Raw genomic sequence first — 72,089 nt, forward strand, 5'->3', positions numbered from 1 at the left:
CAACACAGGGTGTTTTTGACCTTGTGTGCGAGAGGCACCAGATTAATTAGGGTAACAAAAATGATGATGAACCTTCAGCCAAAACCGTCTTTGTTTAAATTTCTCATAATTATAAAACTGTCACGCAGTTGCATTCCAAGACGGTTATGTAAAACTGTCTTAGAATATGTGACATAAAAACAAAATACATTGTCCTTAATTACAAAAATGTCAAAATTTCACATTCTAAGAAGGTTATTAATAACCATCTTAGAATGTGCGTCGTAGAAACACCGTTTTCCAGTAGTGTTGGTTCATTTTTTATTATGAACATATCAAAGTTTGTGTTCCTTTTGAATTTTTATGAATTATATAAGGAAGAAGTTCCTTCAAAATGTTGGTTTATAGATGAAATTGGAATTGAAATAGTTATCATTATGCAAATGATTGATAGCAATACATCTTTCGTTTACAGAATAAACAACATTATGAAACATTATAATTTGGAATTTGGAACATGATTTCTTGACATATCAAGGAAATGGAATCTTCAAAATGAGATTCACCTATCTATACTTTGAATAAATAAGTGAATGTTTGATTTCTAATTGAAATGAATGTTGCATGTGTTCCAAAGTAGATCCACTGCATATAATCAAAATGAAAACAAAAGCAAAGATCCTGACGATCCATTGACCAAATTACTTTTGCCTCAAAATTAATTTTTTATTGGATTTCCAAACATATTCTAAGTTACCCTCCGAAGGCTACAAGATATGGTTTCATGCTTTATCATCCCGACCAAGATTTCAAACACTATCTCCATGATAATCGAAGAAAGAAATAGAAGGAGATTGCAGGTATATTGAAGAATTAATATGAAAAAAGTCTCTACTATATTTAGAATTTGATAATATGTCCCTTTTTATTATATATTTCTAGCAAAATGATGTAATATTCTTGAAGTTTTTAATGTTTTAATTTTCAATAATTTTAGTAATTATAATATCCTTGCTGAAAATTAATATTTGATGATGTTGTTTTTATTATATTTTGAATTAATTATTTACGGTTTGTATTTTATCTTTTTATGCTGCTTCTTTTTTGGTAGATTTTTCATGTACATACATCAGTTGTTTATTTGGTCATATAATTTTTTATCAACCAATTTTTTTAATTTTTTCATTACTACATGCTTTTTTTTACAAACCAGGGTACTTGATCTAATTATTATCTAATCATAATTAAGGAAGAAAAAAAAAATCTATTCACAAATCATATAAACTTAATAGGATCAATTTCTTTTTTCTCAAAATTTAAGGGGTGTTTGTTTTGCAAATTTGATTATATTCATGGGAGTAACACTACTAGAAAAATCACATTCGACGACAATTCTTGAAGACATTTTAAGAAAATTTTGAACTGTCTTTGAAGCTAAAGTCATATAAAATCAAGACTTTTTAGGACGATTCCCAAAAACCGTCTTAAAAAGGTATAATTTTTAAGACGGTTTTGTCTAGAAATCATCTTAAAATATATTTTTTTAAAAAAATTAAAAAAATAACAATTCTAAGATGGTTCTTTTAAAAATTGCCTTAGAAAGTACACTTTCTAAATCAGTTTTTGAAAGAACCGTCTTAGAATTATTTTAAAAAGAAAATAAAAATTGACGCGGATTCTAAGACGAAAGAACCATCTTAGAATCTCTCTTGTTAAAACAAAAAAAAAAAGTTAAACAATTTGAAGATGATTTTTTAAAAAAACCGTCTTAGAGTGTATTTTTTTAAATAAATTAAACGATTTAAAATAATGAAAATATTATTATTAAAAAGTTGTATAGATAAGGTTGTTGAAGCGACTAAGTAAGCTTCTTGCTCTGGGATTTTCAAACTAATTATTATTCTGTTAATATGACATGAATAACTTAGCTACAATCATTTATGGTGATTTGGATAGTGCTTAATCTTTGTTTCTACTACTTTTCAACTCCTTGATTGTCACAAAAGGGATTTAACTAAATGCAATTCATATATTTACTAAATGTTCTTTACTACCTAAAAGTTCTCCAAAATTCAACACAGAGAATTTAATGGATAAACAACATCAACTATAGAAACCAAGCATGCATGATGAGTTCCTACATTAACCATAACTTTGTCATTGTTCCTATAGTCTAGATGTTGCATCACTTCCTTATGATCACGAAGAATTTAATTTAAGTCCCTGAATCAATTAGCACCCCAACAATTCAAGTATGTAGCACAAAATTTACAATGTATGCTTCATACTACTAGTTTCAAACAACACTTAATAATACATCGAAAAAAAATTACTCATAATTTTTAAAGGAAAATGAAATTGAAATTCAGGTTTTCAAAGATAGTATGCAATTATACATAACCTACCATCACAAACCCAGGGGGTTGGTACCAAAAAGTCGGATATGTTGGACCACCACCACAACCAATATTGCCTCCACGACCATGAAATAGTGTAACCTTTATACCATAATCATTGCAAGAAGTTCCTCTCAAGTCTTTCCCAGTTTCAACCAAAGGGACCACCCACAACCTATTGTAAACAAACATGTTAGTAAAATTTAAACATTCAAACTACCAAGGATATTTTAAACAAATTATCCAACTCATCATAAAGCATTGCAAAGTTTCTTTTTACCCACCACCCTTAAATTTTTATAACATTCTAGGGAATGTTATCATTGAAAATGTTATTCCTATTATAGATGTTTGGTAAGTACTTCTAATTTTCAAGAATATTTCTAAATTCATTTTAATTTAAAAAATAGTAAATAAACAGATAAATAATTTATAATAGAGGGAATTGAGAAATTATTTTAAACATTCCTATGGGAATATAAGCTTCCCACTCCTTTGCATGAGAACATAAAGATAAAAAAATATGTGTAATATGAATGACTAGGAATGCATTATGCCTAGGAATACTTTTGGGTTACTTTCTAACAAACATAAAAAATATATATTTTGATATTCACATTCATTCTCATATTCTCAGGAATCCAATAAGATTTCGTGAAACAAATCCTTCCTTAGAGTTCATTTTGATGATAGAAGGATTGTGTAATATAAATGAGGTCATAAATTCTAACTTCAGTATCAAATCATGTAATTATTAAAAATCACAAATAATATTAAATTTTCTTAACTTTTAAGGTAATTAACAATACTATTATTATTTTGATTATATCATTATTTTGTGCATATAATAATAATAATAATAATAAAAATAGGTGTTAATGCAATATAGTTAGACACGTTATTTGCCTTACTATACTATGCATGATTTTAAAATGATTAAATATTATAATATCATAATGTAATTATTTTATATTTATATAGCATTTTGATAGAAAATTAAATTTATACTATTAAAAAATTCTACTAATTTTATTTTTAACAATACCATTTATTGGTATTTCTTTCTTCTTGCAATATTATTTCAATTATGTTTTTTATTTTTTGAATTATTATTTTTTGCTAAATTTTTTAATTATATAATATCAGCTTATCATTATTCATGATTATATAATATTTTTATATATTTTATTTTCCTATTATTTTGTACTATATTTTTGTTTTTGTGGTCAAATTTTATGATTTTAATAATTTATGTATGTGTTTTTATATTTTATATGTTATTTTATTAGTTATTATATATATATATATATATATATATATATATATATATTCTAATACTCTCTAATTTAGTTTCACACACACACAAGGTTTGACATGATAATCTCATATTCATTTTCTCCAAATAATTCAATTAATTAAAACATATTTTCTATTAAATTGATTTAATCATTCTATTAAATCTTAAATTAATTGAATATATTAATTGATTGATTGAAAAATATATATTCAATATATTTTTTATTAAATAATATTTATATTTATATATTATATATATGTGTGAGTAGATGAAAATTTTGTATTATCATATTTTTTTACTTTTTTTTAACATACTTTATTTCCTCCTGTTTTTATTTATTATTTGATCACAATTTGTTCATTTCATTGTCTCTTGACTTTCTTTCCTTTCTATAGGTTTTTTTTTTCTCTCCTAGAATTAATTATATATAATCATTATGATCATGCTCTTGACATCATTTTTTATTTCTATTTTCATTTCTTTTTTATGTCATTTGTTATAGAGGTAAAAAAAGAACTAAATCAATTTTTTTCTTGAAAAAAAAAAGTCAAAAGTAAACATGCAAGACATCACCAAAGTAGAGGAGATCTTACCTAAGATAACACCATCACTAATAACAATTTATGGAGCACGTGTGTATATAAAAATATATTTAAATATATATTGACATATATACTAACATACATTTATTAAAATTTAAACTAAAATAATTAATAATCAATATTATATTAAAAATTCAAAATAATATAAAAAATTAATCATATAAATTATAAAAAGTGAATATAATATACATGTAAGGCACAAGGTACTAAGCTAGTGTATATTAATAATGAGGAATGAAAATAAAATAATGTTGTAAAAATTAAAATCATATGATATTAGTAGTATAAATTTAAATTAAGAAAACATGACCTTATATATCAATCACAATATGATCAAATGGTAATCAAATAATTGAACATAAGTGATTAATGTATTGGAGTTAGCTTTCACTTTAAATTAAAATATGTGAAATAAAAATTTTGTCCCTCACATGATTATTATTAACTTAAAAATTGTTCATGTTGGAGAACGGGAGAGAGAGAGAACATAGGACTTTACCTCAAGCCACCATCAATGTCTTCTCCTAACTCTATTTAACCATGAACCTAAGGTGAATTATGTAGTTTTTCTCTATTTATACATGGTGTTCCGACAATGGTGTTCATGTGTAATGGTGTCATTGGTACATTTTTTCCACACCATTATGTAGGCTCAATCTTATCCCCCTGGTACATGGTACAAGGTGTGTGATTGTGTGCATCTAACATGTCAGATGGTCGTGTTTCTATGGCCTTGTCACTGCATTTCCATAGTGTGATCTTGTATATATTGTACCTCTTATTGATTCACTTTCTTGCTAGTCGGGTGTCGTTGTAGCTTCCGCTGGGTGAAAGCATATCTCCCCAAGGAAGATAGATGTTATCGAGAGGCTCATCTGGAGTGCTCTACAACCCTCTAAATATCAAGCCTTGAGATGCAAATACTTAAAGGTAAGTTGTCCTCAAACAGTAACATTTATGGGAGGGAACATCTCTAATGATGTATAACTTTTTAAGTCTTAAAGTTTTGTGACCTAAATGTTTAAGGGTAAGTTGTTCTCTCCTTAATCGTCATCATGAGAGGGATCATTCCTACAAAAATATATCTCATTCATCTAAGTTAAATTTGAAAACTAGAAAAGGAAAGGTTACATAAAAAAACAAAATATAAACTCATGAATTAGCCACACAAAGACAAAAATAACTGTTAAAAGAAGACAAATCTAAATAAAGAATCACTAAATGCCATCCATAAGCTAAACCAAACACGCTGTTATGAATAGTATTTGGTACAAGTTGGTACGATCCTGGTGGACCATAGATCGAGCTGCCATGCACGTGGAAAATTAGTCTAGTACCTTAGTACCGACTACCGAGTTAGTATTTTCTTAGAAAAAAAATATTATTCGTAAATAATTTTGTTTGAAAAACTGTGAATGTAAATATTTATTTTATTAAGAATTTGAATCTGTGTTTACTATCATCTTCTAATAGATCCAACTCTCATTGATAGGATAAAGTTAATGTTATCAGAATTGGAAATTTTGAGTTTTTAAAAAAAAAAGGAAAACTCGCCTTTAAATATCATAGAAAACAAAATGCTTGCTAAATAGTAAATACAGGTAAAGATTAATTTGATGGCTTCACTTAAAATTCAATTTTAATTAAAATCAATTTATTCAAAATCAATTTTTTAAATATTCATCCAAATATAATAGGATTAAATTAATATTTTTTTTTCTTTTTAAGCTTTTCTTTTTTAAATGTAAGTACTGATATCAGTTGCAGTTAGCTAAGAGGGATTTTTTTTCTTCCATTTTTGTTTTATGGTAAACTTTTATGTGAATATTTGAATTCGGTTTAAATTAATAGGAAAAAACATTTATGGTTCTACGATTTGTACTGTTTTAAATTGTAGTATATTATATGCATAAGTGTTGACCTTTTTTTTTTTCAAAATTAAATTAGAGAAAGAAAATTGAATTAGTCACTTACAAAATTTTCTTAAACTCAAGGATCATTTATTTCACGGAATACTTTTTCATTTCCAGAAATATTATTCCCAAAAATATAACATGGAAATATCATTCAAGTACATATTTTAAACAAAATATATTTGGTTACATTTTTTTAATATTATTTGAAATATCTTTTAAAATTCAAAATAATTTAAATAAAAAATACATAAAAATAACTTAAGGGTATTTTAGGAAATAACTCCCCTGATTTCCATGAGAATATCTCATTTCCGTCCCTCTTTTAAGAAAAAACAACGTGGGAAAGTAGAATAAATGTGAAAGGTATTACATTCATGAGAATCAACAATATATAATTTTCTTCCTCAATCCTTAATTATAAGATCAAATTTATTTGTCCTTTTTTATAATAATCTTTTTTAATTTTTAGATACATTAGTTATTTTTTTCTTACATATTCTTACTTAATTATTTCTTTCAAAATATTAATAAAAAATAATTAAGTGGATAAAAAGATAAAAAAAAATATAATTTTAAAATGACAGTATAATTAATTGATAAATTTAATATGATTAACTAAATAAATTATTTTTTTTAATGGACATGAATTAGTTAACAAAAATTATAATTAGGAACCGAAAAATTATAAATAAGGATGGAAAAAGTATAAGTAAGGGTGTATTCTTCCATAAAAAGGATGATAGTGGTTGTTTTCTTTTCAACATGTTTCCATTCTTCATTTCTTTGGTAGGCTAATTTACTTAGGAGTGATGCTAAATGGTACCAAAAAATTTGGTAAGAATCCAAACGAGGTGGTGAGATACAAGAGGTCAACTGGTCAAGTATGAAATAATGGAATAAGTTGTAGAATCAGTCAAAAATCAAGGAACACGCATTTCACATTGTGTTCGTGTAAACGTTTTTGTACTATTGTTGAAAAACTTTTTTTTAGATAATATTATATTATATTATATATATTTTTGAAAGAAAAACATAAGTTTAACAAAGGGGAATGAAGTCACCCTTCAAAGTAAAGATTTATTTCAAGCTTCAGTAAAGACTTGTAATAAATATATGTGCATCAAGAATAATATTTGGACTTCCAAATGTTAGTAGTATTTGATGCCTAATGAGAAAGAAAGGAAAGATAAAAAAAATATAAGTATAATAGGTGATGTGATAAGAAGAAAAAAATAAATAAAAATGATGAATATAAATTAATTTTGAAAAAATTTTAATGTCTAAAAATTGATTGCTTATATATTAAAGATCTACTCATATAATAGCATACCATTGTTTATAGAGCTCAATTTATAAGTTGAGCCAATTTTTATTTTTCTTAAAAGGAAGTTGAACGCTTATTCTTATTAACACATGTATGAAACAATTATGCATGAGTTTGAAAGTTGCAGACAATGTTTGTTTTATCATTTTATTATATGGGCACGTGTTTCAAAACAACGCATTACGAAAAATAATAAATTGTTAATTTTTCTTAAACGTTTATTTGGAGCATATTTGACCGAAAAATAAACACAATTAATATCATTATCGGAATGAGCGAATGTTAGAAATTCTTATAAAAAAATGTAATTGTTACTCTACTCGTGTATTTCATTTATATTTTAAAACATTGGAATAGACAGTGCGTGTACGTCTATCAATGAACAGTACAAAATTGATAAATTTATATTTGTTTTATTCAAATTATAATTCCTCCAGTGTTATTGTAAGAGGTCACTCATCAATGTTATTGGTACTTATGTGGGTGTTTACCAGGGCTGGACCTATGTGTTAGTCAAGGTCCCCCTCATTTTTGTGGAAGTTTCATAATTAATATAAATGTTTTGATTAGAAGGTTTTTTATTTTGTTAATTTTTAAATATTACATCAGATTTTACTCTATTTTAAAGGCTTTGGTAAACAATGTACATGTCATGTGGGCTTTTTAGTGTGACTTCAGTCTATGATTGTTAAATAAATACCCTTAAAAAAGATAGAATAAATTTTTGAAAATTCATTCAATTTTAATTCTTTTAAAAATTTCAAACTCTTTTATTTGTAGGGATTCGTGGTTAAGTCTTGGGATTTAAATGTATATGATGTGTATCAGTTATATTTTTCCACTCCTCTCACCACAAATGTACATCATGCATGTTCCTATTCTATTTCAATTTTCAAGATATCTATATTCTATCCTAAAGTTCCGTAATCTCTTTGAAAAATCTGCAAAGTTTCCTCTATTTTTCTATGCTTTTACATATACCCTTATCAACAGTATATCAGACAGACATAAAAAAACAGCCTCATCAATAGTTTATTTCCACAATCATTAACGATTTCATTTTCTATCAATTTTGGCTCACTTGGTGATCCACAAGCTCCTCATTATCATCCAAGTCTCAAATGCTTTTCAAATACATAATCATCATAATCATGGATTGATGATTTTGTGGAGTAAACAACTAAGAACATGCATCATATACATTTGTAGAAAAGCAAAAGTTGGCCTCTCACAACGTGGAGTAAACAACTAAGAACATTCAAGTCTCATTCACCCCTCACAACGCTCAAACTTACTCTATCCAAGCCAACTTTAACGTCCTTAGTTAATTTTAATTATTTAGCTTACTTAACTTGATTTTTAACTACTTTTTACTTTTATTGTCTAGAGCGCTTGGAATACACGCGAATATTTTGTGTTCCAAAGATCCTAATGCCATTCAAATGCCGTCTTAATTGTTTACATGGATTTGATCATATTTTCAGATCTTATTGTCCTTTTGTCTTCTTTTTGGTATCCAAGCTAGTTGGGTCACATTGTCGAAGAAAAACTCTGCTGCCACATAAAATTGGAATTAAGATCTTCGCCTCATGAATCAATTAAAAGCTGTGCACAAGGTTGATGTTAGATTAGCCATTGCTGAAGCAAATCCAATTTTTTTAGAATTATTGGCACAGTAATAATTTTGACAGCTAATCACATGGATCACTGTCTATAATATTTTATTTTCATGACGCATCGATAGTAAAAGGTGTTTACTCTACATACAGTTGAAGAAAATTGAAGGAGGACCACCAATAGCCATAATCATCACTACAAATTTATTCTTTGCAGTATCTTCTTAAGAAACATTTTTTTAGGCAAAAGGTCTTTTGCCCTGATATTATTACAATGATAAATTTTACTTGAAACAACTTATTACATTTATAAGACAAAACTGTGATTTACACTTTTGAATAGTATACCATCTCATGTATATATAAAAAAGCTAAAGGGAGACCAAACTGTAGAATGAAAATCCTAAGAACAAATAATTACACTAAGAAAACGTGGCACATTTTAGCAAGAAAATCAAATTACCAATGACCTGATATCTCTAGAAAATTCATGCTTCTGGAATGGGTGGAAGTAGTTCCTGAAAGAAATTAAAGGAATATAAGCATGAAGATACCACATTATGACATTATAGTTTATACCAAATGATTGACATTTGATACAATTTACTAAATTACCTGAGCAAACTGAAGATGCCCATGATTAACTTCAGAAGATTTAACAATTCTTTCCCACTTAGGATCCGGTAATGCTGTCTTGGGTGTTTGAGTTGGTGCATGATAGTGGGTAGCAAGATTCAACCGTAAAGATATATTCTTCGAGGAAACTGTCGGTAAAGTGCGCTTAAGCCAAGACTCTGAAGGAGCTTTTGGTGAAGGAAGGGCAAGAGGAAGCTTCAACGAGCTTGCATTTGAAGTCTTTCCATGGCCCAACTTCATCTGCAATTGACTTTCTAAGTTGATCTTTCTGTCACCTACCACCTTCGAGCTAGCCAAAGTTCTAGGATCCTCGCTAGATCTGAGAGTGCATTCTTGATCAACCAATTTGGTAGCTTGTTGGCACATTGAATCAAATTTCAAATCACTAGCAAATTTCCTGTTTCTCCATGCAATAGGATTCTTGATTAGGCCATTAGAACTTTCCTTACTGCTAAAACCTTTGCTTTCAGACTCTATTTTCTCCCATGCAACCATTTCTGGACTTGAAATCGCAACCAAATCATGATCTAGGTTACTTCCTTGGTAATCAGGCTTTGTCAATTCTTGCTTTTCTGGGCATATTTTGTTGGAATGATTTTTCATTTCCATTTGCATATTGTCATTTGAATTATCAGAACAAACCAGGAGAGATGAATCAAGAGAAGCTGAAATTTCAGGTTCTGATACTGCCTTCTCATCCACAATTCCCAAGTGTTTGCTATCCTCAATAGAAAAATCAATAGAAAGGTTTTTATCAAGGTCAGTGTCTTTTCTTAGAGTATCAAAATCATCCCCTCTGAGATTGGTGTCTGAAGAACATGAAATTGAAGTTTTGACCTTATGTACAGAATCTACATATAGAGTTTTCTCAATAACAGGGCTTTCACAACTTGATTCAAATTCAGTTCTCTCAGAGGCTAATGATTTGCTGCAAGCTCTGCGATGTGGATCAATATCATGCTTAGATTTTTCTGCAGTACTCAGAAAATCTCTCTCTTCTGTATAGCCAGATTGGGAGTTTACAGACTTTTTCCCATAAGTAGCAGTTCTACCATGCTGCAAAAGAAAAAAGGTGAACAAAATGATAATAAAGCCTAAAGTGAAATAATAACAAAAACAAAATAAAGGTAGGTATTAGGTAGGGACAAATTAATACCTCTTTTGCAGTTCTTCTGTGAGAAGTAATTGATTTACCCTGCACTCCATGAACTGTAGAACTTGGAATCCTACCCTCCATTCTTAATCCTGGAACTGGATTCAAAAGGCAGAACCGAGGAAACAGCCCACAAACTTTGGGTGCATAGTTTTCATATCCATCATGATCATCACTTTCATCTTCGCTTTCTTCCCTACCAATATCTTGAGCATAATGTGGCAAAACCTTTTGCCATTTCGGATTAAGGGGACGGGAATTTGCTCCACTTTCTACTTTCCTTGCCTGTTTCAGTTGTTCTTGTGTAACAAGCGACTTCCTAGAGTTGTGTTGAATTTGAGGTGTTTCAGAAGCCATTGCCTTTGCTGCAGGCAAGAACCTGCCAATCATGAAATCACGTGTCTGTTGGTCTGTTGAAAAATTTCCTGATGGTTGGACATCTGGACCATCCCATTCACTCAAACCACTCACGCTACAGCTCATGAAGAATGATTCAGTTCTAGAAAGTGTATCAAGAGCATCTAGATAGTTCTCATCCTCATCATTTGAAACAGAACTTGCTTTTTCCTCAATTACTTGGGGGATTTCATGTTTTGTCACTTTATTATCTAGAGATGCAGTACGCGGAGAATCTGAAACACTGCTTCCTGTTCTGGATTGAGTAACGGATGCACCTTTAGGAACTTTATCGGAATCTTGCTGTTCAACTTTCAAAACCCTCCCAGGTGGAAGCTTCGGAGCAACGGATGGACGTTCAACAGCCTGTGTTTGTTGTTTGCTTTCATTCTTAGGTCTTCCAGGAGTCTTCTCCCATACAAAAGGAACAGTTCCAGGGTTAGTCACTGGACCCGATTTTAACTCTGATTTGTAAAAAGGAAGAGGAGGTCGTTTGGGTACTGGTTTATCAGGTTTTCTTTTATAGTCATTTTCAGAGGCCGCTGTTGACGAGATTCGCCTTACCGATAAAAGAGGCTGATTAAAATCTAACTGCTTTTCTTCCATTAGAGTTTTTAGTATCATGTATTTGGTGTCTGCGAAACCCTAAAGTCAAATCAAATTGGAACTCCTTCACCAAATAAATAAATCAAATTGAAACTCAAACTTGACATTTTCATATGCATGGACCACATACCAAGAACAGACTGGCATTTTTGCGTATGTCAATTCTTTACTTATTACATACTAGAAGTGAAACATGAAGTTGACTAAAGGAGATAATCTCAAGGCATTCTGTATATTAAAAATATACCGTACAGAACAACAGAACCCAAAATCAACTCTAAATGGTTCACAATTTCGATTTGAATATGGAAAACAAAACAACGATTGAACATTGACCGAAAGTTCAATTAACGAGCCATCGCCTAAATGATGATATAGCTTTCAAGGTTTTTCATATCGTTAGGTTCAATCTACTTCCCAGTAAATCACAATTGCCATATGATAGCATTGGATTGGATGCTATCCCACTAGCTTTGTACAAGATGGAAACAAGTTTTAGTTATAAGCTTCTCAAACATAATAATTCAATCATGTTTTTGAATCACCATCTACTGATATATATGAATTCTGACATAAACCGGATTCCTCTTATCCATCTCATTAAGGAGGAAGGAAGGAACAAAATCAAGCAAATTGTATTACATGGAGCTGAAAATTGAAAGAAGACTATTCAACAGAGGTCAAACAAACCCATTTGGCTCAATAGGAAGCATTCAAAATTGGCAAATACGACAAAATTCCACCCTTATCTTATTCAATTAAAAAAATGCTAACAGTACTTCAAAATTCAAATTGCATAGCTAAAAAAGTCTTCAAGATCAAGATGGAAGAATAAAAAATCTTAGATTTGAAAGCACAGCATCCTACCCAATTCTCAAATCACAATCAAACCAAACCTGACCACTTTGAAGAAGAACACACACTAACCAGAGAAAAGGAAGATTTTGATTACTTAGAGCAAAGACCGTCTGTTCAATTGTGTTTTTTTTTCTTCTTATAAAGTCACTTTATTAAACAAGAAAAAGGGTGAATGAAAGTTTTGAATTTGATGAAAGGCACTCTCAAAAACAACTTAAAAAAGATATTATTTTTTGCACGTTTTCCGACCAAACAAAAATACCCCACTATACCATTCATCTTCACCAACCAAACACAAGAAACACCGACACACGGAAAGAGAAAGAGATTGTGAAAAAGAAAAGAACCTCGGTAATAAAACGAGCAGGTTCGGAAATCAAGGCACTTTCTTCCTCTGGAAAGTTGGTGAAGGAAAAACCTTCAATGAACCAAAGGTACACCCTCAGAGAAGAAGAGGAAGCTTCGTATATCTTTACGCAAGAAGAAGGGAGAATGAAGCGAGAGAGAGAGAAAGTTTGAGAATAAACCAGTTTGTAAGTTTGTGTTTATTGCTGCTTGGTTGGCTGCAAGCAGAAACTGAACTTACCAGCTTACACTGCAATATGCAAATCCATTTCTATTTACTTATATCTATATATTTAATATTTAATAATAGTATAAATATCTTTTATGAAAGATAATTTTGTTCATATTTAATGTAATAGGACTCATTTTATTTCGTGTATGTTACAAAATAAATATTTATTTATACATAATTATAATTATGATTATAATTTATGATAAACAAATAGTTTTAAATATGTCTTATGCTTTAGATTTATACTAGTAGATAGTTTGAAATATGATACAAGGTTATTTTTAAATTAAAATAAATAAATAGTTCAAAAAATTAAATATACAACTAAATATAAGAAAAAAGTAAATTGAGATTATTGACGAATATTTTTTTGTTAATTATAGAGATAATTCGTGAAAGAGAGAATAAACAATATTAGTAATCTCTAATTAAAAATTGAAGAGACTAAGAAATTCACTTTTAAAATTAGAAATTTCAAATTCTAATGTATAGTACTGTATATAATAATAATAATAATAATATTGTTATTATTATTATTATTATTATTATTATTGTTAATGTTGTAATTTTTGGAACGAATTAAATTTGAAAAATTATTTAAATATGCATAAAAAAAAGTGTTCGTTCGTTACTTGTGACTATTTTAAGGTTCATGCAGGATTTTGAACATTTATTTAAGGGGCCACCTGGTGTGAGATCATGTGAAGGGGAAGGTAGAGAAAGCCAAGCCAGGCTGCTATGACCATGAAAGATTGAAAGGTGCCCAAAAAAATGTAAAATCTGTATTGATGATAAAAGATTTTTTTTTTCTTTTGACAGTAGCAGGGCCCCGGATGATAAAAGATCTTTAAAGTTCCATTCATTTACAAAAAAAGAGAACGAAAAAAAAAGAAATAAACAATAAAATGAGATTAAACATATTTTTATATTTTATTTAATTCAAAAAATTATTTTATTTTATTTTATTTTATTTTCGTTTCACTTTATAAAATGGTACCTAAAAGGAAAGAAAAGAAAAATCCCCCGAACTTTATTTTACGTGTTCAATCAGCGAGGGTACGAGCTTAGCTAACATATGGGGTCCACTTTATTTTTTGAATTCATGTAATTCCGGTGCCTCCTCCTCCTTCTTCTTTAATTTTGATCTTTACGCGTTTAATTTGGTTGGCTGAGATTGGGAATATACCGCAATGAAAAATCATGTGATTACTTTATTTGTTCTGCAAAGTGCAACCTATGAGAAGGAAAAGAAACCATCCATGGCACAAAGCAAATAGTATCAGCTATAAGACACGAGCTTCAGCTTAAAAGAGAAAAAAGAAAAAAAAAAGTTGAAATGACTTGTAGCCACAATTAAAAAAGGTGTGTATATTTCATCATGAGAAAGAGGTTTGTATTTTAAAATCCAATGCCAATATAAGAAGATTTAGACTATAAATCATTCTTTTAATAATTAAGGTACAAAAATATATATTATATAACATAAATTTGCTGATACAATTTTCTTTTTTTACAATTTAACATTTACAATTTAACATGTAAGTTAAACTTTACGTAGAAAAATGTAAGTTAAACAATACATTTAAAAATAAATAAAAATTCTTACACTCTAGTACGAAACAATTCAGACAAAATTTATTTTAATTTAACCGCATACGCGTTGGGCATCGAAAATCGAGAATATGGCAATTAGCAGGTAAGTACTGCGATCGTGTCGCATACATATGTACGGATGGTAAGTAAGACCGACTCATCTAATAATAGTGAAAACATATACGAAATAGATTTGGTAGAAATAAATAATTGCAAAAGCAATAATCACAATAATAACAATGATAAGGACCCGTTAGGATGACAATAATACTTATCCGAGCCTTTAAAGACTAACCGGAAGGAATAGATTCCTACGATTATGGAGTCGAATCATTCCTATGTTTTATAGTCTGGCAAATGTCATTCTCATACACGACTCGATAACGGCATTGAATGATTGAATCACTAGTTAAACTAATTAAATCGCGTGAATTATTAACTAATAATTTACTAGTTTCAGTAGTAATAATCTAATCATAAAAAATATTATAACCTATAAACTTGTTACTTTAAACAAATATAAAACAAATCATACAAATTCAGAAAAAAAATATAGTATATCTTAAAAAATCTTTAAATATATGAAAGGGTTTAAATATAATTTAGTCCACTTATTTTGTATAATTCTTAATTTTGTATATGTTTTATTTTATTTATTTTTATTTTATTGAATCTTAATTCTAACATATTCATTTAAGATGCCGTCGAGAAATTATTTAATTAATTAAAATCTAAGACATAAAAAATAAATGTAAACAAAATTGAGAATTGAAAAAAAATTTTAGATTTTTAAAATAGGAGGATCAAAGTCTCTTTTGAAATAGAATGATCAAAATTGGTGGATTTGACAAAATAAGGGAAACCAAAGTTGTATTTAAGCTTAAATGGAATTCACTATATACAAGTTCACTAAAAAATAGAGTTATGAATCCAATTTTCCCTAAGTTACACATTTTGAATTTGAAATGTATTCAATGAAGGATCCGTTGGTGTTAGTTGTTGGTCTTCGTGGTTCTCATGATTTTCAAATTTGAATCATGAAGGAGTTTCTCGAGATTGTTCTACAACATATCTTTAGATACTTTGTAACTATATTGCAATGTGATTATATCTTCATTCTACCAATTGCTTGTTCATTGACTATGACACGATATCTTCTTTGAGTTCCTTTGATTATGAATTATATGGATAATGAGAAGCTCAACTTCAGAATCAGTGGTTCCAAACATTTACGCATGTCTTCAATTATGTGTGCTTCTAGATGGTGAGACATGTTGGTCTTCATGAACCACCTCTACAACACAACTTTTGGTGAACCTTAAGTCATGTTGTGTAACTTCTGATATCTACCATTTAACTTAAGCGACCTCCAACATCATGCCTTTGATCATACAGAGCTTCCAATATTTTCACTTTGACTCAGAACACATGATTACCTTTTCAACTTCTAAATGGTTTTCCCTCTAATAGTCTTGCTTCTAATATTGAATCTATGTCTTGAAAAACTTCACACATTCTTCATGTTTCTGAATTTGTCTTGTCTTATTTAAGATACTCAAAGCAACCATTAGTATTTAAGTTAAAAATTTGTTATCTTAGAGGGACAATGAATATTGACTCATTTTATTCAAAATTTTCGAAGTTATATCTAATTGGCTATGCAGATGTAGGTTATTTGTGAAAATAATTATATGTAGGTTATTTCAACATGTACAAAAAATTTGTAGTTTATCTTTAAAAAATGACATCAACAATTATATGTGAAGATAGTGTTACATGTATTGCTCAGTTGAAAAAATGATGATTATATTTTTACTCATGATCTTCAAAGGGATGGTGATATAAACATTGTCAAGGAAGACTTTTGAGCAATCAACTCACAAGATTTCATTAACTTAAAAATGATTGTTTGCATAAGGGGAAAAATAGATACATTCTACACTCTTTTTCCTTTAGCCATAGTTTTGTCCCACTAGGTTTTCTTGGTGCAACATTGTGATTTTCATAATGCTTGATTAAGTGTTTTTAATTAGATTGCAAGAGTAATTAAATTTAATTTAAGCGATGTTATTAATTAATTGTGAGACGTTGGTGTGTGATACTTGTATGTATGTTTTGTTTACATATGTAAAAAACCTTGTTTGGGTGGGAAAGTAAGTTTTAGGGTGTTTGGGCTAAGATGAACGGGCCTCGAGTGATATAGAATGGAGTTGGTGAGTTTAAGAAGTAGTGGGATGCAAATAGAAAGAAGACGGAGAGTCATAAACTCAACACTATTGATTCAAAGAATAAACATAACACTCAAAATACTCTCATTTCACTCTTTTCTTCCTCTCCAAGACAATCATCCATTGGAGAGCTTGAGACCTTGATTCCTTTGCTCAATGGACCTTGAGGTAGTGCTTTAGTTGAGTTTGAGGGCTTGTTTAGTAGTAAGGAACCTTCCTCTTTCTCATCTCATCTTTTATTTTCGTTTTCCCTCCATGAACATTATTGAAAGTTCATAAAAGTGTTCATTTTCATGGTTTTGGAGTAACTTTTGTTGGTTTTTGGGGTTTGAGTGGTATGGATGGTGTAAAGCTATTGTGTAAGGGGGGATAAAGCTTCCATCTTTGACCTAAAGTCTCACCCTTTCTTCCTTCCTTCTTCTCAAAGTTAGATCCTTAGTTTGTAGAGGTGAAGGAAGTTTTACTTTGAAATGTTATTTTTGGGTGTGGAATGCTTTGTATGTATGGTATATGATGTGTAATTTGATTATGATGTGTGATTTAATTTGGGTTTTATTTAGGAGTCATTTGAGGTTTTAATCAATAAATTCGAAGTTCTGTAGACGTTTACGCTTAAGCCAAAGGCGATTTTCACTTAAGTGAAAATGCCTATAAAAAATGTGATTCTTGAATTTTGACTTAAGCTAGGGTGAATATAAGCTTAAGCGTGATTAGGCTTAAGCATAGATGAACCTAAGCTTAAGTGTGACCAAGTTTAAGCGTAGATAAATCTAGACTTAAGCGTGAACGCTTGTCAAATTTCCTTTGGTGCATTTCAATTGAAATTCAATCTTAAATACTTCTTGAGGTATATTTGAACCTTAAATGAAATGAATGGAGTTGATACATGCTGTTATTCTCATGTAATTCATATTCATATGTTGAGATTGGTGTTTGATTATGAGAACTCGTGGTGTGAAAAGTCTTATGATGTTTAGATGAACTATGCGAGAGTTCATGATTGGTGAGGATGATATGAATGATGAATTGAACAAGTTATGAATAATGATTTGATAACATGTTGAATGAGATATGCATGATGAGTTGATGAAGGATTGAATTATGATGAATGGATTGAATTGTTGATGAAATGAATTATATTGATGATGAGATATTTATGTTAATTAATGAATGTCTTGAGTTGTGTTGATTGATTTCTTGATGATGATATGGATGTTGTTTGACGAGGTGAATGCGTTGATAATGAAATATGACATATGATTATTATGGATGATAATCTTGTTTTGAGAACCATCCATATGTGTGAAAATGAGTTAATTATATCCTTTGGGAAATTTTTGTTGTTGTTGGAAGTGATATACTTGGGATAGTGAGTTCCATGCTAGAACTCCGCCTCACTAAAATGACCCAAGGGTTTCACTTAGTGGGATATCTTTTTTAGTATCACCCTTTTTTAACTTTGAATGGCATGTCAGAGTGTTGAGAACTATTTCCCAAAAGGTTTAGTGACTCTTCAATGTATATTGGATGAATAGTAGTAGTAGTAGTAAGGTCTTTGCAAGCCTTACTGAGGTAAGCATCTACCCAGGTTCATCCATTTTTGATAAAATCACACTTCCGCTACAAGGTTAATTCAACTCTCCCTGAATGATCAAAGTCTAACTATGTTAAGGGATGAACTTGAGTTAATCGCTCAAAAGGTGAAATCTCCAAGGAGTCAAGTTTGTCTTTGGTGTTAATGATTGATGGACTGGTGATGATGATGTTTGATGGATAAATCATGGTGATGATGATTGAGTGATTGATGATGATGTTGGTGTATGATAATTGAATCTTGATATGATGATTGATGAACTGATGATTGTTATGATATTCTTTGTTATTTGGATTCTTAAATTTGTGATGATAGTAGATCATGTTTAATTGTTAACCTTTATCCTATTTTAGTATATTTTTTTTGTAAGCTTACTCTTGCATTTGTTGCACGTGTAGTTTATGCTTATGATAATCCTGTATTTGACGAATGTCGGGAGCAAATGGATAGGAGGTGGTCTTGTGTCTTTGGATACTTCGTTGATAAGCGTATCTAGACGTGAAAGCACGTTATCTGTCTTTGGATACTTCGTTGATGTGTGTGTGTGTGTGTCTTCTGCTTAAGTTAGTTCCTAGTTTCATGTAACAACAATGAATTATTACACCTAACAACATTTTTAATGAGACAAGTGATAATATATTGAAGGCTGATGTACTTTTTTTAATTCACTAGGTTTTTCCTAGTAATGTTTTAATGAGATACATTCTTAAGTAATAGACATTTAAGAGAGAGTAGTGTTATCAATTTTGTTGTCATCCATATCTATTTCATTGTCTTATTTGCTTTATTAGATAAGATTTCTACCAAAAATAAAAGATAAAATTAGAAATTACATCTCATGGGCTATAAGATGGCATTCTGGTACACTTATAAAATCATGTATTCCCTTTTCTATTGACACATTGACCGAAAAATATCAAGGTGTTTAGTTTAAATATATATTGTTTCAATCGTTAAGAGTTTGAGTTAAGATTAACTCTTGGTAAAGATACACATGTAGGTCTTCTCAAAATTGAAATACTTTTTATGCTTTAAGAGTTTATATCTAGGATCATTTTTTAATTTTTTATTTATTGTGAAAGTATATTTTAAATCTAAAATAGATCATTTTATTCTGTTGCATGTATTGTAAACACTATTTTTATCAATCAGATAAGAGTATTATAAATGACAAAATATTTTCTTTAAATATTTTGCATATTTAAGATTCAAATTTAAGATTTTTGATAAAACTGAAATAATCCAATGTCAATTAATTTACTTGTTTGAAGATAAAATAATTTCTATTTTTTACTCAGTGTCATTGCATTGAGTAAGATATTAGTATTAATAATTGATCAATATTTGATATATTAATGGAGTATTTGGTGTATAATGGGCGACATCCAATTTTTTCATTCCCTTATTTCCTATTTTTGTTTTCATTTTAATCGTTTGAGACTCAACTCAACTTGAATTCAACCAAGTTACATCAATTAAGGTCAAACCTATAAATTAAGAAAAAAAATTCAAACTGATTCAACTGGAGAGACTATCTAGTTTGAATAATCTTTACCTCCAATCCCAACCCAACTCGACAGAATTCTATTTCCCTCAAATCCCGAGTCAACCAAGCAATGTTGACCCTATGGAGCAACGCTTCTTTTCCTTCTCTTTCTCTTGACAGTGGGAATTTGAAAAAGTTAATATATGGCAAGTGAGATTTATGGGAATACTCAACAACAGAGAGAAAATTGAAGGACGAAGCAAACATAGCATTTGAATGGATTTGTTTGATTGGCTACAAAAGTATAAAATCTCACCTACTGATTGATGAAATGCAATTCATAATAATCTCCAGGTCAATTAATTTGAATTCCAAAGTCAAACATTTAAACATGAGGCTAGCTACACGTGCATGAAATAAACTCTACTGGTCAATATGGTCCTCCAAAGCCTTAACGTGTATATATATATATATATACACGAAGTAATTTCGTGCTTTCTATTACTTTTTCTTATCAAGAAAAATTATTTATTTATTAAGGTAGCTAATGATAGGAACAGGAGTCAAGAAGTACTCAATCCATTAGATTTAACCCACTCCCACGACTTACAAACGAAAAGTTCACAATAAACTACGAAAGCCAATTCCATTGAACCTCCATATGTTATTTTAAAGCTTAATTTTTTTTATGTGTGCAATAAAATTTAGTGTTTTTTTCATTTTTCTTGTTGTAAAATTATTTTTTTTAATTATTACAGATTATGATTATTTTATTTTATTTATCCTTATAGCGCATTAAATAATATTTTTTTACTGTTTAAAATACTATATAAAGTGTTTTATGAACTAAAAATAAAATAAATATAATTTACAAAAATAAAAAATAAAAAATAATTCTAAAAGAACAAAAATAATAAATAATAAATTATAATGACTAAAAAGATATTTAAATCTTATTTAATAATTATATTTTTTTAATAGTACATTAAATAATATTTTTTACTATTAAAATATTATCTAAAGTGTTTTAAAAACTAAAAAAAAAATATAATTTATAAAGATCAAACACAAAAAATAATTTTATAAATACAAGAACAAAAATGATTAAAAGGGCATTTAAATCTTATTTTAATAATCATATTTTCGTCTATAATGATGACAACGAAAGTTTCAAGCATGATGGCAGTCACGGTCGTGACGAAGGTGATAGCGGTTGCCAAGGTGATGGAACCAGCGGATGAAGAGGTGGTAGACGTTGTGTAGGATGTGGAAGCCGTGGATGAAGAGGTGTAAAACCATGTTGATAGGACTTTTAATTAGAATAGAAATTTGCCAGTTTGATTTTAAGAAATAGTTCAAAAATACTTTGAGATTGATTTACTATGAGCTTCAGTAGGTTCGCGCCTATTTATAGACTTTCAAACTCGATGAAATGAACTCCTCACCAATAGTTCTAGAGATAGAATTTCTAACCTGCCTAAAACTAGTGCCAAACTTGATTCGGACCTTAGTTGCCAATTTTTTAGATGAGGGGAATCAAAGCTTGGGACCTTGCTTAGTCTCTTGAGAACTGTGTTTCTAGATGAGTGACAGTCCTTGTGAAAACCTAAAGGATTGAACTGCTTAACCAAACCCAAGTTGTTTGGGCAAGAAAAACATGTTCCTACCAGGTTTAATCCATTTTGACGTATTTATCAAATTTTGTAGTATCTCAATTGTTAAATTAAAACTAATTCAATATTATTACAAACATCGACCTGATTATGAGATTAATTCTCGGTCAAAGTTTAATCAGACTTGTCACTCTTTTCTAAGAATGTATTTTGCGGGAATTAAACTTAGGAGTGGGTAAGCAGACCGGTCCATCCCGTGTAAAACCCGTCCACATAAGTCCTTGGCAACAGATTGGACCAGTCTGTCCCGTACTCTTACACGGATTTAAAATATTGGCCTATTTTTTCTTAAAAAATTGTAATTTTAAAATAAATATATTTTTTCTCTTAAAAAAATAGTCAATTACACTCAATTATATATATATATATATATATATATATATATATTTAAAAATCTTAATAAATCTCTAACAAATACTTAATTACAAAAGTTTTAACACAACAAAATAAATTTTCAACATAAATGCAAAGAAATTTTTGACTGAACTTTTAGGATTAATTGAGTTTGAGTTTGGCTTAACTGGTGGTTGTGGGTTTGCGGATCAACCCATGAGCCTAACTTGCATAGCCCGTAGATCATGCATAGTGGGCCTAAAATTCTATATAGCCATGAATTTTTTTAAAAAAATTAGTCCATAGCCCGTGTGGACCGCAAGCCCATCCATGGACCTAAGCCCATTTTCCCACCCCTAATTAAACTCAAATTTTCTCGATAAACCTAACGTGTGTTATCAATTGAACTATATTCATTAGGTGAATTAATTGGTTTAGCAGATGGTTATATATAATAAATTCATGAAACATAAATGTTTAAAATTCACAATAAATTAAGAGTATAAAAAATTAACAATTACTCTATCGGTTCTTAACTATAAGACTATTTCAACTAATTCACGCTCATTAACAAAAGTATTTAATTTAGTTAATCACATTAAATCTATCAATTATTTGTACTATCATTTCAAACATATTTTTTTTCTCATGTCTCTATCCACTTAATTCTTTCTCATTAACGTTTCAAAAAAAGAATAATCAAGGGTGTGTAGAAGAAAATATAATTAATGAATATCTAAAAATTAAAAAAAGATCTTATATAAAGGAAAAACAAATTTCTAAAAAGAGTCTTATAATTAGAAATAGAGGAAGTAATCCATTTAAAAATGATTATCTGTTTCCTATAATTAAAACAAAAAAATACTACCATTTATTTTTTTATATAAAAAGACCAAAGATGGTATTTAAGATCTATTTGAATAAATAGCTTAATTAGAATCCATTTTTATAATCAAAGAAAATAAGATTAAGCTATTTTAAAAAAACTATTTTCAAAAATATTATAAACTATTTCATAAACTACCTTAAAAAACTGAATAAAATAAATTGGAAATAACTCAAAACATGTCATGAACTATTTTTATAAATGTTCTCAAGCACGTATAGGAGTACTTATATTATAACTTAAAAAAAACTGAAAATAAATTCTTATAAAAATACCCTTAATGATTTAAGTCATATTTGGATAAGTTTTTGAATAAACACTGACAAAAAAATTAAACAAGTTTTTTTATAAACTAAAATTAGCTTATGTATGAAATGTATATATAAACTTTTTCATATTAACTTCTCCAAAAGCTGATTTTAACTTATGTGGAGCCTGAAAATAACACAATGTAACAAGAACTCTGGACCAAGTCACAATACCCTCTTATTCTCCACGAAAACAAATTTTGATATGGCCACGGGGAAGTACTATTTCAACATACAGTTAACTATTCTAATGGATTAAGCTGAGGTCTGTAAATAATTACACTAATGCATTATTATGTACATACTCCAATGCCTAAAGGACATAGACAAAGAATATAATTATTCCACATTCCACAGTTTCCTTTGTTGTAACCTAAACATAAGCCAATTTCCTTTTGGTGTAGTAAGACACATCAAACAATAAAATTTTCAAGTTCTAATAACTGGACCCCTGTACTGCCCTTTCCGGATCACAAAGTCATCAGGAGGTTGGAAATCTTCCAACCAAGTCACTTCAGAAACCGTCACTCCGTTCAACAGAACATTAACTGCAGTGGAAATGAATGATGACAATGGTGTGCTAATGGTTAACTGAACAGAAATTCACAAGTGCTGTAAGAACCGGCGATGAAAATAAATCGGATTACCTGGAAGATCTTTCCGTTGGGATCTCCGGAAGTAGGTGCAGTGTCTTCCATGGTCTGAAGAGTAGGGGGGAGACAATATGTCAAAGATTGCACATGGAGTTATAGCGCTGAAACAATGGATGTTTCCTCCGCTGGTGGGATAGAGAACTGTTGTGGGAATCAGCGCTGTCATCTCAGTATCTTTGACAAGCTTTGCAGGTCTAGCTGTCAATCACAGATTCACAAATTTTGTTGTCAGGAGAATTAAAAAAAAAGGTTATTAATCTTTACCGATTCAAAAGGAGGGAGAAAGAGATAGGAAGTTCAAAATAAGGGAATTTGTCCATAATGCAGAAGCAGAACATAAGTTCCTTGTAATATATCACACCACTATATAAATAATTAGCTTGATTTTATCCATATAAGGTTCATATGCATGCAATGATTCTGCCTGGTCTATTATGGACCAGAGTTGAAGAAAAGTTTCACTTTGCATTTGGAATTTTGCATGTTTAGTGTAATTGAATTTGACAAGACCCCCGGGCTTGGTTGAGTTGATATCATTGTGACAATAGAATCTGAACTATTATGGTAACAATAATATTCAAAAAGTAAATATGGTCATTCTGCACTGGGATAGTTGTGTAGATTATACACTGCTTGAGATAATAGTAAAGCAGTGAGATAGTGGTTGTGGGAAAACCAGGGAGTATCAAGTAAAGCTTGAAGGTATTCCAATCTTTCCATAAACACAACTTCACAGCAAAGATTTATGCTAACCTTCAAGAAACTAATTATTAGCAGACCCCACAATTAAGAGTGAGCCAGTCACAGTTAGGTAGTTATTTAGAGAAGAGGTGACAGTGTATATATATAATAGGAAGATCAGACTAGAGATCACTCTTTGGTTTTGGAGTTGAAATTGAGAGCAGTGTTCAGGTCTCTCATACACGGGGAAGGGAGAGAATTCTCTGTAGTAGTTGTTTCCGTGATATCTGCTTTGTGTTACATAGATACTAGGGCAGAGTGATTGTTTAGCAATAAAGATAAAGATTAACCTTTTACCTCATTTTCTGGTTATCACTAACTTAAATATTAAAAAAGATAGTGGCCAAGTGCACAGCTTTCCCACTATTGTGGGGTCCAGGGATGGACAGATGCTTACAACTATTCCGGTAACAGATAGACTGAAACAAACTTTCAAATAGAAGAATTTGAAAGAAGAAAAAAGAAACAATCTTTTTAAATGAACTCCTCTCCCTGTCAAGTTGGACAACTGTATTTGTCTGAATAGAGTTTGGAGAACTAGTTTCCCCTCAAAACAGCATAAATGGAATTTTTCCATACTGAACTCTAAACCTACAAATTGGATGGACTACTGAAGGGATCACATCAAGCATTCATAAACACGGTCACAATCAAAATTAAGCTTTAATTAAGACTACCATTTTTTTCTGGTTCAGTTTAGTCGCAGAATGGAAAATGATAACATTACAAAAATAATCAATTTAGTTCATTACTATGCATGATATCTTTCCATACACAACATGTTTCTCTATCAAATGGTCAAATGTGACGGTAGCAAATTTCTTTCGACACTGTCCAGAAAGAACCAAACCATGAATATCAAGTGACACAAAAGACTGGCAAACTAATGCTAACAGGTATATCTTGATTTTTTTAGGTTCCCCACAAGGATCTTCCCTAGGAGACTACTGCTTGTAGTACACTACAGTCAGACACTATATATGGGTGCCTCTCTCGAGGATTCAAACCATGCTTCCCTAGGAGACCAACAATTTCCTTGTTTTCTATTCCAGAATTTCTACCAAGAAATCTGCAGTAATGTACACAGCCTTACTCCCACAAGCAGAGAGACTGTTTCCGGGACTTTCTGGTCAACTTATAGAAAAATTCTTAACCCCCATATGATATCTTTTTCCTTTGACACTTCTGTCCTAGGTCAATTGATAATAACCGATAATCCAAATTAGTCAGAATAAGGCATTGAGAAGAACTGGACAAGTTATTGTTTATACTTTAAGATTTGTCAAAAGAAATGTTTTGAAGTGACACAAGTAATTTAGAAGATGAAACATATGTAGATTGAAATTCTCCTCCTATCAACGATGTTCAACATGATGATATTGAATAAACCAATCAAGGTTTAATAGTGGAAGATAGAAAAAATTGTAGATCTTTAACAATAACCAGTTTTTCTTCTAGAAATTAATTCCAAAAAGACTTGGTCTATCAATGAAATCATCCAACATGTAGAAGATGACATGCAAAATAAAGGATCAGAAGTCATTCATATTCAAATATATTTCCCTTATGAAGTGTTTCACAAGGAAATTTTAAACCCACAAATCCAACAACTCAATTTTGAGAAGGACCTAATTTTATTGGGATAGATCTGTTCTATCCAAATTGCATTCCATAAATTATTGACCCACACACAGTAAAAATTGCACATGTAATACGTCTATTCACTTAAAAGTTAAACCATGGAGAACAAATTATAGAAGATTTACAAGATCTTCATATATTAAAAATATTATTTTAGGCTTTTATATGGACTGGAAGATTTCAACTATAATTATATATTTATTTTAGATAATTTTAACACGATCTCAGAATATTTTTAGGGGTTTTATTAGGCTATTTTAGGAAAGTTAAACGTAATTATGATGGAATTGAAGTCACATTAATATATAACAAGGATTGGGAACATTCTAGAGCAATGTTTATTTTCCAATCCTTTGTTTGATATATTATTTATATACTTTTTATTTTTGAAAATCAAAGATGGGCTTTGGGTTAATTGATTCAGATAACAATCCTTTTTAGCAACAAGAATGTCATATTGTGCGTATAAAGGGGTTCACAACATGTTTTTGATAGTTTTGAATAATAGAATATAATATGATCAACGATGGTCATATGTCACATATTGATTTCTCAATTAATTATACTCCTTTTTTTTATCTTATTTGTCCGATATTGGAGTGGGGTATTTTGGTGATGCCTAGTACAAAGCTACCATCTCGTCTACCTCAATGAGGATGGTGTTAGTGTTCTTTTGAAAATGCATTTAAGGCAAAGGCAAGGAAGGGCATACCACATTCCCATGTAAATACAGAGCATTAGAAAATGGATTGAGAATCATTAAAATTATATGAAGTTATAGATAAACAGACCTTCGGATGGATCAGTGGATCCAGGTGCATCAATCCAATCATAGGATTTAACATACATTGAGCCATATAACAGCTTGCTCAACACTGTCATTCCAGGATGATTATGGAGAGGAATGATAGAAGAGGGGGGCATGCAAAAAATTCCTATCTGCAAAAGATAAAGTAAATCAAGCTTCTGTTGGTATAGCCAACTTAAGGCCCAAATTTACAAAAAATTCTGACTGAATAAATGTGATCTGGAGTTTTGAGACTTTACTTACAGAGAAGGAATCACTTTCATGCAAATGCAAATATTTGATAGGTGGCAAAGATTGATGGCTCCCATTACGTTCAAGCATTGAACCGGACCAATTCTGAACCACTTGTGCCTCTTGTTCAAGACCTACATCTGATGGCTTGATTTTTTCTGAAAAAATGTTATGTTAGGATATTAATAAAATATCAGTTAGACGTAAAAACTATTGGGCGGCAAGATCAAGGTCATCTAAGATAGAAAATCATAAAGGTATTTAAAGTATGAAGTGACAATATATCATTCACCATAAAGCATGCAACCATATCTCAAGATGAAGGAAAATAGCAGGCTTGACAACACACAATTTGAATATACAACTTATGATAAATTCTTCTTTCTTTTCCTCTCCTCAAAATCATAAGCGAGTCCACATTAGAATCCAGTATCTAAATTGACGATACAAATTTTACACAAAAAAAAATGATGGGTAAACAGTTGACCAGCATAAGAATATATTTCAGAAGGACAATTTGTTCCATGAACCATTAACGGATAATCAGCAAGTAAATTTATAAATGACAGATAAAAATGGGGTTTACCACAAGAGCTTCAATTCTTAATTCATCCTAAAACAGAGAAAAGTTTGACCCATATTCTACCCTTAAAAGTACAAAGAATAAAAAAGACTAGAAGCAGGCTTACTGTACTGTCCCTCAAAATTTAACCTTGAGCCATTGACTCCTTCAAAATGATAAATACCCTAAACTGGTTTCAATGAAAGCAGAGAGATAAGTGATTAGGAGGAAAAAAGGAGAGAAGAGAAAAAGTTTGAACTTCATAATTATTTTGACAGAGTATAGAACAATCAATGATCCCACACTACTTATTCTCGTCTGCCTACAAAATTTCCATTCATCATTAGGCATCAAGCATTCTACAAAGTTGACGATAAATAAAATGAATCTATAAGCAAGATAAACAAGTCAAAAGAAATATACCTAACTTCTCACGAACTTTCTCAATGGCCTCTTCTGACACAGGTCCATCAGGTGAAAAGGATGCATTGCATAGCCTATAAAGTCTCTGTATATAATATGGCATCTTGCAAACTTGTGACCAATTTATCTATTCACTCAGACCAAAGTCTCCAGTGTCAGCAAGATGATAACACCTTGAAAGTGGCTTATCAATTGCAATAGAGACTGGATATACAATTAGATAACAACCGTATTTTAGCTTCAGAATCAAACCAATGGTAATGAATCTGCATGGTCGTATCTTTTCCTTTGCAACTATCAAATCAATGGATCTATTGAACAAGGAAAAAGCAACAACAGAGCCAAAAATCAATGACCTGTACTTCAAATATAGACATATCACAGCAAGTGAAACTGCAAATCACTAAGTCACACCAATATAACTGTTCGAATCACCATAAATTCATTCAAAAGCGTTATCACATTTTGCTCTATGCACTACCAGTGTATAAAAACTTAGGGTGTTGGATGAGTGTTTGCAAAATTGATTTTGAATGAAATTTGATATTGTAAAATCGATTTTCAAGTGAAGTGATTTATGTTTAGATGTTTTTACCCTTAAAGCAAGTTTGCTATAAAACTTAGTGTGAATTTTCCAACACAAGGCAAAAGCTACTTTTTGTTCCAACGTCCATTTTCAACTGTTACCCAAACATGCACTACCACTTCTAGTAAAAGAGGTTTTGAAGCAAAATCAATTTTACCTAGCAATAATCAAAACATCTACGGCTATATTTGGATTAAAGTTAGGAAAGTACTTTTGTGAATTCCAATATACAACTTTGAATTCCAATGCACAATTGTGAATTCCATAGCACAAAATGAAGGAAGAATTTGTCGCTTTGGGGGGACAAAAAAGTATTTTTGAGCTCTCCCAGTCGAAATCTAAACATGCACTATATTTTTATAAAATCAAGTTTGACCGCTGTCAAAATCAATTCTGATTATTCCCACCCTGAAACTAAACACAGTCCTACATTGTGAACCTTGTAAAAGTTAACAAACTTATAGTTCATGGCGGTTCGTGATTGGATCAGTCAGTGCATACACTGTTTCCTCTCCTATTATCATATGCATTCACAAAAAAGAAATCCACCTCTAGATCAAAATTAAGCAAACCCAAGCACAGATAAAACCCAAGTGAATCTCTCCATCCTTTCATCATTTCCACTAAAAAAAGCAAACCTCACAGAATCTAATGTGCCATTCCAAGAACAAAGCACACATTTTATTTATTCTATTTATTTATTTATCTCATAAAATTACAGTGTTAATCAAGTAAACCAGATAAGAGTTCCCAGAACGAAAATAGAGAGTGACCCAACTGAAGGAGGGAGCTGAAAAGGCGAGAAAACACATCAAAAAGAGATTTTGGATCAAAATCTGAAATGGGGCATATGAGATTCCAATAGAAGGGAGGGGTGGAAGATGCAGGAAGAAGGTACCTGAGTGGTCCATCGTTAGAGGGAGAGAAGGTAGTTGAACATGTTGGATTGAGAGAAGAAAAAGAAGAAGAAGATGATGAAGGGGTTGTTGAAGGAAGATGAATGAGAGTGCATAGAAGAATGATGAAGCGAGCGAGGGATCGCTGTGTTTGCTGTTGCGAGGAACATAAAGGGTAGGAGGTGAAAAGAAAAAGGCCAACGAAGATCTTGGACACGTCATTACTGTTTTTTTTTTCGTTGAAATAAAAAAATAAACAGAAAACGAATTGCATTGCACCTTGCCTTTTCTGTGATTTTCTGAGCCGTTTTTGAACTCCAGCTGTGCCCGACCACCTTTTTTTCTTCCCTACGTTTTTCACAGCTGGTAAAAGGAAAATGACAAACATGTCTCATTTCCTGTCTCTACAAGGTGTAAAGAAGAAAGAAAAGTTTTGCACCGTTTGATCCTAAAAAAAATGAATAAAATATAATAAAAGTTTGGTAAATATTTTTTTATGGAAAAGAACTTTATTGAGTTGATGTAATTATTATAGTAAAATATTTTTTTACTGCATTATATTAAAATATATTTAATACAATTATATATTTCCTATTCGAATTTGATATTATTACTTAAGTTAAAATGATTATGTATCAGCTGCCCATGTATGTTATACCAGGAATATTTGTACTACCGAATAGTTGAGGATAATTAGGAGTTCTCGGACAGTCAAAACAGTTGAACTGTCGAGTGTCCAAAAGCATAGTTAGCCTCTGGAATATGCACATAAGGATTCAAATACATGAGGGGATTCGACTCAGGATATGACCATGAAGTATTCAGTCACTTAGACAACCAAGTGATCGAGCACTTTAATTCATGATAGGTAGCAAAGGTATAATAATAAACAATATTTGTATAATTGTCACCCTAATGATAATTAATCTAAGATTAACCAAAATGGTAATTATGAACAAAGTCCACGGATCCAATACCCACTCATTCTCATTTATTGCGTTCATTTTTCGCTTAGCTCTAAGACCTGATTTGGATATTGAAATGTATTTTGCAGATACTTCATCCCTCGGATAACTGAGAATTGAGAAACCGTCTACGTGGGAGCATTGTAACAAAGTGAAAAGGCTTATTGAAGGAAAATTACTTTATTGTGCCTGAAGTGCATATGTATTTGGTGCTGAAATGAGTAAAGAAGGAAAGATAACAAAGTAAGGGATATAAAAAGAAAAGGATAAAGTAGACATTTTCTTAAGAGGGAGAAAGTAAAAATATAGTTCTAAAACTTAATAAATTAAAATGCGTAACTTGTAAAATGTTTGACTATATGCTAAATCATTAAGTAAATACACCCTTGACTTTAGGGGGAAAATACACCTTGACTTCAGGGGATGCCTTAATTATGTATTTTCTTTTAAAAAATTACAGTTTGTTTTTTTTAATGAAATTACAGGTCCTACACTAATTGGTTTTCAATTTTTAATTATAATATTGATATATTTATAATATAAAAAATCTTACTAAAGTTGTGAGATTTTTTTTTCTGACTATCTAATTTTTAATGTTATTTCAAATTATTACTTATTTATTTTTATTAAATTTTCATTTATTTCATATATATCTGTACTGTCTTCTTTTATTCTCAACATTTTGAATTTTAATTTACTAAATAGAAAAAAATAAAATAAAAATAATAAAAGAGGAATTGAATATTATATGTGTAAGATTAAAATAATTTTAATTAACTTTTAGTTCTTCAAATTTTTTTTGTCAATTTTTTAGTTTTGATTAATTTTTTTGTTTGTATTTTTAGTCCCTTTTGTCTATTTTTAATTTTTCATTTATTTTTATTACTCAAAATTAGTGTATGTTTTGTCAATTTTAACCTATCGTTTATTTTATATTTAGGACTAATTTTAAACAATAAAAATAAATGAGAGATTAAAAATGAGTAAAAAAAATTAGAAGAACTAAAAGTAATGACAAAAAATTAATTGAGGACTAAAAACTTAATTAACCCATTAAAATATAATATAATTTACATATACTTGAAAAATAAAAATTAATAAATTTTATATGAATATATATATAATGTTAATATATATAATAAAATATTTTTATTATTATGAAAAATTGATGTACTTTTAATTTCTATTTTAAGAATTGAAGTAATTGATTAAAAGAGTTTTAAAAATATGAAATTTAAAAAAAAAATCATGTGGCAACTTTAATAGACGAACTTCAATATTATATATAAATATAAATAGATGATAATGATATTCAAAACTTGAATTAGTTCCGGTTTGTTTACTCTTAAAATCAATTCTATACACCCTAAAAAAACAATTCTATATAGCAAAATTAATTTTGAGAGATTTGATTGTGTTGGTAAGTATTTTTTGCATGTGTTCAAGAAAATCAATCTTGCCGCGAGTAGAAATTTTTTCTTCTTCTAAGGAATGAACTAGAAATATTCTTTAGAAACCAATTGTAAATGTTCCATACAATACATTTTATTAAAATGAAAAGCAAATTTATATAAATAATCTTGCCAGCAAGTTGAATCAATTTTGGGAGGATTGAGAAGTTAATATTTCAACTTTTATTAGTTAGTGTTGAAAAATGTGATTAATCATTTTTTTTAATTATCTTTCAATCATATTTTTTAATTATCTTTCAATCATATTTTTTTCATTCATTAAACTTGAGATCTTCCTTAAAATCAAGTTTAATCATCGACTTGTTATCCAAAAATATGATTTTTTTTTATTGTCGAATTCCCATTCTACTTTACCAATTAAATAAGGTTAATTTTTCACTAAAAGATTTTAGTATAAGTGGTTGATATTTAAGATCCGTTAATTAAAATTTGAAATTTGATATTCGACTTTATATAAAGTATCACTTTATCCTAAAATTAGTTAACCTAATAAAAAAATAATTGAGTGTCATAACAAGCTTCTTAGCCTCATGTATATCCTGGTTAAAAAAAAAAATCTACTCCCACTTTAAAATACCATACCAAGATACAAAGTTATATTCTTAAAATTAATTCTACCAAATTCAATAATACTAGATTTTACATAACTAGCCTTTAGCTGAGGCTTAAAGCCGCAAATGGCACGGGAAAAGCACGTGTAGACTTGTGCATACTAAATCACTAGTCTTTTGGGATTTATAAAATTAACTTAGTGATTGAAAAGATAGAAAGAGAGAAAAGTCCTGAATGGATTTGATGAATCATTTTTCCTAAAAGAAAATTAACACCTAAAATTTGTCCATAAAAAAACTTGGAGTATTTATTCACATTACAATTAATTGGGTGTAATATGTATAAGCATGTTTTCAGTTCAATTAAGTTTGAATAAATAATCAGATATATTTTTCATTTTCAGAAAGTTATAAGAAATAAGTAGTTACTTTTTTCAAAAATAATCATTTTCAAACATGTACTTAATCTTTTAAGAAAAGAAAAGTTAATTTTTTAAAATGGGAGGAAAAATAAGAACAATTTGAGCATATCTTAAAAAAGGAAGATGCAATTACCATAAATAAATTAGAAGACTTGCCCATTTGTCAATTATATTTTTTTGGTTACATGAGAGGAATTTGTCAATTATATTAGTATTTAAAAAAAATATTGAATGGATGTGTGCAAAACAAAATATTCTATTAGATTTCGTGTTAGCGTACAGACCTAACTTTACATCGAACCATATCACATTCAAGAATTATCCTAAATTATTCTTTTATAATAGATTTAAATTTAGACTAAATCATTATTCCAAAACTCAGATAACCTCCATAAATGTCATCTTTTGTTTTTTTTTAGAACCATTTTTAGTTTTTAACTCTTCGGCTGTTAATTTATTACAAAATTGCAAGACGTTGATATTAATGAAAAGGAAAACAAAGCTAGAGAAATGAATAATAATTGTGAAAACAATTTGAGATTTAGCTTTTTTTATTATTAGAAATGGTAAACAGCTTTTTAGAATAAGGGGGTGTTCTTTATCAAAAATAGAAAAAACAAGGGGATGTTGTTCTCATTTCATGATAAAACAACCCTTATAACCTCACAATTTACTGTAAAATTATATAGTATAGTATCATTATTATTTTATTTATGGAATTTAGAATGGGGATCTGTTATGAAAAGGAAAATTAGGCTAAAATGTCATTATGATATAATGTTATATTCATAAGTAATAAAAATAAATCGTATCATTAATTATAATATATTTCTTTTTTGACGAAATAATATTCGTAGAATTTTAAGTTATGCCGTTGGCTCTTTCATCTTGCAAGTTGCAATGCAAACTTTAATTTAATATTTTGCTGATGGATTCGGTCAGCCAAGAGACATGCTGTACTTTCTGATATGTTCTGAATTAACTGTTTCATGGTATACATTTTTTAATGATTTTATTTTATAAAATTGGATCAAATTTAAAATCGTAAGGTTAGATATTATTGAATGTTATATAAAAAATATCAATGAATGTAATTTTTAATAAATTTTAATTAAAAATAATAAAATATTTGAAAAGTGTGTTAAATAACATGTTAGCATGGTAAAATGGTAAAGAGTGCGTTGTTAACATTTTAAATACTCCTCTTACCCGAATTATGAGTGGTATCGTACTGTTACTTTTTTATTTATTTATTATATTACTTCTTTTTTTATATGTAAGTGGTATTGTTACTTGAGATATCTTGTAAACCTCTCATGTTACTATTTTTTTTTTCTATGGGAGCCTCTCGTATTACTATTTCAATTTAATGAGAAAATTCCATATAGACTATAAAATTATAGAATTAGTTTCACTAAAAATTATAAGAAATAAATCCTAGGTGAAATTTTATATATCATACGATACACATGGATCAAATATTAAGAGTTGTAATTTTGAAATATTTGTTTTTTATTTATGAATAAACACATATCTACGTCTGTAACCAACAAAAAAAAATAAAAAATCTACGTCTTCTGATATTGCCAAATGCAGTGACTAATTTGATTCCAAATGCATCACTTTTTTTATTTACTAAAAAAAGGGTTGATGGACGTAATTGTGCTTCCTGCCCATTGATCTTTGATTCAGCCATTTGTACAACACCTTATTAATTATTAACACAACATATTATTATCATCCTCATCCGATCCCATCATTTTTTATAATATGTTGAACTAAAATATTGTTTTAGTAATTGACTTGAGCATGTTTATTATTATTATAGAGGCAAAATCTTATTTCAAATTCATTGAAAGTAAAATTTATTATTATTATATCAGGTATTACTAGAAAGATTAATCTTTAATGAAATGAATTAAAAGATATTTGTCATCTTTAACTCGAGACAAAAAAATAACATTTTAAGTTAAAGAAATAATTGTTTATTTTCAAAAATTCTTTTAAAAACCCAATAAAATTAAATGTTTTAATAATTTTAAATATATTGAATAGTTATTTGTCCGGTCCAAACCAATATTTAAAGAACGAAAAATAATTTTAATGTTAAATTAACATCTAAAAAAGTTAATTATAAAAAATATTTAAATAGATAAATTATCACTTTCATATATATAGAACTATTTAAACATATAATTACTTCAAAGTAAATTATTTTGAAACTAAATTAAATTCATCTAAAAAGTAATTAATTTAATCGGTTATGATCTAAATACGGACTAATTCATTCTTCAGTCTTCAATCTTGATATTCTTCCATCCATATTAAGCAAATTATTACTTTGTCACTTTTTTATTTACACAAATCATTAAATCCATATTTCAACTCAAATAATTATATATTTAAGATGGATTTGTATTCTAAAAAAGAAGATGGATCTGAGAAAAAATAAAATTATGTAAAAAGTCTAAAGTCTAAAACTATAAAATTTCCTGAATTTTAAGAGTTTGTAGCATATCATATTGATGTTTTGAACATAAAAATGGATTATTTGATTTTTTTTAGGGAATTATTTGGTTCTTTTTAGTGAAATATAATATTTTGATTGGTAGATTTTGCATGAACGATTATTGGATGATTTAATAGGACTTAATTCATAGAAACTTTGAGGGGAAAATGAGAAATTGAGAGTCGGAGTTTTAAATAAAATAAATTAATGAAATTAAAAGACTAATTAATTATAACAATTAAAAGAATTGAATAGCTGCATTATAATAATAAAAAAGATGAAAGATTAAATTCTAGTAAAAAAAACATTGAAAAACTAAAATTTCATATTAACTATAATAAAAAAACCAATATCATATATACTAAATGATAGGAAGAAGCAACAATAAGCCCAAGAGGAGAACAACCAGACCAGCTTATCTAGATAATTTTGTGTAGTATATGCACGAAGCACTAGTAGTAGTATGTCTTAGGAAAATGCCAAATGTTGTTATAGGTTGTTAGTAGTGGAATGTAAAAGTTGTTATAGTGGAGAATCAATTTAGTTATGATGCAGCCCATTATCCTTATAAATACACAAATATATGAATAAAACACTAGAATGAATTTGATCAAAGTGATTTAGTGTAGTAAGGAGGTTCACTGTCCTCGAAACAAAGCTCACCATTGTCCTCTGTTAGTATCACTAAAGGTAATCTACTCCCATGTCAAAGATACAATCATCGTAGTTCAACAGAAAACGCAAGGATAAGTTCATTTTAAAAGAAAACATCACATAATTGAAATAATATAAGATCGTCATGTTAAAAGAGATATATAAATCCTTCACTTTTTCGATAGCCATATACTAATACGACTCATCAAATAACACATCATTCTCATGTGACAATTATCAATGTATATGTCTAACTATCATGTTATGTCGTGCTGACTTTTTAGTCTCAAAATATTTCATCTTGAGTAATTAACCCAAGTACATCCTTTAACATAGTCAAACTTTGATCATTCGAAGAAACTCAAATGAACCCTACAAAGGAAGTGTGATTTTAGCGAAAATGGATGAGCATGGGTAGTGGCTTACCTCGGTAAGGCTTGCAACAACCTTAACCTATTTAGGGATTCACCCAATCATCCATTCTATAGGACCTTTCACAATTAGCCACCACAAATAACCTCCAACATTAGGTTGAGGATCTTCTTAGCACCTTTAACTTATGTGCCTACTCATATGTAATATCATTCATTAATGCATACATCTTATGACATACATTATATCACATCATCATTACATTCATCCACCACCATCAATATAATTCAATTCATTCATGATAATTCAATCCATCATCGACTCATCATGCATATCTCATTCAACATATCATCAATTCATTATTCACATATTGTTAAATTCATCATCAATTCACCATTCACGTCATTCTCACCAATCATAAACTCTCAAGTTCTCATGATCAAACACCAATCCCAACATATGAATGTGAATTACATAAGAATAACAAGATATATCAACTCTATTCATTCCATTTAAGGTTCACATACAGTTCAAGAAACATTTAAGATTGAATTTCAATTAAAATGCACCAAAGGAAACTTGACAGGAACCTACGCTTAAGCCTATGTGAAATTACATTTAAGCCTAGTCATGCTTAAGCCTAGATCCACATACACTTAAGCTTAATCATGCTTTATCTTGGATTCATATACGCTTAAGCCTAGATTCACCTACACTTAAGCCTGAAATCCAACAACCACATTTTATTGACAGATATTTTTGCTTAAGCAAAAATCACTTTTGGCTTAAGTGTAATCGTTTGTAGAACTTTGAATTTCTTGAGTAAGACCTCAAATGGCTTCTATATCAAATCCAAATCAAATTACACATCATATATTATACATACAAATCATTCCACACCTGAAAACAACATTTCGAGCATCAACCACTCAAACAAAACATTCAATCAAAGTAAAGCTTCCTTAATTATCAAACTCAATGAACTTATTTTGAGATAAAGAAAGGGAGGAAAGAGGAGACCTGGAGTCCAAGATGCAAGCTTTCCCTTGCTTCTATAGTAGTTCTACATCATTCACACCATCCAAACCACAAAAGTAAACATAAAACACATCAAAACCTTGAAAGTGAACACTTTTATGAAGCTTTTTCAAAGTGCCCATAGTGGAAAATGAAAATGGAGGATGAGAGGGAAAAAAAAGGAGCGTCTCTCACCTTTGAAATCAGTCAAAATTAGAAAAAGAAGCTCAACAATAAGGTACTATGTGCTAGGGTTTCAAGATCGCACACTCTTTAATGATGGGTTGCCTTAGAGAGGAAGAAGAGAGTAAAATGAGAGTGTTTGTGTTGTGGTTCTTTTGAATCACTAAAAAACGAGAATTTGACTCTTTATCTTCTTTCTATTTGCACCCATTACTTCCTAAGCCTACCCACTTCATTCATATCACTGAAGGCTCATTCATCTCAGCCCAAACATCCTAAAACTTACTATTCACTCTCAAACAAGGTTTTTTGCATATATAAACATAACATACATATGTAAATGGATTTATTTTAAAAAAATTGTTAATTCAAGAAAAAGTTGTATATTGATCATCCGAATACAACTGATATATAGAAAGATATCTATGTATATCCTTTTCATGAAAAATTTATATCACACACCATTGTCTCATAATTATTTTAATAATTAATTATAACACTAGAATTAAATTTAGTTAATCTTGCAATGCAATTAAATCACTTGTAAAACAATTACGAAAAATATAACGTTACATTGTGTATTTTGTATCAATCTCATGGTGACAAAACAAAAATCAAATCAAAATTCAAATGAAACTTATATTTCAAGACATGACAAATGGATTCATGTGTATGTGTGATGATAGTGTTCATAATGATTGACATGAATATCAATGACTTTGTGTTTATTTTTTTTTATACTAGGCTTTGTGTATGTCTATGGTGATAATGTTCACAATGATTGGTATGAATTATAAATATTAGTTTGTAAAAATAAAAAAAGTTGTTGGACAACATTTATTGTATTTAGTCTCTTTATATAAACATTACGTTGATTCGAGAATAATTGACTAGATCCTTTAAGCAAAATATAAAGTTTGAGCTTTATAAATGAAAAAAACATAGTTGAAGGGGAGACTCACTAAAAGCGAACAACTATATTCTCCAAAAATGATTAATAATTAGTAAAGTCAATGGATATTTCATAAAGGTTGATTTCTTTGACTACTAATAATTAGTAAAACTCCCCATTTTTTTATAAATTAAACTTATTAAACAATTTAAATTATCTTTCATACAAATAGCTCCATAAAGGTTGACTTCTTTGACTACAAATATATTCTTTGACTACTTAGACTTCAATTTATCTAATAATTATTTCAAACTTAAATTGAATAAAAGAACTTGTTGTAATAGACCATTTAAGATGGACACATGTTAAATGGTGTCTTATATGTTGTCCTATAAGTTTAAAGTACATCATCTAACTAAAATACAATAGATCACACTAGAAGGAGGGTTGAATAGTGTGTTAGATAAACTTATAATACTTTTGGAATTGAAAGGAATGATGTACATAAAAAGAGTTTTTAGTTTTGTCGTCCAATAACAAAATATGTCATCCAATGATTAATAAACTAGTGGTTTGAAAGAAGTTTATAATATATATATATATATATAACTTGTGTGAAAGTTGTGTCAATATTAGGCTTTAAAAAATACACAAACAAGCTTAAAGAGAGTTGTAGAAACATTTGTTTATACTGGTTCACTCAAACTAAGCTACATTAATTTCTCTTTTTCTGTTGATTAAAGGATTTCACTAATCAATGATTGATTATAATAAGTATTCTAACCTGTCACTCTTGACTTTACAAGTACTCTCTAGGCCATTATTGACATAATCCTTAGACTCCCCTTGAATCTAAGAATACCCAACTATTGTTTTGTCACTAAGTCACTTCTAGCTTTTGTAAATAAACAATTTGAAGAATCACATATTCTAGCACTTGAAGAGTGCATTTACAGTAAAATAAGACTCTATGAGTAGTGTGTTGTACTAAAAAATATTTCTCGCTTTTATTTAAATGTGTGAATGTTGTTTGTCAGCCTTGAGCAATGCTTTGACGTGCTTTTTAAAGGAAAATGATGATTGAAACATTGCAGAATCTTGTCCATTTAATTTCCAACCATTGTTGATCTGATTCCTCTTGTGCTAGCTGGGAGCAGATGGACTTGGCACAATTTATGGCAAGTGTGATATTTTCTACTTAGTGAGAATGATTGTGGATCAATTTTTTCTAAAATTGTCCTTCAGATTCTAATTTCAAGTGTTAGTAGTTTATATAAAGAAAGATAATATTATGACACACAATATTATGTGTAGATGGATATTTATACATAGTGGAATTTGATCACACTTAAGTAACACGTTGGATCCATTTATAAGCATAATGAATACATGGACGTTACCCATGACTTTATACAAAACATATTCCATTAAAGGATAATGGATGATGATAATAACTATTTAAATCTAGAGAAGTCTTACCATATTTGCTTCAATGATGCATGTTTTCCACTTACAAGTAATTCATTAATCATCTTAATTTTATATTTTTGTATTCATCCAAACTAAGGGATGAGTGGATGGTCCAGTGATGGATCGTCTAGTTCTAACACTAACTTCTTCACATAGTCTCTTCTTGAAGAACCAATCATCTTTTCAATATATTCTTAATTTCTCTATTGAAAACTTCAACTTGTACATTGCACTAATTAAGTATGATAAGTTATTGCAATCTTTTGTCTCACATCGTACTTAACAAGAACATTTGCAAAAATGTGACCTCCATGATTGATCAATACTCTTAAAACTCTAAATCTAGAAAATATATTTTTCTTCATGAACTTGAGTGATCTTGGCATAATTTGTTGAAGTACCAATGATTATACCCATTTGGGCACATGACCTATCTATAGTTGCTAGAATATATTGACAATGTCAAAAAATTGTTGTCAGGTATTCAACCCCAAGAATTTTGTGTCTATTAAGGAAATTTCTGCCATTTTTTTTAGTCTTAGTTCTTCAATTCATCAGGTAAAAGGGACTCTGACTAATTCGAAGTTTGACCAAGAGGTAAGCAAAGCCTAACTAAGAATTGCTTCTATCAAGAACCAAACTCAGGTACTACCCAATGATTCAACTTTAACTTCAACACATTAATCCCTTGTACTTGGTTAATTTATGCCAATTTAAGAACTCACAACATATTTTATGTTTGTTTATGCAAAACACTAATATATGTACTATCTCTATAAGAAGTTGAACCCCTAATGAAATTACTAACATAAACCCTTTTGAAAAATTGACTGTTGTCCTATTTTTTTTGGTTAAAATGTAATTTAGATGCCTTTTTCATTTAGCACCATTAGATCTCAAAAAAAGATAATAGAAAAAAACACACAACCTTCTCAAACTCTCCCTCCATCAATCAACAGGAAAAATGAAGAGAGAGGGGTTGAGTGTTCCCAAAATTCAAAATGATAAGATAAGTTTGAGTGACCCAATTTTTAAATTACACATAACCCTCTTCCTCTTCTCTTTCTTTCTAAAAAAAACATTGTTTCTCATTTTGGGAGAGAGATTTGAGGCTAAAGGAGCGCGATCGAGTTTGGCAATTTTTCTATTGTGCTTTTCTTTTTTTAGGGTTTATGAGATTTGAGATGCAATTTTTTTGTTTTTGGTTGGGGTTTTGGTTAGGGTATTTGATGGATTTTTTTTTGTTCTTATTTTCTATGAGACTAGAAGATCTGTTGCTTTTGGTTGGGTTTTTATTGGGGTCTCTGTTCGGTTTTTTATTGTTCTTAGTTTAGGTTATTTTATTTACTAATTGTGTTTCTTTAATATGTTCTTTGGCTCATTTGCGTTAAGGAATAGAATAGGAGATTGACAAACGAAGGTAACCCCATTTTCTTGTATCATTTTCCTCTCATGGTTAATGTTTGTGTTTAATGTTGTGATTAGAGAGAAGTTGTTTGTTGAGCAATGTTTCTAAAATTTGTTGGTGTATGCAACAATTTGGTTTATGTTCTAGTTTGTTTCTCATTTTTTTAATTTATTGTTAATGTTTTGGGGGTTGTAAAAATGGTTAGGTTCTTATGCAATTTTGGTGTTTTTTTTTAAATTTGTTGTAGTTTGTTTATCATTTTAAAAATTTGGTGTGCATGTCTTTATCAAATTCTTAATTATTATGCATGTCTTTATCTAAGTGAGAGATTTATTGGTTCACATTAGGTTTTTTCCTTGGAAGTTACCAAAATATCTTTTATTTTCTTTCATATAATCTAGAATAAGTCAATGTAGGTTGCAAATTGGTAACAAGAGTAAACCATTATTGCATATTGTAGTGATAGTGATTTGTTATTGTTGTTAAGTTATTTGCAAGCCTAAATGGGCTCTTCACATAGACCATTGTTTTCTACTTTGCCCATTTAAGACACATATGTAACTTTTGAGAATTTATCGTGTGCACTATATTTCAAACCTGTAGTTTAGTACATAGATTTATCAAAAAAATTAAATATCATCATTTAACTAGGAAATTTAAGGCTTATACTGTAGTTAAGAATGCCTAGGATTAATTATCATTAGACATTTAGTGTCCTTCATCTTTTATCAACATTGATTAAACTATTGAAAATTCTTAAATTTACTTAAGAATAATTGGTTGTTATGTACCATTTTGATGTGGTCTCATTTGTCATTCTTTTGATATACTATTATTTTATTCAACTTATTGAACTAATTTAGAGATAATTTGGTAAAACTTACTATTTTTTGCTCCAATATAAGTATACCTATACAAGTTCAGTTGTGTTAAGTGACCCCAAAAGTGCCTCACACACCCTATTTTCACCCCAAAAGTGCTAATTTTATTCAAGTTACTAAACTAATTTAGAGATAATTTAGTCAAGTTAAGTGCTTATATTCAGTTATACTCGGTATATAGATGGCTACTAGATATATGATGCATTAAATTACTTAATCAAATTAGGTGTTTAAATTTAGTTCCTTTGACTCTTACATATTTAGACATTTTTGTATGATGTGTTAGAAAGTAGACTACAACCCCAAGCCTCAGAAAAAGTAGGATTATGACATCTTTTCTGTTGTCACATTGTTACAGGAAATGACATGCGAAATTGATATCATAAAAAAATTAATGAAAAAAGAGAAATATTGAAGCAAGGAGTTAGAATAACAAATCTATGGTATGTCCAAAGTCACGAGAATCCAATAAACCATCTATAAATTATTCTTACGGGTTGTAAGATATTAATTGTTCATATTATTTAATAGGGTGACATTATTAAATTTCTGATTTAATAATTCAAATTTCTTATTGTTCTATTAATTTCATAGGGTGACAACATTGACGTCATGAAAAAAAAAAGACATGGTGTACTGGGAGCCAAAATTGAGAGGGAACTACATATATCATGCATAACTTCAAGATCCTAAGGAATGAAAGAAATTATAAAATATGTGAGCATCCATTCAAGTTGTTGTTTGTGGGTGGGACAATTATAAAGGAGGTACAACTTCCTAATGTCCCTAGGAAAGTATACGAGTTCAAGAGTTTTGTTGGCATTCTTGCTGGGAATTATTGACATGACCGATAAATAGATAAGCTCAAAATAACCTATGTAATTTGACCTGTTTTGAGTCTTTTATGCGCAATTAATCAAGTGAGATAGCCTAGCTAGCACTTTCAACAAATATAATTGGTGCAGTAGACCTTTCTACTTGCAAATAATCTACAAAGAAAGTCATGTTTAACATTAAAGATTTAAGGTATTTATATATCCTAATGTAAAAAAAAAAGATTTGAAAATATGTTTTGCTATTATACTAATTTTCTAATTCTTGTTACTTTAATGAAAATGTAGTGACAAGGTTATTAGTTGTACTATTTGGGATGAGCATGCTAACAAATTCCTTAATTATTACAACCAAAATTCAGAATACTGACTTGACAATCATTTTGTTGTCCCAAGCATGGATTAAGGCTACTACAGGTCAACAAATATATCTTTAACTAATTCTTACCATGTTTTTTTTATTCAAGTTATTCCTGTCATTGATCATTTTTGTCATTAAGTCACATTTGTGTTTATGATAGTGGAGTGACCAATCTCAGTATCAAACTCTTGGAATGGTACTAAGCTGTTAATCAATAAGGATCTATCACAGATACAAGACTTCAAAAAAAATTCACAAAGTAAGATTTTTTAATATTGAATTACAAAATTGTAATTATTTCAAATTATGTGTATTGTTTACATTTTTTAATTCATCCACTGTAGGAGTGGTTTAAATGAAATGAATCTAATCCACAACCTAAGCCAATTCTCTAGAAGTTCTCAATATTTTGATTAGCAAAGGTTCTTCTTTAAGGGAAAGGTCAAGAGTATTTCTTAGATAAATGGGATTAGAGAGGTATGTCTAAGTATAGCTGATATATTGTTCTCCATCAATTTTATAATTAGTTGTTATTCTTTATCAATATTTGTCTTAAATATTTGGTGTAGGAGACACAATTTGTAACTACTAGGACTACTACAAACTAAGAAAGTTGTTGCATTCACCTATAGTTGTGGGGCAATTAATGAGAATCTTGTTCCTAGGTTGTTGCATTATTATTTTTTTGCCCTGCTTTCATTTTGTTAACCCTGCAATTTTGGCGTATGTTTGAACTATTGTTACAATCTTATAGTCATGTGATTTTATGTTGCAGTTCAGAAATGTTGTGTTTGAGTAAAAATGTTGTCTTCTCTTTAAAATTGAGTGTTTGGTTAATGTTTTTTCTTACTAAACTCACAATCAAAGTTTGCTAATAGAATATTTGTTTGATTAGTTACTCATAATGCTTCAATTATTAATTAGTTTTCCATCAATTTTCTTTACTAGGTACAATGCATGTTTAATATTTTTGGGATATTGATTGTGGTCAAATCATCAGGAAATTAGCTATTGATCTTAGAAATATAATAATGATTCAAGTATGCATTTACCTCTTCAATGTTACAAGTTATACAACATTACATAATTTTTTTTAATATATATTTGACTTATAATTGTGACTTTTTTTAGGTTGGTAAAGATGATCCAAAACTGTATCTAAAGGACTTGGATTATATGCTAGGTTTGACCTTAGCTTTGAAAGTCAAGGTTGTACCATTTTCAGAAGTGTATATGTTATGAAGTTGTCTTTTGATTCAAAAACCATTCAATAAATCAAAGACCAATTTGGATCAGAAGAGGTAGAATACTAACAACTCTACCATATTACATTAATTTTTATTTTATCCTAACATGTTTGTTTTACCAACTCACCATTGAAGATGATAAGACAATGTGTGATATAAGTGAAAAGATATTTAGTATGCCACTATAAGATTCAATACATAGCCTTCTTTTTTTTTTGAAAAAAAAATGATTCTTAGAAAAATATCTTGCAATGATTCTTAAGATCTACACTCTTTTGGCCTTTACATACTTGAAGATTTTGTGAAGTAAGTGGTTATGGTTTATTTACATTAAACTTTTGCCGTAAATAATCTATAACTAACTTTTGTGAGTAACATTGGTGCTACTGTTGTAAGTAACAATGGTTTAATGAATAATCTCCACAAGGTCATCCTTTCCATTATGCTTTAACAAAAGAAGTGGAATCTTGCATAGTTAATATTGTTGCACAAAAAGTTAAATAAGCTTAGACTATGTGGCTACATAATGTGTTGCTTTCCTTGGTTTTTATTTTGTTTCAAAATATGCTAGCTCGAGAAACTTTTAGTGTTGTTGCTACATTGGTTATGTAATCGTGTAGTTCATACACTGAACACAAAAGGGTAAAATGCATTTTGGTATATTTTTCATAGTATTTATTTTTATCTTCCATCTCAATTTCACTTTTGTATCTATCATTTCTAATACAAAACTAATGCATATTTCTCAACATAAGCTTTAATGTGTTTTGTAAAGAGTGTGCTCTTGACATTTCAAAGATTATTTTGAACAATATGCTTATTGCTTGTAATCTTAAGAGTGAGACTATCTTAAGACAACTTAATTGTAGTTATTACAACAAAGAAGAATCACAAGGTTTATGATATCTGGAAAATAAATATTTGTATACAAGATATTCGAATATACTTAAGGTTGGGCTACTATTTATGGTACAAATATATATATTTTTCTTACTTTGGGAAAATAATCATTAGGCAAAAGGCTAGGATAGAATATCATGGAACCCACATAGTTGTTCACTGCACAATACTTTTTTTAGTCTCATTACAAACATAAGTATCAAATTTTTTAGTGAGTTGTCTTTTTTATTTTAATAGAGATTCCAAATTAGTATAAATTATTACTAACATCAAATTTATTTTGGTGCATACAAGAATCCAAGAGCCATTGTCAAGGGTCATGGTTGTCACACAGGCTTAGATGGGACTATTCCCTACAACATAAATCTTAACCTTTCTTTATTTCCACTTTCTTTTCAATAATAATTGATATATACATGGAATCTTTATTTACTAAAATCCAAAATATTGTACAAGCAATAAACACATACAACTTACACATATTGCATGCTTCAACCTTATGTACATTTCACGATGAGATGCACTTTGCTTTTCAAAATCCTTTTGATGCCAAGAAGCAAAGATTCACACACAATCACATCTCTCCAAAAACCATTCACGGGAAGCTTTGCTCTTATTTTAATTGTGAATTCTACTTTTTATATACATACTATAAATATAAACAATATCATTAGCAACAATCTACTCCACTATCATTTCTTCTTCTCCACTCCATCATTCATATCTTTTTGTAACAATGTCCTACTAAAATTCACTTCACTTCTAAACAACAATGACTTCATCTCATGTCAATCTAATCAAGGTGAAGGATATTTCTCATGATATATATCCATTGGCTATACAAGTACAAGTTTTAAAAATATGGACTATAATAGATATTGAGTTTGATGAGCAAGTTTCTTATTTGAATTTAATTGTCATGGATTCAGAGTATGTTAAAATTTATAATTCATTATACATTATAGTTTATTACAAATAATATTTTTATATTGCTTTCTTTAAGTCTTCCTATAATAATATAAAGTTATATACAAAATTATTTTTTTGTTTTTTTAAAAAAGACTAAATTGCAATTTTGGTCTCCTAGATTTGACACTTTCACGATTTTCATCCTCTAGGTTTGTAATTGAACAATTTTATCCCCCAGGTTTCAAATATGCACAATTTTAGTCCTTTTGTTAAATTTGTTGGGTTGACCGTTAAATGGAGAACATTGATTGCCCCTTTATTGTTGTGGCATAATTATTAGTGGATTAATCCATAAATTGAAACTTAATTAGGATAATTATAAAACTATTTAAATTTCACTAATTAATTAAAAACTGTTATAAAAAAATTTCTTAACCTAAACTAACCTATTTCCTTAGTTGACGACTTCCCCTAACCCCTCTCTTTGTTCACTGCTTCAATGGCCTCCCCAAACCCTTTTCCTTTCAACTTCACATTCCACCATTCTCACACCTTGGTAACGATCCCTAAAATGATGTTATGCTTCTTGATTTTTGCAAATCCCCTAATTGAAACCTATCATCTTCAATTTAAGCTTAAAACTGTGTTTTGTGCTTTGTTTTCCCAAAACATCTAACTGAAAGATTTCATCTTCAATCAAACCCCTCACTATTTTTTCTTGTTTGCGAGTTCGACATGGAAAGCACTTGTGCTTCATATAGCTTGGGTTCCCTTAACCGAAGACATCATGCAGTGTGCCACTGTAACTTGGACGCTCTTTTGGTGACCGTTGGATTGAGGTATGTTACATTGTTGTTACTTGGTTTTCCTTTTGTTCTTAATTTTTTTTTATTTTGGCTAATATTTTAACAGCTAACAGGGAGAAAAGGTTGCAAATTTTTTTATTGGTATGATCCTCCACTCAATGATCTTGAGAAAGGAATCATCATGGGTCTGATGAGGAAGCAAAATGAGTCAAAGATAAAGGAGAAGGAACTATGGACCAAGCTCAAAATGAAAAAATTTTTTGTTGGAGATTGGTCTTATTCTGACCATTGTGTTTGTAATGTTGTTGTTTGTACAAGTTGTTGGTAGAAGATGCTAATGTAGCACTTGTAGTTTAGTGAATTGCAACTGGTTGGTAGAATGTTGTTACAATGTTATTTTTGACTGAGTAGTTTAGTTACTTTGTTTAGGATATAGTATTTGAAATCCAACTGGTTGTGATGTTCTGTTGTCATAATGTACTAAAATATTTTATGAATGAAAAAGGTTGCCTAGTTTTGTTTTAACACACCTGTGGTTATTTTTGCTTAATTTATTTTGACAAATTAATAACCTTTGCATCGTTGATTAATTGGTCATTGATATTCTAAGTGTGCCTAATATAGAACATTTTTGTATTTCACCATTGGAATCATAACAAAACATTTTAAGTATTCGCAAAACCATATAAAATATAAGTAGTTGTCTGAGAACACATAAGACATAAAATAACCCATAAAGGTATAACATTATATATCTAAAGTCATCCAGTAATTGTCTGAGAATGCACAAGACATAAATGGTACCATCATAGTGGTCCATCCTACAATGTAGAAAATAACCCATAAAGGTAACTTAAAAGTCTTCGTATTCCAAAATACATAAATCTATAATAGTACCCACAAAGTATCCAATATTCCAAAATAAACGTAACATAGAAAGCTATACTAAAAGTCTTGATTTTCCCTAAACTTGTGATCGTCGAGTTTGCAGTGCCAATGCAACAATACTTTGAGATGAGATTTGGCTTAGTGTAGGTCCACCAAATTGGATACGTGTAGTTGAACTAGTAATCCTGGTTAGTCTAGCCTGTGCTAATCCAGATGATTCACCAGGTGCAAACTTAAATGTTGCATCCATCTTGGATTTATGCTACAAGGAATATAAAACAAATATAAGTATAAATAAACCGATGCATTGAATTTCCATGAAAAAAACTAATAATTTTTTTATTAACAAGTTCACATATAAAAGAAGAAACAATGATATCTTTTTTTTTAATAATTGCATAGACAAATATTTTCAAGTTAGAGAAGTGATTGTTAAAATTTTCTATAATAATGATTATAAAATTTGAATATCCAATACTGCTAAAGCTCCCCTGATATATATCATTCATAAAAGACATTTGAATTTTTATACATTGAAAAAAACTAATATTTTTTATTTTATTTTAATTTTTAATTGTAACTTATTTATCTATATTATGACTTTTTTTTATTAAAGTTGTTACACCCAAAGTTTCTACTTTTTAAAATTCTTTTACTATTTAATTTTATTTTCATAAATTTTCAATTATCTCATTATATTTATATATAGAAACATAATATAATGAGACAAACATAAGTATAAAAAAACCAATGCATTGAATTTCCATGCAACAAACTAAACCAATGCATTGAACCTTTTTGTATAGCAAATGATGTTGCATCATCCTTCATTTTCAAATTCTGCCACATAGTACACATACAAATCAACCAATGCATTTAATTTCCATGAAACAAAATTAACCAAAGTAAGACATTGCAAGATTTCCCTTATTCCCACCCTTTGGAATTTGCCTATCAACAATTGTGTTACCTTTACAAGTCCTTTTATTGTGACATGATTTTCCACATTTTGCACACACGACAGAGAATTATTGTCTAGGTAATTTAAAATTTTTCATTGGCTCATCATTTGATTTGTTTCTCATTTTCTTTGGTCTTCCAGGTGCTCTCCTCATGTCAAGATGGTTGACATTAGTGGAAGATCACTCTCTAGCCACTCGTCTAGATCATTACACATGCTCAAATATAGTATGAGTAAGTGACCAAATAAGTGTTTTTCCTGCAAAACATAGGCACTATCAATATAATATATGCATTGCATTATAAGAAAGCATACTTATACCAAAATATACATACTTGTACCAATCAACTACATAATTCTCAGGTTTGTAATTGTTGTGCCATAAGCATGCAACTGCATGACAACAAGGGATTCCAGTTAACTCTCATTTCCTACAACTATATTTTCTATTGTTTATATTCACAGCATACTTCTGAAAGTTTTTTGACACTTCAAACAATCATATCTGGTCATGACCACACCAAGAAAGAGTCCAACCTTCAACATTTTTCTCTATATTGGCAAGAATTAGTTGAATTTTGGATAGATAAGACCATGATATTTCAACATCATTTCCCTCATCCTAACAATCCTCATCATCAAATATACCTTACTCCCTTCAACCAAGTTAATAATAGGCTTTCCCTTTAACTATAAGATGCATTTATTGAATGCTTCGCACATGTTATTCACCTGTAGATCACACTGAGTATTTAGGTCATATGCTGACTTTGTCCATGATGATGCTTATAGGTCTTCCAACGTCTTCCAAGCACTCTTATCAGTCTTTTTCAGCTTTTGCATAACCCTCTTCCATGGTGCAATAGTTACAACTCTAGCAGCTTGCCACATCAGTTCCTTTAAGTGAGTCCCTGGGTGCCTCTTTCTGAAGTTGCTATATAAATGCTTGACACATACGCGATGTTCAATGTCTTCACCTAGATCCGTAATTACAAGAGAAAAACATTAATTACCATCAAATTTATATGAATAAGCTACTCTAATACAAACACATTATACAAGTCTGATAAATATCACCTTTTATTGATCAGAAATAAAAGCCCATTTATTTTTCTTAATTCCATTCAAATCTGCCAACAGTGAATGAATATCATGCAGGTTTTGATGATGTCAAAGTATTATCTAAAGATGATTGTCATCATCAAAAAGGGAGAGAATGTGAATGAATATCATGCAGGTTTTGATGATGCCAAAAAGGTTACTTGATGAGCATGGATTGAATCAATTCAAAAGAACATGATCGAGTAAATCTAAGATAAGAACTTAGTAAATTTGTTTAAAGAATCTCAAGTTGATTGCTTTAGTTTGGCCTCAACATCTTTAGTATCAAACACTCTTTTATCAAAGGCTAAATCAGTTCAAAAAGATATTTTTGAACTGGTAATCGATTACCAGACTGTGTATGCGATTACCATAGAATTTGTGAAGATATTTTTGACTAACGGCACAAAACTGTTTGAATTTTGATCTGTGTAATCGATTACCAGAATCCTGTAATTGATTACCAATGAAGAGATTTGAAAAAACCTTTGAAAAATCATGACTCTTCAAAAATATAACTGTGTAATCGATTACCAGAATCCTGTAATTGATTACCAGTGAGAAAACTTCAGAAAAGCTTTTTGAAAAGACATATTTCTTCAAACCATTTTGAAAAGACACAATGGACCTATATATATGTGTGTCTGACTTCGAAAAGTAAAAGAGAGATTTTAAGAAGAGAACTTAATTGTTAACTGCTCTCTAAACAACTATTGGCCAAACACTTGAAAATCAATTGAGTATTCTTCTAAGATCTTCAATTTGTATTATCATCTCTAAAAGAAAGAAATTCTTCTGTACATTCTAAAAACATTGTTGTGATCAAGAGATTGTTCGTCTCTTGACTTGTGAGAATCCTAAACACAAGGGAGGGGAATCCCAAGGTGTGTTCAGAAGTTGTAAAGAGTTTACAAAGATAGTGAAAAATCTCAAGTGAGTTGTTTGAGGACTGAACGTAGGCACAGGAAGTGGCCGAACCAGGATAAAATGACTTTGCAATTCTCTCTTTCCTTATCTCAGTTATTTTATTGTAGTTTACTTTGTCTTACGCATTTAAAAGAACATTATTAAATTGATTGCTTCTTCTTCTTCTACATTCCGAGCCTATCATATATCATTTAAAAAGGGGTTAAAATTTGTTAGTGGAAAAATTTTAAAACTTAATTCACCCCCTCTTAAGTTATTGAGGCCACTTGTCCAACACCAACAACAACCCCAAAAACCATGACCATGAGTCTGTAGATTCTGACTACACTACCGCATATGCAATAGGTATCATTTGGTTATTGTCATCTTTACCATAGTTGTCAAAAAATGACCACCATAATCACCTTTTAAAAAAAATCATATAGCGCAAATAATGGTTTGTAAGTTGTTGCAAAGGCAGCCTTAGATGCCTCAATACACACATACATTCTTTCAAAAATAGGACCCTTAGCACCCATCACACACTTAATAATGATTGCATCGTTTTAGTTCTTATCAAGCAACTTAGCATCATAACTTCTTAGGCAACAATATTCATTTTTACTTGCACCTTGAATTTTATCCATTGCTCGACACTTAGCTCTATAAGCATGATGTACAGATAGCTTACAACCCCATTTTTCCATTGCATATGCAATCGGTCCTTGTCTCGTTATTGTTGTAGAAGCAAGCTTCATGATTGAATCAAGATTGAGTCATGAATCAAGATTGATTCAAGGTGTTTTGATGATAACAAAGATGATGACAAAAAGCCCAAGAGAATGATTTCAAGATTGAGTCAAGAACAATTCAAGAATCAAGAGAAATTTGATTTCAAGATTCAAGAATCAAGTTTTAAGATTCAAGACTCAAGATTCAAGAATCAAGAGAAGACTCAATCAAGATAAGTACTAAAAAGTTTTTCAAAACATTGAGTAGCACATGAAGTTTTCACAAAAGCTTTTACCAAAGAGTCTTTACTCTCTGGTAATCGATTACCAGTTTACTGTAATCGATTACCAGTAGCAAAGTTTGTTTTCAAAAGCTTTCAAACTGAATTTACAACGTTCCAATTAATTTCAAAATGGTGTAATCGATTACAAGATTTTGGTAATCGATTACCAGTGTATTTGAACGTTGAAATTCAAATTCAATTGTGAAGAGTCACATCTTTTCACAAAAATGCTTTGTGTAATCGATTACAATGATTTGGTAATCGATTACCAGTGATAAGTTTTGAATAAAAATCAAAAGATGTAACTCTTCCAATGGTTTTCAAGTTATAACTCTTCTAATGGTTTTCTTGATCAGACATGAAGAGTCTATAAAAGCAAGACATTGACTTGCATTTTAGAATCATTCAGAACAATTATTACAATCCTTTACAACCTTTGAATCTCTTTGAACATCTTCTTGAATTTCTTCTTCTTCATCCTTTGCCAAAGGCTTTCTAAAGTTTTCTGGTTTTCTAAACCTTGAAAACAAAAGTGTGCTATTCATCTTTTTCATTCCCTTCTCTCTTTGCCAAAAAGAATTCGCCAAGGACTAACCGCCTAAATTCTTTTTGTGTCTCTCTTCTCCCTTTTCCAAAAGAACAAAGGACTAACCGCCTGAATTCTTTTGTGTCTCCCTTCTCCCTTGTCAAAGAATTCAAAATGATACAGTCTGAGAATTCTTTTGATTCTTCCCTTTCCCATAAACAAAAGATTTCAAAGGACTAACCACCTGAGAATTCTTTTGTTTCCCCATTCACAAAGTTTCAAAAGACTAACTGCCTGAGAACTTTGTCTTAACACATTGGAGGGTACATCCTTTGTGGTACAAGTAGAGGGTACATCTACTTGGGTTGTTGTGACTGAGAACAAGAGAGGGTACATCTCTTGTGGATTAGTTCTAGTGGAGGATACATCCACTAGGTTGTTCAAAGAGAACAAGGGAGGGTACATCCATTGTGGATCTTTGCTTGTAAAGGATTTTACAAGGTTGAAAAGAAATCTCAAGGACCGCAGGTCGCTTGGGGACTGGATGTAGGCACGGGTTATTGCCGAACCAGTATAAAACTCTTGTGTTTGTCTTCTTCTTCCCGACACTCTTTAATTTCCGTTGTGCACTTTAATTATCGCTTTTACTTTTGGTTAAGTTTCCATTTGTGTTATTTACTTTCTTAACAATATAGTAAAAGCCTATGAAGGGTAGATTTTTAATTAGTAAAGGTTCATTAATAATTAATTCAACCCCCCCTTCTTAATTATTCTGAGGCCACTTGATCCAACAATTGTTGGTGTATGTCTTAACAAGGGAAGGATTTTGTTACTTATCCATTCAGTTGTAGCCTGCCTGTTAGTAGCAATCCTACGGCATGTGTGCCTATTCTTGAAAGTAACTACCTGCCAATGGTTTCTATACTTTGGCTTACTAACCTTTAAACAAAATGGACAACCTGGGATACACCTAACAACAAATCTAGTCAAATCAATATACTTGACAACCAGATTGTTCTTGTTGACCATTGAAAAGGTTTTCATAGCTTTTTTAACTTTGAATCTGGTGTTGAATATCATCCCCAGCTCAAATCAAACATCCGCATCATCCTTAGGCATTCTAAATCTTTGAAATTTCTCCTTTTCTACCCCTTCATCCTCACTTCCTAGTGAGGTATCTGGCTGATCAGTTTCACCATCCTCATCCCCAAATTCAATTGTAGCTACATCAAACTCCCAATTGTTAGGAGAAATTTCCTAATAAAGATTAAGGGTGGTGGTGGATGTTGAGTTTGATCAAACAATAATGGATCCAACACATTGGTCCAATCCCAATCCTTATCAAAGTCAATGTTATCTAAGGATGTGCAATCACTCTCATGCTCATTTTCACCATCATAGTCTTCATCCATTGAATCTTCATCATCAACGACCTCATTCTAACCTTGCACCTCACCCTCACACTGACCATGAACCCCCTGCACCTCACCATCACCCTGAACCTCATCTTCACCCTATCCCTCACCATCAACATCAACATGCCCCTGACCCTCACCTTCACAATCATTTTCAGCTTCATTAATCTAAACAACTTCAACATCTTCTCTTATGACAAAATTCTTTCCTTTTTCTTTGGCCCACACTTTATCATTAACTGGAACATCAATTAGATGCTCCCCATAGATTTCAACAAGTTCATACTCATTGCTATCAGCAGCCAGTTGCAACACATTATTATCACTATTTACGATAGCTCATCCACATCCACACTCCAATCTTCTTCCACATAAGTACCATTCACATACACTGTACTTGGCTTGTAAATGAACATCCCATAAAGGTGTATCCCCAGCCTTATTCTTCTAACTTCAGTAGGCCTGAAATTTAATGAACACAACAACCACAGTACATAAGGACAATACTTGCAATTTATTAAATTTCAATGCCAAATTTGTAATATTTCACAAATATAACCCTAAATAGCAACATGAAACCATAAATTGAAACCATACAATGGGAAAAAAATTTGAACCCTACACACAATGCTCATTTTCCCTACATATTCCTCTGTCAAAGATTCCCCCACCCACAACGTTCACTATTAAAATACCCCAACCATGGACCACATGCAATAAAAAAAAACCCAACCCTGGACCACATGCAATCAACTTTCACAACCACCAAAATATTCTCTTTCAATAGTCAGGAATCTAACCTCAAACAGTAAATGGGCATATGATTCTTCCTTCCCATTGATGTGGAGCAACAACACTTAGGATCAATTTTGCCTTCCTATGTCGCTCGCCAACAAGAGGAGAATTGTGTTTGGGGATTCAATATTTGGGGATTTCGAAGAACATTTAAGGGAAAATGAAAAATAAGACATGGGAGATAAGGGAGAATGAAAATTGGACAAGGGATTCAATATTTGGGTTTTTTTTTATTGTTTTATTATTTTTAAAAAAACTTGTTTAACCACTTAATTAAGAAGCCCCCAATATGAGCCAACATGAAAATTATCTAATAGGTAATCATATGTCCAAAAAAAATCATTTTATTATTTTCTAATTGAACTTATTTTATTTTATTTATTCATGTCCTTAGATATTATGGGATTTTAATAGCAAGGTCCGAAAAAAAAATACTCAGTATGGACAAAAATTGCTAAAATATTGTATTGAAATATATGATCCAACATATGGTATTTATTTGCATATTTTTAAATCATTTTCTTCTTTGGCTATTATTTTTTTACTCTACTTACTAAACATCTTTCAAAATTATAGGGTACAGTTGAATGTTTTCTATGTGAAGAACATTCAAGTATTGTACTAAATTATTTTTGTAATAATGATGAACTTATTCCTATCATAGTCATCCAATTTATAAAAATATCCTCTTCTACACCTAGGTGGTTTGACAAGTTATAACATGACATATTATTTTTCATCGTTTATAAATTATTATATCATATTTTTAATTTTTTTGTTAGAACATTTTCTTAGACAATGCTACAATTCATTCTATCAAACAAATAATCGACATTATGTTTAATCTACATCTCTCACAATTTTTAAGATTAAGACAAAGGTATATACTTAAATTTAATTATAATATCATTTTAGCATTACTTAATTTAATGTTAATTTTAATTATTACTTCATTATTTATAATTCATATTGGTTGAATCCTATCAACAAATAAGGAAACAAATTTGTAACAATAAAACCCAATGGAATCTTTACCTCCAAATTGTCAATGTGACGATGATTTCTAAACTATGTAACTATGTTCAGTTTATCATTTAAGCATGGTTAATTATGTTTTAGTTAGAATTTTAAAACAATGATCTATAATATATTTAATTTTAACTCAGAACTTGATGACTATAATTCTTTTGTATCATATCTTGTTTTATGAGACTTAAATTAAATTATCCTTTTCTAATTTATAAAACCTATTTAAATATATTTTTATATTATTTCATTATGTTATAAATAATTTTTTTTCCACATATAATCTATTTCAAACATATATGCATGCACCCAACTAGTTTCATTTGAAACAATACTTGAACTTGCTGTGGAACTGCCACAAGCAATAAAATTCTTCGTCCAGACATCGGGCATCGATTCAAAAGTTAAATAATTGGGTAAATAGCCACTTTTATCCCTGAAAGTGTAATTCGTTGAAAAATGTGTCCCTAAAAGATCTAAATGCAAAATTTAATCCTCGAAAGTGTTAAAAGTGCGACAAAAATATCATGCCGTAAACTTTCATCCATCACCGTTAAAAAAGTTGCCTACGTGGCACAGAGGGACAATTTTGTCAGTAAAAAATTACCTACATGGCTGCCAATGTGGGGACATATTTGTCATATGGAAATTTAGTGACTTTTGATTTTCCTAGACTGTGGGAAAAAGGGTTCTTTTGGCGTTTGTTGATTTTCTTCATTCCCAAAAGGATATTTTTGACACAACCCAAAATTGACTCTTTGTTCCTAAAAGGTACATTCTCAATTTTTCTTCATCTCCCACACTTCTTGAAACTTATTCATTTCAAAAGCCTAGTTCCCATTCATCTCCCACACTTCCACAGTGATGGTGACCAACATACATTCGTTCCCAAATTTTCCAACCACAACGACAATGACCACCATTCATTTGTTCCCGTTGATAGTGAACACAGTGATGCATACCCAGGTTTGGAGTTTATCGTATGTTGTGTCATCTTTGTTCGCTTTTTTAATTTTTTTGCTATGCATATGACATTTATTGGTTGGTCGTAATGGCTCTGTTATCGGCTAGTGTCTTCGTCATTGATAGAAGATTGTTTTGGGGTTTCAATGATGATCGTAATGACATCGTCGTCGTCGGGTTTTTCGTGGTGGTCATCGTCCATGTGGCCTCTGTTGTCAAACCTCTTCTCGTGTGTTCTCTTCTTTATTCTCAAACTTCTTCTCTTCTCTTCTCTGTTATGAAACTTGTTTTCTCTTCTCTATTCCGAAACTTTTTGTATTCTCTATTTGTGAAAATATAATTAATGTTTGTTATGTTTCTCTATAAGATGTCTGATGAAATCAGTCTTATTTTGCACCACAATGGTAAATTCATACAAAATGCAAATGGGGCACTGGAGTATGTCGGTGGTGAATTCTGTGTCTGGGAAGAAGTTGAAACATATTTGGTTAATGTGTGGACACCCTAAAAATTGTGCAAAGCCTGCCGCAACTATGTTAAGTTTGTTTTAGTATGTTATTTGGTGCCTGGTATTGGTTTAAAAAGGCGGGAAAATGGTCGTGATGTGTTGTTTATGCGTCAAATTGGGCTTGTTGATCAAGAAAAAGAAGTGCATGTATACTTAGAAAATGTTGATCAAGAGGGGGGTCCTGTTAGTGAAATTGGGCCAGTGATTGAAGTACATGCAATGCCTATAAATTGCAGTGCAAAAAATGTGGTTGAGGCGGTTGCTGAAGAGTGTACTCAGAATGGTATTGAAGATATAGATGTTGATGGTGCTAAAGGTGGTTCAGATGATGAAAATGAAGTAGTTAGAACTGGTGTTCAAGATGCAGAAACTGAAGTTGTTGAAACAGGAGTTGAAACAAAACCTGAAGTTATTGGAGTTGAAACTGAAGTGAACAATGATGCAGATGATGATGAAGTTAAAGAACATGATGGGGATGTTGAGTTTTCTGATCATTCTGAAAGTGACCCAGACTATGTATATGTGTCTCCAGAAGATGATGGACAGTCAAGTGACACATTGACAGATAGTTATCAGTCTGAAGAATTTCAATCCTTTCCTAATAGTGATGATGAAGGTGACTCCAATTCTAAAATCATGTATCCTCACTACAATCCTACTAGTAGTTTTGGACAAGTGCATTTGGAGGTTGGGATGGAGTTTGATACCATCAAAATGTTTATTGAAGCTGTCAGAGACTTTACTATTTTCTATGGCAGAGATCTGAAATGGGTAAAAGTTGACACCATTCGAGCTAGAGGATGTTGTAAACAAGTTGGATGTTCATGGTAAATTTATTGTTCATGGTCTGAAGTTACAAGAAGCTTTCAAATCAAGACTTTTTTGGAGGAGCACATATGTGGAAGGGTCTTCAAAAATAAACCAGCTACAATAAAATGGGTGGCAAAAAGGGTGGCTGATAAGCTTAGGTTTCATCCAAACCTAAATCATATGGAGGCACATGAACATCTTAGAGAACATTATGGTGTGCACATTGATGAAAGAAAGATGTTTAGGGCTATCAAATAGGCTTGATCACTAGTTGAGGGAAGCATCCAATTGCAATATGCTAAGCTTTAGGACTATTCACATGAGTTAACAAGAAGCAATGAAGGATCAACTGTGAAAATGAATTGCATTCCCATCCCTAGATCCTCTCCACAATTCCACTGAATTTATATATGTTTAAATGCATGCAAGAAAGGATTCAAGGCTGGCTTGGTCTTGATGGTTGTTTCCTGAAAGGGTACTGTGGCAGTCATTTGCTTGCAGCAGTGGGACAAGATGCAAACAATGTTTTTTTTGTGATTGCATATGCAGTGGTAAATGCTGAAGATAAAGATAACTAGAAGTGGTTCCTCACTTTGTTACATGAAGACATAGGAGACTACAAGCAATATGGATAGAATTTCATGTCAGACATCCAAAAGGTACAATTCAATATAGAAAGTTGATTTCATGCATGCTTATGTGATAGCGATATGATATAATGTATCGTGGACATTTTTTTCAGTAAGTACAATAATTGAAGGACATAAATGTCAATAAGTTATAAACATCAGGGTTATTTTTTACTATGCAGTAATTTGGTCTGTGATTTCATTCAAATCATACTAGTGTGTCATGCTAGCAATATAATTTGTTCTGCTTGTGTTTAATTTTCCTTGCCTTTACTTGTTTTGATATTTAACATGTAATTTTTATTTATATTCTATGTGTAGGGGTTGCTTCCTGTAATGCAAGAAGTTATGCTAGGTGTGAAACACAGGTATTATGTTATGCACTTATAGAGGAATTTCTCAAAGCAGTGGAAAGACAAAGAGGCCTAGTTTGGAAGTGTGCACAATCTATTACTGAAGCAGAATTTAAGGTTAGTATGGAAGCTGTAAAAAGGAAGAATGAAAAAGCATGTGTATATTTAGACAAGTGGCCTCGTGAATCATGGACCAAAGCTTACTTAAGTGAAAATTGCAAAGTTGACAACATAACTAACAACAATTGTGAGTCTTTTAATGCAAAGATTTTAAAGTTTAGAAATAAGCCAATTTTGAGTCTATGTGAGGATATAAGGACGTATATAATGCGCAAGATGACAAGTGCAAAACTAAAAATGGCTACAAGATTAGGCCCATTGGTACCTATGCAACAATCAAGGCTGGAAAAGGAGAAACTTGAATCCAACAAGTGGACTGCAAATTGGGTTGGTGATCCTGATGGAACTAGATTTGAGGTCTGCCATCATGAAACAAGAATTGATGTTGATCTACAAAACCAGTCATGCACATGTAGGATGTGGCAACTTACAGGTATACCACTGCATCACTTAAATTTGTCAATTATGGATTTTATGTATTGCATCTCTATGAAAATTGTGTTTATGTATATAGGTCTGCCTTGTAGGCATGTGATTGTTGCCATCAGATACAATAACCACAGACTAGAGGACTACAATGATGGTATGTTGACCATTGTATCTTACAATGCAACCTATGAAAATTACATACGCCCTACCAGGAGTCAACAATATTGGAAAACTACACCGTTTGATAGGCTGACACCACCCCATATTAAAAAGAGACTTGGTCGACCTAAAAAATGTAGAAGAAAAGATCAGAATGAGGGTCAAGCCAGTAACAGTAGACTAAAAAGATCCTACAAAGAGGTTACATGTACTAGATGCGGTCTCAATGGTCACAACAGTAGAGAATGCATTAATAGTGGTGTTCCACCAAGGCCAAAAAAGTGGAAACCTATTGTTGAAGAAGGCAATAACTTAAATGCAACCACAACAACACTAGTAAGATATTTCTAAACATCTGATTAAGTTTTTTTATTATTCCTAGGGCATGGTTGTAACAGATTAAGCACCGATTACTTGTTGTCAACTAATTTACTTACTGTAAATCCACTTTTTTGTGTATGTTGTGAATTGATCTACTACTGCCATCAGATACAATAACCACATGACTTAAATTTGTCAATTATTCTGTGTATATTGTGAATTGATCTACTGTTGTTAATCCACTGAGTATGCAATGTTGATTATGTAGTACATGATTACTTTCTGTTGGATTTGATGCAGGTCTGCTATTGTTAAATGTTGTTTGTGTTCTATACTGCTTTAAAATTTTGTTAGCAAGCATTTGTTCTTAAATGTAGTTTGTGTTGCATAAGAAGGGACTAATCATATATATTGTTAGTAACCATTTGGCGACTCTGTTTTGTAGGAAAAGGTTACCTTTAATCCAGTACATGATTATTTTCTGTTGGATTTGATGCAAGTCTGCTATTGTTAAATGTTGTTTGTGTTGTACACTGCTTTTAAATTTTGTTAGCAAGCATTTGTTCTTAAATGTAGTTTGTGTTGTATAAGAAGGGAATAATCATATATATTGTTAGCAACCATTTGGCTACCCTGTTTTGTTGGAAAAGGTTACCTTTAATCCAGTACATGATTACTTTCTGGTAGATTTGATGCAGACCTGCTATTGTTAAATGTAGTTTGTGTTGTATAAGAAGGGACTAATCATATATATTGTTAGCAACCATTTGGCTACTCTATTTTGTTGCAAAAGGTTACCTTTAAAGACTAAATTTTGATGATTACTCCTTTCAGAGGATGCCACTGCATACACCATTTGTTTATTATAGTTACCTTAAATTTGTGCTATCCACATGGAATGTTAGTTGCTAATGATTACTTACTAATGTTAGTTCTCAATAATCTATTTATCTATAGTTATATTAAATTTGTGCAGAGGCTAATGACTATTTTACATATATGGAGGATGAGATTAACTGCTTTCAATATGCTCCACAAGTTGAGCAACCTTCAACTAATTCAGAAATTACTCCAACTTAAAATGTTCCAACTCCAAGTCACGCGAGTGATTTTTATATTTTATTGATTAATTATTGTTAAATTATGTTATTCATAACTAATCACTATTTATTATTGTTGTAGGAAACAATCTTCATACCTCCACCAATGCCAACTGCATTTAGACCACCTCCACTTAGGCTTTTAGCACCAATTCGAATTATAATGTCAGATGGAGTATCTCATAACAAGAACCAACCGAATTATATGAGCTTCATACCTACACCAGGAATGCCCAGCCACCAAGATTCGAATAACTAAAATATGAGATAGATTAATCTTTTATTTATATTAGATAGTGATTAATTATTATAATTTGGATAAATTTATAATGATTGATACACTAATACAATGTTTATTTTGGTATTTTGGTACAATATTTATTTTGGATAATTTATGTTGTGACAGGAATTTTTTTATTCATAATCAATATTATTGATATTATGTTTGTTATAAATTATTTTTGCAAATTAGTTTTATAAGTGATTATTGTGACGTTATGCTTTTAACACTTTCGATGATTAAATTTTACATTTTGATCTTTCAGAGACATATTTGTCAGCGAATTACACTTTCAGGGATAAAAGTGGCTATTAATAATTTTTTTTTCACATATAATTTATTTCAAACATATGTGCATGCACCCAACTAGTTTCATTTGAAACAATACTTGAACTTGTTGTGGAACTACTGCAAGCAATAAAATTCTCTGTCCGGACATCGGACATCGATTCAAAGTTAAATAATTCAATACCCTAGACAAATTCAAAGTTAGTCCACTGGTTCAATAGTATTTTTTGCGATTTTAAAATATAAAAAATATAAAATTAAATTAATAATTCAATAAAAAAAAAGTTTTGAAACAAGTAGAAAAATCTCAATTATTAGATTAATCTCAATTGTTTGAAAAATCTCAAATGAAGGAAAGTTATCAAAGTCTCTAAATCCATTTCCATCTTCGTTATTTTCTGCTCGTTGAGAAGCTTGCCAACGAAAGCTAAGATTCCTAGACAGTAGAACCATTCCATAGCCAGAGAGAGAAACAGATGTCAGGTGTGGCCCTCTTTCTCTGGATTGGGAACCCGTCGTCCTCCGCAAGAAGGCTCCCACCGCTGCCGCTAAGAAGGACGAGAAAGCCGTCAGCGCCGCCCAATGCTCTGGCTTGAAATCAAAACCCTAAAAAAGTATTTGTTGCCAAAACCCTAATCGAATTGATCAGTTAATTGTTGTCTTCACGATAGCTGTAAATGTTGTTTAGCACAGTTAACTTTTGGAGTGTCATGTCGAAGAGTTTGGTGGTATAATTGTTAGGGATGTTATATAGGATCATTCGTGCATCTTCACCAATCAACTCAAGATTTTGGGGTAATTGGTTCATGAAATGGTATTAGAGACTGTGTTGGCCAGGTGATCTAAATTTTGATTCTTGCTGTCTTCATTCTTCTAATAAATAGTTGAATCTCTGCTCAAGGTAAAGGCAGCCTGAGAATTAATCATACTTAAAACTCAAAGTGGTCTTTTTGGGGTGTTTTACAAATGTGATATTAAACCATTTATGTGTCTTCACGTAATAGTTAGTTCATGACTATTAAATATTGAGTTTTAAGTTTAATATAATTGCTAGGAAATTCATTAAACTTTTGGTAGGTTTTTAGTATTATTTTCTTGTTGGATTTTGTCACTCAAATATACGTGTCACTCAAATTTAAGAAAAATGCATGTATGTGTAACATGGTAGACTGATGAAATAGATTCAGACATGAGAAAAAAATTCATGATAGTAATCCCTCCCCCCACCAAAATAAAATTTTTTCTACAAGCTGATTTACTGCTTTATTGCCCTATATGCAGTTTCTAAGTTGAGTGAAACTATTTTTTTTTAACTGCCATTAAAAATTTGTGTCCTGCATACAATCGGTTTCACATACTTTCAAGGAGTGTATGATGTAAGATTGAATGGTTAAAATTTTACTCCTGTCATACATTCTTTTTCCCCTCTGTGTTTTGGCCACATAAATCTGTTTATTATGTTTTTGTGCACGATGAGAGGTGGGCTCTGGGTCACTGGATCATTAATCTAGGTTTTGATAAAAATTTATGGGCTTCATGAGCATAAAGGATGGTCTTGAACCTGTTCTCTTTGTTTTATTTGTTCACTGATTATGCACATTTTGGATTCATATAATATGCTCTGCTTAATAGATGGGAAATTGCTTAATAGACGAGAGAATTATGGTGAGCAGTAACACTGTTGTTCAAGTTTTAGATTTCTTAAACCAAAATTAAAGCCTCTGATGTATTTTATCTGTGTTGCCTTGAAGATCTTGTTTTTATCCTTTAATATCAAATATTCTTTAATGGCATCTCTCCGTACCTTGGTGCACGTGTATTGTGACTGCACTTTTGTGTGAGATGAGAAGGTACCAACTGAACTTAAGAAGGCTATAATGCAAGCTAGGATGGACAAAAAACTTACTCAGTCTCAGCTTGCTCAAGTATTACCCTCCCTTCAGCCGTTTTATATATATATATATATATATATATATATATATATATGATCGATCTCTTTATTTTCCTTATTAGCAGCTAGGCATTATCAATGATGTGCTTTGTTACTTGCAGCTGATCAATAAGAAGCCTCAAGTGATTCAGGAGTACGAGTCAGGGAAGGCCATTCTAAACCAGCATATAATTGGCAAGTTGGGAAAAGTCCTTGGGGCTAAACTGCGCGACAAGAAATAAGGAACTTAATGTCATGGTTGTGCATGTATTTTGCTATGCATGTCACTATGGGAGTGTTCTGTGTTTGCTAGCTAATTGTGTATATTTAAGACAGTTATATGGTTGTGAGGATGTGTGGCTTTAACCTGTTGGGATAAATAAAGTTGCATTTTCAGTATAACTCCTAAAGGTGTAATGAACTCAATTAAATTTGAATTGGGTGATGTGTTTGGTGTTGTGAACTTGACCAAAATTCATCCAAATTTGCATGCAATTAAATTAATAATATGGAAACCTTAAACTAATCACTTTTCATTCTCAAGGTAATATATTGTTATTCTTAAGGTAATACATTAATTGTTTTAGTGTTTATTTTTTTCTATTTATTTTAAGATATTACACTATTTTATGAATGTTACTACAAGTATATATTTATGATTTATTTTTGAATTTAATGTCTATACACTGATAAACTAAAATAGTTTTATATTATCACTTAATCACAAATTATCGTTTAAATAAATTTAAGATAATTATCTTAAAAGGTAATAAATTTATCATATAAGGTGGGATATGATTGGATGATTTTGTAAAAAAAAAATTGCTCGTTAGTACATAATCCTTTTTTATGTTTATCATATGAATATTTCAATATTTTAGGAATCCTGATTTTTTAAAATATTCTCACTATTATGCATGTAAAAAAAAAATCCTTAGTATTTTTTAGTTTGAGTTTTTTTTTCAAGATTTAAAGAGATGATAATTTTTTAATGACTTAATTCGATTCAAATGAAGTTGGACTAGTTGATAAAAAATGTAAATCGAATTTAATTAGATTGAGTAAAAAAAAAGACAAGATTCAATTAATTTAGGCCACTTATACCCTTACTAAATCCTACTTTTATCCGTTTGAGGTGTATCGGTTTTGAGATGAGTGTGTATTGACTTAATTTGGAGTCTGTTTTTTTTCCACTAACTTGAGAGAAGTTTTTAGAACCAACTTGTGTTTTGAAAGGGTCCAATATAATTTAATTTTATAGATTTTTTTAGTATTCCTTTTGTGTCAATATAATTGTTGTGTAAGAAAAAAAAATATATTTCAAAATAATTATCATTTTAATTTTAACATAACATTAATGACTATTTTTTTTACTTATATTCCTTATAGTATTAATGACGGATAACAAAAAAATTATAAATAAAATAATAATGATAAGGTTAATTTTATAAAATTGACATTTTCTTTTATCCATTTAATAGTTTCTCTTGATCTGTGTAAAAAAAATCTAAGATGACAAATAATATGGGACAAAGGGAGTAATATATTAAAATGTGCCTATGCATTTGTTGTAATAGGTAAAGAGTTTTATTTTTATTTTGAGTTTAATGATCATGTATCGACAATATAAAATAATTTTACAGTATAAAATATTTTTGTATTATCAATTAATTACATATTATTGTTGGTATGACTTAAGATAGTTATTATAAAAATAAACTAATTATAAATAATCAATAGTATGACTTTTAAGATAATTATTTTTTTTTTCAGTCCTATTTATAAGATCCAACTATCTAATTTATTAGGATTAAGAAAAATGATTAATTTAGTTGACAATAATATGTTGAATTTATAAATTTTCCCCCAAAACTATCATTGTTCTTAATACCTTTTTTTCCTCTTATAATTGTTTGTTATTACAACTTCTCTTTTTATTTGGAATATTTTAGTTTAAAAATAATTAATGCAAGAGACATTATGAATTGAGTCTTCTAAAATTGATCAAACACTATTTTCAATTTGGGTCTTTAAATACGACTAGAGGGAGTATACAAATTAACAAATTCATCATAAATATTAATTTGTGGTTGAATAGCAACATAAAATTGCTTTGCATTATTAGTGCATAGCCTATTTTTCTTTAAGTTTTATTTTATTTCTTTTGGAATTAAGTTCATCAAATAATTTTGAAAAATGTTACTTGTACATTTTTTTTACTTCTTGTTATTTGTACAACAATTTATACTAGAGTATAACAATTTGTAATTTTTTTTCCATAATATTTTTTGTATTTATCTCTCTTCTTAACATTTATTACATATAATAATGATAGTGAGATAAACATCAAAATTATTATTATAGAAATTGTTATATGAATTGTTGCATCTAATTTTTGTAGACCCGACATTAAATTGGTCAATACTCTTAAAGTTGTTTTTACTAAAAAAATAATATATAATATGTTATTTGGGAATATTGATTAAAGAAGTAAAAATGAAATATTTATATTGAAATGTGTAAAGATTTGATTTTGTATGTTTTTTAAATGTGTTCACATATGATTTTTAATAAAATATTTTCTCTTTTAATTTCATATCAATGTCCTTAGAGCATCTATAATACACAATTGATTAGATGAGTTACTTATTCTAATCTTGTGGGTCTTACTATTCCACATAGATTTAAGCACTCTACAAGAAAATTCACTCCTATCCCGATGTTGTTAAATTGAGTGTTGAACTTAATTTTATGAATGCTTGAAAATACTTCCTCTGTCTCTATTTATGAGGCATAATTAATTATTTACGCTTATTAAAATTTTTTATTAATTTAATTATTAGCATTAAATTTGTTTATAATTATAATATGTTTCCAAATTTTTTCTTAATTTTATTGGAAATCTATTCATCTTTTACAATCTCTATAGGAGAGAGAAAGAGACAATTCAAAGTATTTTAGTAAAAAAATAATTAATCCACAAGACAATTGAAATAAAGTCTTATAAAAAGGGATAAAATTTTCAAAACTGTCTTATAAATAGGAACATGGGAGTATGTTATTTATGATATAAATTTGTTAAGCAACAACCATTATATAAACAATGGTGCTTTTATAAGTAACACCATGTCATTTGTTTCGGTGGAAAAAAAAAAAGTTAAGCAATGTTGCTTAAAGTTAAGTAACTCATAGTAAGACCCTTGATCGAATTACATCCATTATAATAATTTTGGTTCTAGTTTCATGTTTCAACTAAAGTTTTTTGGTAACTAGGAGGTATTCGAGACTTCTTATTTAACACTTAATTAATCCCCTCCATTTTGGGATAAAAAGTACTTTTAGTTGCACCTTAATTTTGTTTTTTTCAAAGATTGTGTAACATTCCTTTAAAATGTATGCACTCAAAATAAACACGACAAGGTGATAAATTATTATTATTATTATTATTATTATTATTATTATTATTATACATTCAATTTTGTTGAGAAAAAGTTGCTCTAGAAGCTAAAGTTTTAATTATGACAAACTATCAAGAAACAAAACTTTAAGTATTTTGAACTTAGCTATTAATAGTTGCTTTGAATGCTTTTAAGAAAAATATGATAAATTCAGAAAGCATGGAAAATGTGTGAAGCATAGACTTATATAGTGGAAGCTTTTCATGACATAGATTCTGCATTCAGAATTAGGACTACCAAAAGGAGAATTATATAGAAGCTGGAAAAACAATCATATTTTCCAGGTCAAAGTGTAAATATCAGAAGTTGTATATGATCAAGAGCACATAGCTTTAGTCAAGGATAGATATAAGAAACTACACATGACTAAAGGATCATTAGAAGCTACACTACAAAAATGGTTTGTGAAGACAAATGTGTCTCACCATCCAAAAGCACACACCCAATTGAAGTCATGCATAAGTGTTAGGAAGCACTGATTTTGAAGTTGAGTTACTCACTATCCTTGGAAGATTTTCAAAGAAGGAAACATGTCCTAGTCGAAGAACAAACAACTAGTAGAATGAAGATTGAAGCACATTGCACTATAGTTAGAACAACATCTACAAAAGACATGTTGTAGATCAATCTTATGAAGATTTCCCATTGTTCAAATTTGAAAACAATGAGGAAACACTAAGACTTGTTGGGGATAAATATGTATGTTCAAGATCTAATCCATCATTTTATCAATTTCAGTAAAGAATTGTTCTTTATTTTATTATCATATTTATTATTTTATTAAATTATTAATTTGACAAGTCTTTGATTCAAATTAAAGACTTGCTATCATAATAGAGATTAAGATAATTAGAAACAAGTCCTTTATAATTTTAATCTAAATTATTCTTGATCGTAGAATTATTGTGAATAGGACATCAATAATCCGGATAGATCAATATATATGTAATGATCTTTATTGGATAAAGATTAATAGATTTTATATATTAAATTGAATATATAGATGATGTATATGTGGATGTCATCATTGAAATGACTCAATTGAGAATTTCTAATAGTTAATATTACCTTGATATGTCAATAGGAAGTTCTCAAGAAGAAATATAATAATTTCCTTTGACCCGAGATTATCATAGTAATTAACAAGTTATTTGTTATATTTTAATTTTGGACACCTAATGCCTTATGGCACTAGTTGAATGAATATTGGATATGATTGAATACTTATAGAATTAATGATTAATCAAGAAGGAATCCATCAACTCTAGGTAATGAGTTTGAACTCTGATAGAATTAAGATCTTGGCCAAGACAATTGAATGAAAAAAGAAAAGAGTTTTTTAAGTCATTCATTGATTAAATGTGTTAGTTTATTAGAGTTTGACAATACTACTATACTCTAGAGTTAACCTTGAGCTATAAATGATGAAATAAAATATTACATTATTCTTCTTCTATTGGTTTTTAAAGGTAAAAGATGTTATTTCATGCTATCCAGACGCTAAGGAGTGTTGCTAGATGCCCATCTTGATTAGTAAATTAATTATGATTAATCTACAGGTTTGGTATTGAACCTACGAGGTTACACATAAATAAGCGTTTCAATCTTTGCTAAAGAAAATAATTTATTTGATAATTAAATTAGAGAATTTAATTTAATCAAATAAATATTTTAGTGGAATATTATTATATTCTTTGCTAGCACCAAGAATATAATTAATATAAAAAAGAAGTATTACTTTATAAATGTGGAAGTTGTCCATAAAATAAGAATAATAGTATATTGTCATATATCAGGATCAAATCATGTGATTAATTATCGTAATTAGTCATGTGATTAATTATGATTTATTTTTGTCTTATATTAGGAAGTTTCTTAAAATAAAAGATACGAGATAGTTTTTATTTTTACAAAGGTAAAGAGACATGAAATTATTTTAAATAAAATCTTTCCTTTTTTCTATGAAAAAGGTCCAAATCTATATCTCTTTGACAGTATAAATAGAAGCATTTACCTGAGACAAACTGTACCAAAATCAAACTAGAAAAGTTCAAGCCTAGTTTTAGACCTGAAAGTAAAAAGAGAGTTTGCTCTTTAGAGTTTCACTCATCAAAGAGTTGATAAAAAAAGGTTGGTCTCGGTGTGGATACACGTAGAGTCTTCATATTATTGAAGAAAAATTTTGTTGCCTTAAGAGCTCATCAACAACTACACATCTAGTATGTTGTTTGATTCAATATAATTTAAATGCAACATAGATCCTAATTTTCTATTGTGAATGTGTTGAACACCTCTTTTGCCTTCAAGAGCAACAACTAGCTCTCAATGAATACATTTCAAATTTAAAATATGAAAGTTGTCTTAATAGTGGAGAAGAGCAGAGATGATGAAGATAACTCAAAAAGAGTTGCAAAAGATGGAGGATGAAGTTATGCATAATGTAACACCATGATCTAATCACACTAGAATGAGAAAGATCCAAGGTTGTGCATGTGTGGACTGTACAATTGAAGTTGACTTAAAGGAATTAATTGATACTACCTATACCAATGAGATACATCTATTTTTTGATAGCCCATTACTTAAGAACTCTACAGTTAAGCATGCTTCGCTTAGAGTATTTATGGGATGGGTGACCTTTTGGGAAGTTTCCCAAAAATTGTGCGAGTAAGGATAAAGCATGTTGAAAAGTATTGTGTTCGTTTGTAGGGATAGTCATTGACCCGGAAAGCAGCCAAAACAAATTATCAAGGTCTTGGAAAGGGTTACCTACGAAGGTTTTTAACCAACAAGGATGTTAAGTGAAGTGTCACCGTGTAAAGTGATGTAAATTGTGAGTCATCGAGACGTCAATAATTAGGGGCGTTACACATAATGGCTAACGACGAGAACTTGGACAACTCATGCAACAATTTGAATTCAACCTCCAACAACCATAAATGACTTACTTCATATCTCTTTGTATATTGATCAAATTAGAAGGAGTAACTTGCAAGGAAAGAGTACCAAAAAGAGAGGGTAACATAAAAAAAGAGTCTATCTAGATTACCCCTATTAGAAGAAACTTCCTTAGCCAAAACACACTAGGTGGAGCCATAGCAGGAGTGTCTCTGAACACCTTCATATGAGGAGCCTTAGTAGAATGTATCCCAAAAAGTATAGTGTCCTTCCCCATGGGTTAATGGGACACAGAAAAGTAGTCATAGGGATTACTACTTCTATAGTTTAGAGTGAATACAACAATTGTTGTGTGAGTCTAGTTCCAATTACTACTATTGGTGTGAAGCCTGAAGAGACTTTTGAAAGAATACTTGGGTAGAGCCTACAAATGTTTTAAGAATATTTGGGGTTGAAGCCTAAAGAAGCTTTTCGAAAGAATACTTGGGTGAAACATAAAGAAGATTTTTTGAAAGAATACTTGGAGAAGTCGTCAAAGGCTTAGAGAATATTGAGTGGATAATCTGAAGGTTTCTCTACTAATTCCCATACATCATTTCTTTCAAATTGATTTAATTCTTCTTGCATAGCTACTATCCAATGGTCATCTATAATAGCTTCCTTAAAGTTTTTAGGTTCTATTAATGAAATAAATGTCATATTATTGCATAAATCTTTAAGAGAGTGTCTAGTTGTTACCCCTTTTGAGATATCACCAATGATATTGTCAAGAGGATGATTTCTTGAACTTTTCCATTCTTTGGGAAGATTATCATTTTCTTGTGCTGTGTCATCTTGATCATCCTTGTCTTCATCATCTCTTTTTCTTTTCAGATTTCTTTCTTCATTTTGTGTATATTCCAAAGTATCTGCAATATCATCAAGAAACTCCTTTCTCGGGGAGGTAATATTAGTTTCATCAAAAGTAACATGTATTGATTCCTCAATTGTCATGGTTCTTTTGTTGTATATTCTAAATGTTTTACTATGTAAGGAATACCCAAGGAAGATACCCTCATCTGCCTTAGCATCAAACTTTCCTAGGCTTTCTTTACCATTGTTTAGAACAAAACATTTACATCCAAAAACATGTAAATGTGCAATGTTTGGTTTTCTATTGTTGAAAATTTCATATGTGGTTTTCTTAAGAATATGTCTGATTAAGGCTCTGTTCATAATATAACATGCGGTGTTAACCGCTTCTGTCCAAAAGTATTTTGGAAGAGGTGTGTCATTTAAAAGAGTTCTAGCAATTTCTTCTAGGGCTCTATTTTTCCTTTCTACTACTCCATTTTGTTGGAGTGTCCTAGGTGTAGAAAAG

The 72,089-nt window shown here is 30.1% G+C and overlaps 3 protein-coding genes and 2 long non-coding RNA genes across 11 annotated transcripts; 2 read left to right on the forward strand and 3 right to left on the reverse strand.

Annotated features, from left to right (window-relative positions):
- Positions 1-9,311: 9,311 nt before the first annotated feature.
- LOC100808447 (uncharacterized) lies at positions 9,312-13,388 on the reverse strand. Of its 3 annotated transcripts, none has more exons than XM_006593053.3 (4): positions 13,127-13,388; positions 10,923-11,723; positions 9,746-10,822; positions 9,312-9,648 (listed from the first exon to the last, which is right to left on the reverse strand). In XM_006593053.3, the coding sequence occupies exons 2-4, from the start codon at positions 11,400-11,402 to the stop codon at positions 9,619-9,621; spliced, it is 1,587 nt and encodes a 528-aa protein (XP_006593116.3). In that variant the 5' UTR covers positions 11,403-11,723; positions 13,127-13,388; the 3' UTR covers positions 9,312-9,618. The 3 variants fall into 3 exon arrangements, with proteins under 3 accessions (XP_006593116.3, XP_014620365.2, XP_014620364.2); XM_014764879.2 differs by having other exon boundaries at positions 10,923-11,950; XM_014764878.2 differs by having other exon boundaries at positions 10,923-11,960.
- A 10,225-nt stretch (positions 13,389-23,613) lies between these two features.
- On the reverse strand, positions 23,614-30,213 carry LOC100808252 (plant cysteine oxidase 4). Of its 5 annotated transcripts, XM_014764881.3 has the most exons (7): positions 30,001-30,213; positions 28,745-28,827; positions 28,517-28,643; positions 27,544-27,689; positions 27,284-27,431; positions 24,105-24,308; positions 23,614-24,005 (listed from the first exon to the last, which is right to left on the reverse strand). In XM_014764881.3, exons 3-7 carry the CDS (start codon positions 28,617-28,619, stop codon positions 23,887-23,889), a joined length of 720 nt encoding a protein of 239 aa, XP_014620367.1. In that variant the 5' UTR covers positions 28,620-28,643; positions 28,745-28,827; positions 30,001-30,213; the 3' UTR covers positions 23,614-23,886. The 5 variants fall into 5 exon arrangements, with proteins under 5 accessions (XP_014620367.1, XP_040863072.1, XP_040863070.1 ...); XM_041007138.1 differs by lacking the exon at positions 28,745-28,827 and having other exon boundaries at positions 28,517-28,720; positions 30,001-30,211; XM_041007136.1 differs by having other exon boundaries at positions 28,517-28,827; positions 30,001-30,211.
- A 242-nt stretch (positions 30,214-30,455) lies between these two features.
- On the forward strand, positions 30,456-31,460 carry LOC106795407 (uncharacterized). Its single transcript, XR_001383842.3, has 2 exons — positions 30,456-30,875; positions 31,053-31,460. It is a non-coding gene; the product is annotated as an uncharacterized lncRNA (long non-coding RNA).
- A 5,124-nt stretch (positions 31,461-36,584) lies between these two features.
- On the reverse strand, positions 36,585-38,284 carry LOC106795399 (uncharacterized). The gene is made up of 3 exons (XR_001383837.2): positions 38,156-38,284; positions 37,964-38,006; positions 36,585-37,136 (listed from the first exon to the last, which is right to left on the reverse strand). It is a non-coding gene; the product is annotated as an uncharacterized lncRNA (long non-coding RNA).
- Positions 38,285-60,103: 21,819 nt separating this feature from the next.
- LOC100808984 (uncharacterized) lies at positions 60,104-62,134 on the forward strand. Its single transcript, XM_006593054.2, has 4 exons — positions 60,104-60,299; positions 60,381-60,449; positions 61,044-61,075; positions 61,958-62,134. Exons 1-4 carry the CDS (start codon positions 60,104-60,106, stop codon positions 62,132-62,134), a joined length of 474 nt encoding a protein of 157 aa, XP_006593117.2.
- Positions 62,135-72,089: the final 9,955 nt, after the last annotated feature.

This window comes from Glycine max, chromosome 12 (genome assembly GCF_000004515.6).
Source record: "Glycine max cultivar Williams 82 chromosome 12, Glycine_max_v4.0, whole genome shotgun sequence".
NCBI classification, from domain to species: domain Eukaryota; kingdom Viridiplantae; phylum Streptophyta; class Magnoliopsida; order Fabales; family Fabaceae; genus Glycine; species Glycine max.

Bases quoted from the DNA above. Each gene is read 5' to 3' on its own strand.
- LOC100808447 (XM_014764879.2), bottom strand. From the start codon at position 11,939: ATGATACTAAAAACTCTAATGGAAGAAAAGCAGTTAGATTTTAATCAG. The intron at 10,823-10,922 runs GTATTAATTTGT...TTTCTTTTGCAG, and splicing joins ACAGAAGAACTGCAAAAGAG to CATGGTAGAACTGCTACTTA. The intron at 9,649-9,745 runs GTAATTTAGTAA...AATTTCTTTCAG, and splicing joins GGCATCTTCAGTTTGCTCAG to GAACTACTTCCACCCATTCC.
- LOC100808252 (XM_014764881.3), bottom strand. From the start codon at position 28,619: ATGCCATATTATATACAGAGACTTTATAGGCTATGCAATGCATCCTTT. The intron at 27,432-27,543 runs GTAAGTAAAGTC...TATCTTTTGCAG, and splicing joins ATGAAAGTGATTCCTTCTCT to ATAGGAATTTTTTGCATGCC. The intron at 24,309-27,283 runs GTCTGTTTATCT...TGTGATTGACAG, and splicing joins ATCCACTGATCCATCCGAAG to CTAGACCTGCAAAGCTTGTC.
- LOC100808984 (XM_006593054.2), top strand. From the start codon at position 60,104: ATGGCTACAAGATTAGGCCCATTGGTACCTATGCAACAATCAAGGCTG. The intron at 60,450-61,043 runs GTATGTTGACCA...TTGATTATGTAG, and splicing joins ACTAGAGGACTACAATGATG to TACATGATTACTTTCTGTTG. The intron at 61,076-61,957 runs GTCTGCTATTGT...TTATTGTTGTAG, and splicing joins TTCTGTTGGATTTGATGCAG to GAAACAATCTTCATACCTCC.